Source organism: Eleutherodactylus coqui, chromosome 1, assembly GCF_035609145.1.
Source record: "Eleutherodactylus coqui strain aEleCoq1 chromosome 1, aEleCoq1.hap1, whole genome shotgun sequence".
Lineage (NCBI taxonomy): Eukaryota > Metazoa > Chordata > Amphibia > Anura > Eleutherodactylidae > Eleutherodactylus > Eleutherodactylus coqui.
In genome coordinates this window covers 285,881,871-285,953,959 of record NC_089837.1, presented here as the reverse complement: position 1 = coordinate 285,953,959, position 72,089 = coordinate 285,881,871, and the positions used below count along the sequence as shown (strand labels likewise).

At 42.8% G+C, this 72,089-nt stretch overlaps 2 protein-coding genes across 2 annotated transcripts; both read left to right on the top strand.

Annotated features, from left to right (window-relative positions):
* The first annotated feature begins 3,937 nt into the window (after nucleotides 1-3,937).
* Nucleotides 3,938-15,165, top strand: TRIM63 (tripartite motif containing 63). Its single transcript, XM_066572443.1, has 9 exons — nucleotides 3,938-4,396; nucleotides 4,648-4,811; nucleotides 4,969-5,140; nucleotides 7,267-7,362; nucleotides 7,876-8,109; nucleotides 8,493-8,515; nucleotides 10,905-11,029; nucleotides 11,109-11,177; nucleotides 14,805-15,165. The coding sequence occupies exons 1-9, from the start codon at nucleotides 4,238-4,240 to the stop codon at nucleotides 14,813-14,815; spliced, it is 1,053 nt and encodes a 350-aa protein (XP_066428540.1). The 5' UTR covers nucleotides 3,938-4,237; the 3' UTR covers nucleotides 14,816-15,165.
* Nucleotides 15,166-34,320: 19,155 nt separating this feature from the next.
* On the top strand, nucleotides 34,321-64,994 carry SLC30A2 (solute carrier family 30 member 2). Its single transcript, XM_066572436.1, has 8 exons — nucleotides 34,321-34,616; nucleotides 51,468-51,682; nucleotides 55,482-55,628; nucleotides 58,988-59,141; nucleotides 61,196-61,379; nucleotides 61,498-61,603; nucleotides 61,700-61,834; nucleotides 64,549-64,994. Exons 1-8 carry the CDS (start codon nucleotides 34,573-34,575, stop codon nucleotides 64,692-64,694), a joined length of 1,131 nt encoding a protein of 376 aa, XP_066428533.1. The 5' UTR covers nucleotides 34,321-34,572; the 3' UTR covers nucleotides 64,695-64,994.
* The last annotated feature ends 7,095 nt before the right edge of the window (nucleotides 64,995-72,089 follow it).

Here is a 72,089-nt window from a genome sequence, read left to right as displayed (position 1 = left end):
GATCGTCAAGGAGAAGATGCGGTAAGAAGACTGCCTGGGGAGGAATGGGTAAGTATTGTTTTTTTTTTCTAATGACAAAACCTCTTTAATGCTTGCTATGATAAAAAGTTGTCAGAACACACAGTGCATCGCAGCTTGCTGTGTATAGAGCTGCATTGCCTCAGACCAACCAGAGTGTCCATGCTAACCCCCATTTACCACTGAAAGCACCTACAATGGCTTCTTTTTTACATCATGTGAACAGCCATGTGTATCACTTACCAGAGAAGAGATAGCATCCGGATGCAGTATGTGTAGGAGATAAGTCGGCATAGACCGTGTGATGCTCTGGGTAATGTTATGCTGGGAAATCTTGAGTCATGGAATTAAATACCACCTACCTAAAAATATTGTTGCAGTCCAAATAAACCCCCTTCATGACAACAGTATTCTAAAAGACATTGGCAACTTTTAGAAGGATAATGTGCCCTGACATGTTGCAAAAAACACTAGGGTAATTATATTCTAGTCAATCAGTGTAAATTTCCATATTATTTTTTAATGGCAATGAAGTAAATGGAAGGTACACAAGGTAAACAGCATGGTTTATGCTCCAAAGTTGTATTACTAGTATCATCATCATCATCATGGGCACCTTTCATTGAGATGTTCTCTTCTCTGTAGCTCTCATCCAATTTTCATATATCCGTTACTCAATTCTGTTTTCTCCTCCTCCTTCTTTCATGTTTATCTGCTGGCCCTGTTGTGCCTGCAGCCTGACACCAAACATCATGTGCCCCTGAAGCAATATGTCTCTGCACAACCTCCTTGATATCTATAAATTTCTGGGAACCTATGTACCTATTGCAAGTACTGACAGCAAGACATGTGACCCCATTAGTTACACAATGGTCCCAGTTAGTGGAACTGAGCACATATGGGAAGAGGTTTTGTTTCTAATTAGTAAACAGTTTGCATAATATCCATATGGACAAGAAAAACAAAAGTGTATTTCCCTACAATATAAAGTTTTTTTTTTCTTCAAACTAATACAAAACCTCTAAATATTTTCCGTAGTATTTTATTATGTAATCCATTATTATAGTTTTTTTTTTTCTTATAATTATCTAACAACCCATTAGACTCTTCACTTTTTGTCACCAGCACAGAATGTCACAAATAGTTTTAGGGGCAAATTTTATTCACTGTGAAGCTAATAAAGGGAATCTAAAGCAGAATGTGATATTTTTGGGAAAATGTATGTATTAGGCTGTTTTCACATTGCCGAGATAATTGTGCGAGACTTGTGTGTTGTGAGGAAAAATTCTTTTGAATGGGGTTATTATAAATTACAGCATGTTCTGTCTTTGGGCGTTCCCTCAGAATGCATCGCCCATTGTTTTAAATGGTTCGGCACAGCATTGCACAGCGTGCAAGGTGTACACGAGTGCAATGCTAGGTTTACCTATTGAAAACAATGGATAACACTCCTTCCCTGAAGTGATGCGAGGTGCTTTTAACACAAAATGCCTTGCATTAGCGGGGACATCGCACGTTGGCAAACATGATATCGGGCCGCGCTTCTCAGCCTGACCTTGCACTCGTCTGTGTGAAATTAGCCTTGCAACACATGATATTGAGCGATGATTGCTCTGCAACATTCTTCTGTTTCATAATTTTGCTTCGATCCCCTCTGCTTCTGGTACTAATCACTCACTGTGAATCTATGGATAAAATCTGTATACAGCAGTCTGTACACAGAGAGATCAGTAGCTCATGGAAGTCTATGGAGAAGAGAGGAGTAGAAGAAGGAGAGGGAACGAGCTGCTGGAGGGAAACCAATAAAGTCTCTATTTGAGCTGGATAAGTCGATTATGCAATGTATTTTAGCTTCCTTTGCGTGTTTTTTTTTAATGACCATACTTTTCTTAAGCTTGTAAAAACTACCATGAATTCCATGTGTTTTTTAAGTTGTTTTCTTATTATTGATTTTTCTAGATAGCTATCAAAAACAAAGTACCGCATTACATCCATATTGTAGATTAAAGTAATATATTAATAGCCCATCAGTGTTATAGGAATCAGTATGACAAGAGTGATTAAGGGCCTTTACACACTAGCATATTCATTTTTAATTTGCTGTTCTCTTGTGGGAACAGCAAAACGGACAGAAAATCTTTCAGTTTTCAAGTCAATAGAAATGTATTGAAGTGGCAGGTCTTCAGTTTCAATCAGTTTCTGTATTTTCGTCTCTATTATGTTTTTTACATTGGATCAAAAGCGCAGTCTACTGTGCCTTTGTTTCCAGTTTCAGAAATGGAATACACATGGTGCCTGTTTTCTATTGCATTGTAATCAATGGGAGGCAGATAGAACTGATGGTTCTTCAGTGAATGTGGATCAGTGGTTAGTACTTTTGTCTTGCAATGCTGGGGTTCTAGGTTCAAATCTCATCAAACACAGCATCAGCTTTGAACCTACAACTCCAACACTGCAAGGCAGCAATGCTAACAAGTGAGCCACCATTGTTCCTTCATTGCTAGAGAAATAGAAGAGCAAGAAGAATTAACACAAAGAGAAAAGAGAACATAAAAATCCAATACAGACATAAGCAGCACTGCAATGCACCACCATCACCTTCTTTTAAATGCTGAAAAACAGATGTAAGCAGAAAGCTTATAAATACTTTCCATTTCACTTCCATTTTCTTAGTTAAGAAAAAACACCAGTGTTAGGCCGCCTGCACACGGGCGGAAATCCCGCGGCGGGATTATCCGCGGGATTTCCGCCACTGAAAGCCTGCATAGGAGTGCATTACAATACGCACTCCTATGCAGACGGTCGCGGCAAACAAACCGCGGCATGTCCTATTTCTGTGCGGGGCTCGCAGAAACGTCACTCACCCGGCCGCCGGCTCCGGTCTGCGCATGCGCCGGCTGAAAGGGCCAGGGTCGCCAGGCGCGGGTGAGTACGGGTGAGTACGCGTTCCTCCCTGCAGGCGCTGGGGTCGGGTCCCGCGGCGAGAATTCTCGCCGCCGGATCCGACCCGCCCGTCTGCAGGCGGCCTTAATGTAGCCTAATACTTAATAACACTTCAGATTTGTTACTTTGCAGCTTTTTATTCTTTCTTTTGTTGTTCTAGTATTTGTACGTGCAGGCGGTGTAAAGGGGCAGGAAGAATTACAGTTCTCCTAATGGCCCTTTTACACGGCAGGATTATTGTTCAGAATCATTCAAGCTCCCACGGGAATTTGAATGATATTCGTTCCATGTAAATGCATGCAGCGAATGAACGAGAATTTCTGCATGCAGAAAACTGAACGACGTGCCGTTCAGTGTAAACAGCTGTTGTTCACTTCTCCTTACTGTGAATGGAGGCAGACAATGGGAAAACACTCCCTGGCCCGCTCTGCCTCTAAACCAGCAGCACTTTCAGTGAGGCCAGTGATACTCGCTCCTGTGTAACAGCCCAGTAGCGAGCATCACTGGGATGAGCTGCCAGACATTGTTTGCCCAACAGCTCGTCCCGTGTAAATGGATCTTAACCTCTCCATTTAGCTGTATTATCTAAAGTCCTCTACAGTTGCACTTTAGTAGAATTTCACAAGTTCCAGCAGATCATCTAAGAACTTTATAAGTACTATTTACAGATGGTATATTGTCCCAAAGACTATTTGCAATCTTGAGTTTCTGCTTGCAAAACTGAACTACACAGTCATATGTGTTTTATTTCAGGAGAGAAGTGCATTCATTTTATGACAATTATTGATATATTACCAGCGATGGTAGAAGCTATAAAGATAGTAACGGATATGCCTGTGGTGAAAGCTCTAGGCCTTTCTGTTCTGTTTGTTTGTTTGCATGCCTGGCAAGGAAAAACAACTTCACATAATACAGAGCTACCCTGTTTACAGAGTGTGCTCCCACAGATTACTCACTGCTTCATGTGACAGCTCTGAGAATTGTCAGGGACCACAAGAAACCTGAACCAACAGGACAGACCAAGGAATGTGTGACATGTCCGTCCCCACCATATGCATGTGACCAGCACACAAGTTATATATAGGATGGTCAGAGGGGGAACAGAGAAAACACAAGCTAACCCTGGAGTAAGAGACTTGAACAGATAGGTGGAACTCTTGGAAAAAAGTCACATACAGGAAAGGAGAACATCTTCACAGGTGTGGAAAAACTTAAAATCGAAGTGAGAGAAAAGCTTCAAACTTCTAGGCCCTAGAAAAAGAGACTGCAAAAGACTATGGATTACAATACAGACATTATCCGGGACAATAGTCCTATGGACAATTTGGAGAAACAGCTAATTTGTCCTATTTGTCTTGAAATGTTCAACAAACCTGTGGTGATTCTGCCATGCCAACATAACCTGTGTCGGAAATGTGCAAATGATGTGTTTCAGGTAAGGAGATACTACCTGCTAATACAAATCAAATCTGCTGATCTGCTATAGAAGCTTTACAAGTATGCTTTATATTTTTGGTTTAAGTATTTGTGCTATATGGTATCTGAATTATGGACTTGTCATGTCTACGATACTTATTTTAGTATAGAATCTTAAAATGGCAATTACATTTAATACTAAAGTTTCAGTTGCAGCATTAATTTAAGGATCTTCAAGAAATATACAGATTTTAATTTTTAACATTGTAGGCTGGAAACCCATATTGGCCCACACGAACTTCTGTGTCTGGTGGGAAATTTCGCTGCCCAACGTGTCGTCATGAGGTCATTTTAGACCGTCATGGAGTCTATGGGCTTCAAAGAAACCTGCTTGTAGAGAACATAATAGACATCTACAAACAGGACTGCACCAGGTGAGCAGCACAAGAATATGATTGTACGAAGTGAGTGCAGTAGACACAAAATGATAAAACCTAAATTTTGTAAGTCTTTAAAATATTTAAAGACTATTTTTATAAATCTATTTCTATATCTGTTTGCAATTCTTTTTTTTCTTTTACAAATGACTAGTCGACCTGAGAAGAAAAAGGAAAATCATCCAATGTGTGAGAAACATGAAGATGAGAGGATAAACATTTATTGCATAAGCTGTCAAGTACCAACTTGCTCCATGTGCAAAGTGTTCGGCAGTCATAAAGACTGTGAAGTTTCACCCCTCCAGAACGTGTACCAGAATCAGAAGGTGAGTGACACAATGGCCTAGTCATATCTTACAGAGAATAATGTGACATATACACACATTATGATCTAACTGTAGCACTGACAGTGCTATAGAGAGCCCTCAGTGTATCAGTAGTGACCGTTAGAAGTAGAGACAAGCCAAGTCACCTGTTATATTTAGAAAGAGATGTGACTGCAGCCAGGTCTCAAAAGGGAAGACAGCTGTGTGTGGGAGTGTGAAGCCAAACAGGTTGGAAGCTTGAGGTTAAAGTGATTGTGCTAAATTAATATTGTACAGGTTGTACATCAAGATTTAATAATTTAGGATCTTTTTTAATCATTTAAAATAAAAAGTTGTTGAAATGAATAAAAATGGATACTGTCTGATTGCTCACTTTTAAACATATAATTTAGGGGAAAGCAGTCACGCTAAACACGCAGTCCAATCTGATTTAGAGCAGGATGAGCTGTGCAGATCAATATTCGGTTTTGTGGAAAAAATATTCATTATAATTAGTAGTTTTCTGCTTTAAATCTCTACTAAGAATAGGTTTAGAAATACAAAGTGTCTATAGATAGCGCCTCGAGATGCAGAAAAGGTTAAATGTATATACAATAATAGTTGGACTCACCTGGCATGTGCGGCTCAACCTATGTAAGGCTTGGCCAACACGCCTTAGGTCCAGGAAGGCAACACAACAAGGAAGAAATTGGGGACACTCTGTCCAAAGGACATCTGAAGAGGAGGGTTGATGCAGGGAAAATCCTGAGGTACCTTGAAGGTCTTGGACAAATATCAAAAAAACTAAAATGGTTACAAAATTTCCTGCACTCAGAGGACTAGCCCAACACTGAAACACCAATTAGGAATGCAGAGCATTACAGAAAAATCACTTACTTTTGAAGGGGGGAGTTTTAGGATTATCTAAAATGACACCCCCCTGGTAAACGCTGGGTGATTTGGGGAGACACCAAGCTGCCATACAGTGCCATCAAGGAGAAGCCCACTTAAAAGATGCATCCACATCCACAAAAGCCACAGTATGGACAAAATCTTTTTATTTGGTTTCTTTGAAGCATGGGTTTAGATGTCCTATGGGTGACAACTATCACAGTATGCACACATGTATGGGGAAGACAGTCAATGATTGAATTAAACCACCCCACTGGTCTCCTGAGCCTAGAATGAACAGGCATAAAAATGAATGAAGTACAAATAACACTGAATTTGTTTCCCATAAAAATATAATACAAACATGGAGTGAACCTAAAACTGGTCAGAAACATCAGATGAGTTCTGACAAAAATGGGCAAGCCCAAAGTAAAACTTATGAATCCTTACATTTATGGGGAGTTAATTTATGGCAGAATAAGCATTCAGCCAATAGTTAACGTGAAACGTCAGCTGTATATATCTAGCTGTATACATTTGTGCTGAGCTGCTTCTGTCTTAAAAGGCAATGTCATAAAAAAATCTTTAATGTTAAACAATATATAAAAAAGAAAAAAATGGTGATTTTTAATTACATTTCTAATTAAATATGCATGTCACTATGTATATTTTTTTAAAAATCCTAAAATCTTGCAGTTTTCATTCTGGCTGCTAAGCCTAATAATTGACTGAGACTTCCTGTTCTCTACAACACTCACATGAACCGTACGAAACAACTGTAATCCTGCCTGAGATGACTACTGAAAAGTTTTCTCTGCAGCAGGAAGTTTAAGACGATTATTTTTCTCAGTGGCCAAGTGAAAATATACCTAGTGACATGAAAAGCTTTTCCTACTCTCCATCAGTGTTGTTGCGGTTACATCTTTGTAAACCTTTTACACCACTGCTCCTCTGTTAATATCATCCTGGGGTTGATATTTGTTGTTGAAAACAAACATGGGTCAATGGACAAAGATTGCAACACACGCCAGAGCTGCCCTTACATATTAAAATAACTTGAATTGAATGTTTTTCATTACTTTGGTCATATGAAAATATTACATAATCTCTTGCTACTGTATTATGATTTCAACACAGTAGCATCAGAATTGTGGCTATGATGTTGCCAATCTCTTCCCTGTCTTTTCATCACAAAGTATATATTGTAGGACTCTGACATTTAGTTAACTCCATTCTTACTTTTATTTGGTTCACAGATAGAACTCACTGGCTGTATATCAATGCTTATCGCTGGCAATGACAGAATTCAGACTATAATTGGCCAACTTGAAGAGTCCTGTAAAACAATAAAGGTAGAAACAATAAATATTTGCATGGATTATTAACAAAAAATGGACACACAATGAACAATCAGTGCACCATGCTAGGGAATATTGTGCATACTATACTACACATGTAATTCCACACTAGTGTGCAGTGTAGCTGTACATGTGACTTTGGAAAAATGTGCCCCTTTGTATTTTTTTTAAGAAAAAAGGCTAGGTTCATGTTTGTAATCAATGCCCATTAAAAAAAAAACACATGTTCCTTTTGGCACACAGTTGTAAATAGTCAACCATGCATTTTATATAGGTGAAACAAAGGCATACCAATTTCTGCTAACCACATATGCCAAAAGGCATGCATTTTGCTAACAATAGTCAATAGAGATCTTAAATGTATTGAATGGAAGATTTTCCTACTACCTATCCCAAGCTGACAATGAGGGGTAAAATGAGATATCTTGGTTGGGCAGAAGAACTGCTCAGCCTAGAAGTAATTTGAACTTTCAGGTTCTAAATTTTTTTTCTTTAACTAATGTGCAGGAATGCAGTCAAAAGAAGAGTGAATCAGTCAATGAACTATTTGTAGAATTGAACACAGTGATTGAGGAGAAGAAGGCAGGTCTCCTAAAGAGGATATCTCAAGCTGAAGAAGAAAAGTTAAAGTTTGCAGGTTCCCTCATTGTTAAATACCAGGAAAAGCTTCAGTCCTCTTCTGACCTTTTGCAAAGTGCACTTCAAATGGTGGAACAGACTGGTCATGCTACTTTTCTTCTGGTGAGTCATTACAGACCATATGGTCCCTGATAGTAGGATGGTGATTGAAGCACAGGAACATAAGGGTGCTGTCACATATGTAGGTTTTCTGCAGTATTTTCATGCCAAAGCCAAAAGGGGTTTAAAAATAGAGGTGAAGTTAAGTAGTATCTGTCCTTTCATGATCCATACCCTATTTTGGCTTCAAAAACTGCACGTTGGACAGTACCCTGAAAAGACTAAAACGTTTCATATTACATGATTTTATGTATCAGCACTATCATTAAGTCAGGTGATTACTATGTTATATTGCTCTGCAAGCAAGCTCCTTTACCAGTGCGTACTGCATGTGCCATTACTTTCTTTTATTGTAATTTATATCTACAATTTTTTGTTTTTTGCAGAAGTCCAAGCAGCTTATGAACAGGTGAGTGTGTTTTCTGAATTTCATACACAATAACAAAATAATAGTAAAAACACGTTTAAAGAAAATCATATAAACAAAGTAATGAAAACCTGAAACGTAAATTGAGATACCAATTGTGCATTGCAGCTTATGCATAATGCGACACACAGGCTTTTCTGTTCAAAACTGGCCTCAGTCAGCTTTCTTCTATTTATGGTGAACAAATCAAATAGATCACTAACATCAAAAGAAATTCTTGGCTAATTCAGCCGTATAGCGTCCTTAACTATTCAGCATCAAGCCCACTGCCTGGAACCTCAAACACAGTGTCCATTCTACTCAATAGGGTCATAGCTCCCACACACAGACTTCAATGATGTCTTCTCCAGGTAGAGGAACAGTTCAGTAAACTTTTAAGGGACACATTTTACGGTACTGCACGCAGTCAAAACCCTATCAATTAGCAGTGGGCAATGGTTGCACAGTTGTACCGCATTAGTCATTGGCCACAGCAGTTGGGCATGGTTTGGTCACTTGTGGTCAGCGGCACCATGTTGTTTCATGCTTACTGTGCTCGCCCAGCTGACCCCTAATAACTTTAGTTGGTCAGCTCAAAAGGCAGAAAAACCCCTTTTCTAAAAACATTACCTGGGGTGTCACAGAATGTGATACAAAAACACCACCTCAAAGATTGCACCATTACGATACACATGCTTAACTCACATACTGCAATAACAGTAAACAGTCTGTTAATTCAGTAGAGCAAGGCAAGGTGATAAGAAAACAAAGCAGTCATGCTGCTTAGGGCTCATTTACACTAGCACTTCTAAACATTCTTGTTCTGCTCTGTTCTAAGAGGCAAACAATGGTAAAACTGTAAATCCTAGATCCAGTACATGCTGGATCTAAATGGTGCTAGACAGTTCTGTCAGGGAGCCATTATGTATCCTGTCATTTTTCTGGATCCTGCGCTGCTTAGTTCTAGATTTGAAAAGAACTCTATGACAGTGGTTCAAACGTAACCTTCAGCGCAGATGTGAACGAGCCCTTAACTGTACAGAGGAGGGCTAACGCTGCAATCTTATTTCTGGATCTTGCAGTAGTTTATTTTTAGAATACTCTGTATCAGTAAATACTGTATGCAAGGTATTAGTTAGCCAATTACCTCCCAATTGCTAAAGTCGAACCCCAGTAGTTTTTTGTTATGTAGCAGGTGTTACCTGTGGGACACAGTCTGTTTTGAGGTGTCTTCACAAGTGGCCAGACTCTACCAGTTTCCCTTAAATTAGCTTGGCTGTGTGCCACAGACAGCTGGCAGTCTTCAGGTTTGCCCTACTAGTGAGCAGTATCTGACAAGCCAAGGCTGGAGAGGAGAACCGAGAGATCAAAATCCAGAAGCATTCCTGGACAATCAGTGGTGCAGACCTGGGATAGACAATGTAAAGGATTAAATGAGATCTACGCTGAAAATAAATCTAGGCTTAATAAAATCAGATATTATTAAAACATAATGAAGGATATAGATGCTAACATTAAAAGTCATGGGCGAATAAATGGAGTAAAATAAGGAGTCAAAATCAGGGATGCAAAAATAATATTGCGAGCCAATTACAGTAATGATAAAAAAACGTATAATGGCAGCGCTACTAGCGAAATAAGACATTATGATCGGGGAAGATAATTCAAAGTCACTCAGGACCTATTCTGAAGACGCAGCGACGCGTTGACAGCATTGGAGTTACAGTACTTAAGGCCTCCTGTCCACGGGCGATATTTCACTGCGTTACCCGCGGCAGTAATCCACACGCAGGTAATGCTTTGAACGCTTTTCAGAGGATAACTATGGAAAGTGCAGCCAAATGGGCAAGAGTGGAGAATCGCAACGATTTTCCGCTCGGGTATAAAAATCGCAAAATGCCGCAATTTTACCAATGATAGGTTTTTCATAATGATAGGTTTGTGGCGAAAAATCGTGGTGACAAAGTGTTCTCCTGCAGCGGAAATCTGCAGCGATATATCGCCTTAGATATACAGTATATAACAAGGCGATTCTCTTGTAGTAGGAAACTCAAACATTGCTCAGAAACTGTTTCATTTTTGTATGCTTTCCTATGAAAATTGACACAGATGAAGATTTTAGAGCAGATTTATGGAAACTGTCTAAAAGAGAAACTTGTTTTGCAACATACAAGGTAAATACATATCATTATTTCATAGGAAGCCATACAAAAATTTAAAAGTTATTGAGGAACATTTGGGTTTTCTTGTGAGAGTCACGCTGTATGTTACAAGTTGAGTTTCCATATTGACATGTACCATAGGAATAATCTAGACCAAATTACATCTATAACATACATAGTAAAAGCAGCATGACAAGGATAATTCTGATCTTTCATCTTTCCTTTTGTAGAATTACCGAAGAGCCTAAAGGTTCCCAGCTTGAGAAGACAGAGCCTAATTTTGAGAATATGGACCAATTTACTTTGGACATTGAGCATGTTATTGAATGTTTGAGAAATCTTGATTTTAGTACCTGTAAGTGTGGCAATATCGGTATGTGTGGTACAAACACTATGGTGCAGTCCCTTATGGTTAATTAATACATCTCATGCAGGCTGTGAATATGAGGAAGAAGAGGAAGATATAGAGGAATATGAAGAGCCTGAAGAAGAGAGACCTGAAGGTAAGAAATGTAACTACTTCTATACATTAGTATAAAGCAGGCTAAAATGCAACAATTGAGCTGTGCGTCCTAGTTGGTTCTAAAAATGATATCGGGATCAGTAGAAGCGCTCCTACAGTGCTAATGGTTTTATCAGTGTAAATCGAAAAAAGACTTACCCGGCACTAAGTGAGCAACCCTGTGAGGGGTTAACTCACTAGTACCTCCAAATCCGGGACAGCCTGTAGATAAATAGGACGAACTTCCTTCCCAATCCTGTCTGGAGAGCTGCTTGGATGTCTGGGGTCCCCAGGGACAGGGAGCCCAGTATATACAGGAGTCAAAGAAAAAGTATCCACAATAGCGCTTCACGGGACGAAGTGTATATTTCTCTGCACCTTGAAGGTGTAGTTTTATTGTTGCAACGCGTTTCAACCCACTCAAGGGTCTTTTTCAAGCATACATACATACAAATTACAATGCTATAAATAGTCTAAAAGAAATGACTCACATTTAGCCGTCCTGACCATGCTCACAGCCCCCGCCAACTTGTGGGCGGAGTCTCGACGTCAGCATGGTGGCGTCATCAATCGGAGACATATATATTCTAAAAAAGGGATAAATCCACTTTAAAATAAGATGTGGGAACGGGTTGGTGAAGAGGCCAACCCTAGTTAGAGGTTAAGTTGTTTCTAACTCCCAATGGAAAAAAGTCGGTGAGTGCCCCGGTCACGTGGGGAGTGCGTGATGACGTCATTACGTCATACGCCCGTTGTCGTAGCAACGAAGAACGCCGTGATTCCCTAGGATCACAGCTACTCGTGTGGATATCACGTGGTGACGTCATTACGTCCTGCGCGCGTTGCCTCAGTAACGAGGAACGCCGTGCTTCCCCGATATCGCTACTGACCTCAAAACGGTCTGTATTGTTATATGTTTGCCATGTAATAACCCCCCAGAATGCGTTGGTTATCAAATCTGAAAATCCCCCTGTGTTTCATGGGGGCTGTATGGCATTACCATATGGTGCAAAAATAAATTATATGGTAATTAAATTATGAAGATAAAAAACAAAAGTAAGATTAAAAAGTGGGAGTGAAACATGAGGAAGGGAGGAACAGTGTGGTGGCACTAATCCTATTATGCAAAAGTGTATACATATATGTATATTTCTTTATCATGTTCCACCCCCTTTTTTGGTAGGTATTATAGATTAAAAAACCTTTTTATACTTATTTCATTACCACTACTGGCATAAACCATAACATAAATTTCATAAATTATCATAAATCATCATAAATTATCATAAAATCTCTATAAAAAATATATATATATAAATTCATTAGGATTCATCTCATGAATAATTTATCCCTGGGATATGCGTTTAGATTTCAGAATTTCTTATACAATAAAGTTTTTCAGGGTACAATCAAGTTTTTCTTGGGTTTGATATTGTTTATATTATATTTTTTCCAATACCTCGTTCAAGCCTTTTGGAACCAGCGTATCGAGTCTGAAAATCCAGAACATTTCCTTATTTCGGAGGTCTGAAATGGATTTATTGGAAATGCATTCTAATGGGGTCACCCTTAGCCCTGACGGGTCACACTTATGTGCCTTGAAAAAATGGCGGGATACGCTATGTTTTAGATGGCCTTTTCTAATATTGCACTTGTGCTGTGATATTCGTGTTCTGAGGGGGTTACTTGTGCGTCCTACATATTTCGCCTTACACGGGCATTCCAGGAGATAAATAACATATGGTGTGTCGCATGTTAAATGTTGTTTGATATCAATGTGCTCTCTATCATTGATCATGATCTGTTTGGTTTGATGTGTTAAATGCGAGCAACACTTGCATTTTTTCTTTTTGCATCGAAAAACGCCATTCTCTTGTTTACTCGTTTTATTTTCTTGTTTTTCTTTCCCGTCCAGCAAAAGAAAAAGAAAAACAAGAAAATAAAACGAGTAAACAAGAGAATGGCGTTTTTCGATGCAAAAAGAAAAAATGCAAGTGTTGCTCGCATTTAACACATCAAACCAAACAGATCATGATCAATGATAGAGAGCACATTGATATCAAACAACATTTAACATGCGACACACCATATGTTATTTATCTCCTGGAATGCCCGTGTAAGGCGAAATATGTAGGACGCACAAGTAACCCCCTCAGAACACGAATATCACAGCACAAGTGCAATATTAGAAAAGGCCATCTAAAACATAGCGTATCCCGCCATTTTTTCAAGGCACATAAGTGTGACCCGTCAGGGCTAAGGGTGACCCCATTAGAATGCATTTCCAATAAATCCATTTCAGACCTCCGAAATAAGGAAATGTTCTGGATTTTCAGACTCGATACGCTGGTTCCAAAAGGCTTGAACGAGGTATTGGAAAAAATATAATATAAACAATATCAAACCCAAGAAAAACTTGATTGTACCCTGAAAAACTTTATTGTATAAGAAATTCTGAAATCTAAACGCATATCCCAGGGATAAATTATTCATGAGATGAATCCTAATGAATTTATATATATATATTTTTTATAGAGATTTTATGATAATTTATGATGATTTATGATAATTTATGAAATTTATGTTATGGTTTATGCCAGTAGTGGTAATGAAATAAGTATAAAAAGGTTTTTTAATCTATAATACCTACCAAAAAAGGGGGTGGAACATGATAAAGAAATATACATATATGTATACACTTTTGCATAATAGGATTAGTGCCACCACACTGTTCCTCCCTTCCTCATGTTTCACTCCCACTTTTTAATCTTACTTTTGTTTTTTATCTTCATAATTTAATTACCATATAATTTATTTTTGCACCATATGGTAATGCCATACAGCCCCCATGAAACACAGGGGGATTTTCAGATTTGATAACCAACGCATTCTGGGGGGTTATTACATGGCAAACATATAACAATACAGACCGTTTTGAGGTCAGTAGCGATATCGGGGAAGCACGGCGTTCCTCGTTACTGAGGCAACGCGCGCAGGACGTAATGACGTCACCACGTGATATCCACACGAGTAGCTGTGATCCTAGGGAATCACGGCGTTCTTCGTTGCTACGACAACGGGCGTATGACGTAATGACGTCATCACGCACTCCCCACGTGACCGGGGCACTCACCGACTTTTTTCCATTGGGAGTTAGAAACAACTTAACCTCTAACTAGGGTTGGCCTCTTCACCAACCCGTTCCCACATCTTATTTTAAAGTGGATTTATCCCTTTTTTAGAATATATATGTCTCCGATTGATGACGCCACCATGCTGACGTCGAGACTCCGCCCACAAGTTGGCGGGGGCTGTGAGCATGGTCAGGACGGCTAAATGTGAGTCATTTCTTTTAGACTATTTATAGCATTGTAATTTGTATGTATGTATGCTTGAAAAAGACCCTTGAGTGGGTTGAAACGCGTTGCAACAATAAAACTACACCTTCAAGGTGCAGAGAAATATACACTTCGTCCCGTGAAGCGCTATTGTGGATACTTTTTCTTTGACTCCTAGTTGGTTCTAAAGATATCTAGAATTCTATACTGTATAAAAATATATTATCAAATCAATAATGAAAATAATCTTTAATATTATTTGACATTTCAAAAATTCATTTTATTTACAGGGCAGCAATAATTCCAAAGCATCTTAAAAAACATTCAGAAGGAGGAATTAAGAGATTGGAGCAATCTTCAGGATAGAATGGGACATCACGAGTCAGAAGGATGAATTTCCTGTGTGCTCTATAACTCAGGACTGCTGCTAGTAATCAGAGGACCTTTCTTGTTGGTTAGCTGATCAGGGTGTATATAATTTTCATGCTATAATTTTTAAGTATGTTAGGTGCTGTGACTCTGCATGTGGGTTGATCTGCACATGGTTATTAATCCTGCTATGGGATTTGGGTCACACAATCAATTTTTACAAGTGTGTTTTAAATGTAATGACTTAAACTTGAATAAATTTTGTTCTCTTGTTGTGATACATTCCTGAGATGTAGATACCATGCTTTATAATTGTCAGCCTTTAACCTTTTCCAATCCAATTTGTATTCTGGTTTTCCTAGGGGACTTACTCTTTTGCTGCCGTTATACAACGGCCTATCTGCTGGCTAAAGCCAGAACTCCAGGAGGTGACAGGTTGGATAGGCTCTGACAGCAGAGAGGCTGGAAATATACAGTAAGAGAACCCTGTCGGATGTCTTTCAACATCAGAGCTGTACAGCCTTAAATCATAATGTCTTAACTAAGACGTCAGACAGTGGATTGCAAAGGGTTAAAATGACACAAATGGAATTTTAAAAAAATCACTGAAACAGCCATACATACTGATGTAAAAATACAAGTGCAGGTACAAACACTATTTCCCAGCAGCATACAGAAATGCAAAATGCTATATGGTAGAGAAAGCACAGGTGCAAAATACTTATGTACAACCTCTCACATGTACCACATACTGGATGGGAGAGTCTGCTTAGTATTATACTTACACATAGATAGGGCATGTATAGGATACTAATCATACAGATATGTATGGTACAGCATGCATACAGCCTATTAGTAGTGTTCATTCTATTAAATCAAGTGGACTGTCCTGCACATTCTAAGTCTACCACACAAAGCACTCAAACCCTGGGCTCCCCTAATAGATTAGAGCCAGACTTCTTCTGCAAATATATACAAGGTATTAGTTGATATTTTGAGCAAAGTATGCAGGCTACAACTCATGTCAAGCATCCTTTCATCTTATGAACCCTTACACTAACATTACATACAGTTCTGGAACCCCGTGTGAGGTTTTGGAGTGGTCAGTGATAGTTCTGTAATATTGTACGCTAAGGAAACAATGTTTTGGTTGGTGTCCAGACAGGCCTAGGACTTGTTATGTACTGTGTGAAGTGCTTTCCCTGTACTGTGTGAAGCTCATTAAAGCTGGCTGTGACCTGAGTAACCAGAACCCTCTGTGTGAAATTAAAATTACCTGCCAATCATCTAACTCAGAAGATGGCGAACCCAGAAAACTGATATCCTTTGTCACTGTATATTCGCCAACTTTCCTGGGATATCCAGAAAACTCCTGAAAAAATTAAAATCTCCTGTAAAAGCTGGACATGCCTTCCAAGTGCCTCACACATTACTGGACTGAAGCACCAGAGAGTACCCCAGGGGCATAGCTAGGGGCAGAGGCTTAATTGAAGCTTCTGGGCCCCAATGCAAAATCTGTAATAGGACCCCCCAACTATAGTGCTTTATTCATAGTACTGGGCTCCCTATATGGAGAGGAGAGGCTTTTATGCCGGAGCATAGCTAAAGGCTTGTTGACCCCGGTGCAAAAGTTTTTTCTCTTGGGACCTCCAACTTCTCTTAACCCTTTAACACAGAGACATAACTTGAAGCTCCTGGGCCCCAATGCAAAACATGTAACAGGGCCCCCAACTATAATGCTTTATTCATAGTACTTGGCTACCTGTATGGAGAGGATAGGCCTTATGGACCCCCTCAGGGTCCTGGGCCTGGGTGCAACCACATCCTCTGCATCCCCTATAGTTATGCCAGTGGCCTTATGGGCCCCCTAAGACTCCTGGAGTCGGGTGTAACCACATCCCCTATAGTTACGCCACTGGCTAGGGGGCAGGCGGCACACTATTAGGACTAAATAAAAGGTGGGGGGGGGGGGGCACCACCATGACCTGTCAGTTGAAGAAATCAGCCAATGTGGCAGCCGCTTTGCTCATTTACAAGTCAGTGATCTGTAAGCATTTGGGGCAGCTACTGTATTGGCCTGAATACTTACATGTATGGCCAAGGTCCCGCCTTCACAGCCTTGCACCTCAGGCGAGTCCATTCCATTCATGTTGTAACTCGGCTTCCTTTTAGATGTAATGATGTCAGGTCTGTTCTGCCTGCTAAGTGCTTTGCTGTGGCTGCTTACTCACTCCTCCTGAGCTACCCAGTGTTCTGGACCCCCTGCCTGGAATTTTTCCCATAAACCTACAAAGTAATGTTATTTAATCCCCAATAACTATTGCTAACTACATGTATGGGTTACCTTGACATTACAATTTGGGTTTTATCCTCAGTTTCTATCTTAGTGTTCTGTCTCAAATGCCGAAAATAGCTTGAGATGGAACCCTTGACGGAATCCTAGGCTATAACGTGTGAAATGGAAACCACTTTGGTCTCAGTTTCATAAGGTTTTCATCCTGCTTCTGATTTTTAGTCATAAGTACTATTTATAATTCACTGTAAGGAACCTACTAGCTAAAAATTAACTTTTATCGATATATTTAAAATATGGGACCCACTACTATAAACAAGAGACAAAACACAAATCGTTAAATGAGACCCGGTAAAATAAACAACCAGTATAATATAGTAGACCACAGGGATAGTCCAATATCTTGGAGAGAGACTTTGGCACAGTTTAACACTTACCATATAAACACCTATAACTCATTTAGTAGTGTGGATATTTGACTATCCCTGTGGTCTACTATATTATACTGGTTGTTTATTTTGCCAGGTCTCATTTAACTATTTGTGTTTTGTCTCTTGTTTATAGTAGTGGGTCCCATATCTTAAATATATCAATAAAAGTAAATTTTTAGCTCGTAGTTTCCTTACAGTGAATTATAAGTTTATATAGGAACTGATCTGTCCCAGTGACTTACTATGTACTATTTATGGTTCATATACCATGCAATATGTTGGGGGGTGTCCTATGTAATTAGGTAGGTCATAATGTTTAGCTTGATGTGCTACGCACAACGCTTTTTCACCCCAGCACTGGAATCTTCCTGGTGACTTTTCTAAAAAGTTAGCAAGTATGATATATATATATATATATATATATTACACATATTTCTTCAAAGCATAGTCCTCTAGGGGAGTGGAAGAAATTGGCCAGCATGCATGATACCTGATGAGACACAAAATCCATTTTCTGTTCCTGACCACAACAGACACTGAAGTGAAGCCAGTTCCTTAGCACAAAACTGCATTTATCTTCTCCTCACTGGTCCTTTCCATGAAGAGAAACTAAAGAGAAGATAAGAAAGCACAAGGAAATAAATTACAACTTTTCTAAAAGCAGGCAGAAATAACACAAAGCTGGAATGTATAGACGTGTGTTAGTAAGAGAGTTTGAAGTCTTCAGGGACAGGAGAGCAGTTGTCTATCCTCTGCTCTACTCATCTCTGCAGCTGAAGATAGTGTTTTCCTAACAACATTCTTCATTTCCATAGATGAATGGGAATAGAGGCAGCCTTTCAAAAGCATTTTTCTATTAAGAGGACCTTGAATCTGTCAGCTAAACATATTGAATAAAAAAAGGCTTAAAAATCGCCTGTTCTTTACTTAAAATAAATAAAGGCGTATTTCCACCCCAACAGCTTGTTCTTCATTTCCCAATCCACAGGATAGGAGATACAGTAATCTTCTTATCAGTGGGGGTCTGACTGCAGGCACAACCATAGATCCTAAGAACGCAGCCCTAGTATGTTCTGAAATGGGGGCAGCGGAGGATGCACATGTGGGTCTCCACTCCATTCACTTCAATGAGCCCCCCTCTTATCAGCAAGTTTTTAACAATTACACTTTAGTAAGTGGTTCCTTCTCTGTTATGCTGGCACATTTTTCTAGCCGCTGAAATATCTCCAGTGCCATTTAAAAACAGTCCTTTAGCTTAGCAAATGGGACAGAAGTGGCTAACAAGGTTTGCTACAACAGAGAAAAATGAAAGCAGCAGCTAATATAACCTAATGATGCCCATACACATTAGAAAAAACTCAGGGAGGTCAGCTAACAATGTAATGTGTATGGGATGGGGGAGCCACCAGATATTGAGAGGAAGAAGGATCAGGTTTGTTGAATTTCAACATAGCCATTCCTTTGTTTCACAAGAGATAAGTTACTGCCTAATATATTACCAAGATAAGAAAACATGTCTAAGCCAGGAGATAAATTAATGGCCAAAAGAGTGTATGTCTCAGGCTACGTTCACACTAGTGTTTTTTCAATTAATCCACTTTCTAAAAACAGAAATTAAAAGGAAACATCTGTAAAGCTTTCCACTTACAACTGCAGCACTACAAAGCAGCAGTTGAACAGCTGAGCCACCACAGCTTCACTTCTGACTATGGACAACATCTGCATTGGAGGTTGTATGTTCTCATTGTGTTTATTAGTTTCTTTCTTCTTGAGCATGGTGGCTCAGTCATTCGCACTGCTGGCTTGCAGCACTGGAGTTGTATGTTCAAGTCTGACCAAGGATGATGGCTGTATGGAGTTTTTTCAAAGTTGATCTTGCCCTTGATGAGACTTGAACCTAGGAACCCTGCATTGCAAGCCAAGAGTATTAATCACTGAGCCACGTTCATTGAACCCCCTTCCTCAATGAGGTCAAAGGTAGCTCCTTCATGCAACCAAGCCATAGTTACGCTCAGTCACAAAAAAGGAGATCCCTTAAGAACAGAAGAAGATTTTGCAATGGCAATCAAAGAAGGTTCAAAGAGGCACATTGTCAGGCATCAAACCTAGGACCTCCTGTGCTCCGGATAGCTTCTCTCCCCAGTGAGCTGTCTAGCTTGCTGGACAAGCTCCTCTGCTGATCATAGTATTGTCCTGGCACCTGATCTAGTTCCTGCCTCTCTGTCCTGGCCCTGCCCTGCTGCTAATTAGCAATTCCTGTAAAAGACTGGCCTTGCCACTCCATCAGTGTGAGAGAATTGTGCTCTACAGCTTTTGATCTAGCTCCTCTCCTCCTTCTCCACTACAAGTGACTTGAAGACTTCCTGATAACGATTCTTGGCTTCTCTCCCGACAACGCTACCCGCCTCATTCTTTTGTACTGCATACTGAGACCAACAGTTGCTGACTCATGGCTCTTCCCTGATTACCTCTCCAGATCTGCATGGCTACTTCATCTGTGGCTTCTACCCAGTGCCGGTAAGACGCTACACACATTTACTCTCCCCCTGAGAAGAATTGTACAACAAAGTTCCAGAATTATGACACTATACCTCCCGTGAGGCACTATTTTAACAGTTCTATTCAGTCTGGGCCAAAACAACATCAGATCGGTAGATTCAGTACTGCCTTTGGTGGTGATACACACTAGAGTTCAACAGCTTTCCTCCAGCCAGATTTATGCTTAATCAAAGTTCATTGATAATAAAAAACATATATAACAAGAAATAATAATTTACGGTAAATAGCAATGGCATGTTAAAGTACATATAATAAAGTTGGTCCTCCAATGCTGCTTCATGTAGGCGGATATTGACTTCAATGAGTTGCAGCAAGAATTGAATAAAGGCCCTTTTACACACAACGATTATCGCCCAAAATTCGTTCAAACTGCCGAAAGTGAGCGATAATCATGTGTAAACACGGGTAGTTGTGCACTAATTGTTCACTTGTCGCTTACCGCTGTTTTTTAGCTGGCATAAAAATAGTCCTCAGGCCAAAGATATTCCATTTGAATGGAATTCATGCAGTCTTTTTAGGGGCTTGCAGACTTGAAGGGAGGTGTGTTTGTTTACCTTGCATACACAATGAGTACATTGTTCACTCATGTCCAGAGAAGACAATGGAATCCTGCTGGCCAAATAATCCCTCGCATAAACACATGCCCACCTGAGCAAACAACTAATACTTTAGCAAATAAGGGATTTAGAGACTATTCAAGCTATTATCTGTAAGTGTAATTTTATGCGAAAATGTTCTCAATTCATTCAGCCGTTAACGATAATTGTTGCGTTAAAAGGATCTTAACATGGTTCCGTGGCCCAAGCCACGTCTCCATCAATCTGGGGAGACTGAAGGGTATATGCATTTAAAGAGCACTAGGCACCTTGTCAGTAGTTCATAATTTTTTTCCTTGGCCTGACAGGCCATGGGTAGCTTCTTGGGCGATAAAAATGCTCTGTTCCAGGCACCTGACGTAATAGTAATGTCCAATTCCTCCTCCCAAGAGTTTAGAAAGACAGAGCCCTGAACGAATTAACCCATAAGTAACCAAACAGCTGGTGTACTCTAGTATCGTCTGATACAGACCACAGCAAAAAGTTCTCTAAATCTAGGCCTAGGGGAAAAGCAGGGTTGTTAAAAAGGGGGTTATCTCCTTGATAAAATATTTTTTGCAAATGTTTTGTCCCATGTACTGAGATGGGGGGCAAAGAGGGAACGTTTTCCGTGGTTAGATCTGTTCAAAGATGTCATCCACAGCATAGATTTCAATAAGTCTGTCTCAAATTTCACCCACTGCTTGGATTCCCTATGGAGGTGCAAATAAAACAGTTTTAGTAAGACGACAGTTGTATGGTTAAGTTTAACGTCGGGAAGACCAGACCCTCCCAAGAGAATAGGCCTTGAAAGGGTCCGAAAACTAACCATACTATGGCTACCTCCCCAGACAAATTGGCTAAAGTCTGATTGTAAGCGTTTAAAGAAGATCCTGGGGGGTTTAATAGGTAGAGTCTGGTATAGGTAGAGAAAACAGGAAACAATGTCCCTTTTCAGGACGTTGATACAGCCAAACACTGAAAGGTATTTTTTAGCATGGTTATTTTGGTCTTGATTGTGCGCTCCAGTAAGTGAAGCTGGTTTAGAGAGTACAATGAGAAGAGGTCTCTGGGAATGAGTATACCTAGATATTTAATAATGACAAAGAGGTTGAAACGCGCGTCGGGGGGGGGGGGGGGGGGGGTTGTATCATAGGCAGCTTCCCTGTATGCTTCTAACATAGTCAAGGTTGACACTTAATCATATTATACACTTTTTAGGAGTTTTTGTGAGAGAGGTTTACTGCCAAGATTTGCAATACTTCTCCATCATTGTATATCTATACACTTGCACTTTGTGAACAGACTGTACATAGCCTTTACCTCCTTCATTTATTTATCATATATCTTATATGAGTGTGACCCCACCTATGAATGACAGGTGTTTCTGTATTATGGTTGGGTCTCTTTTACACCTTTGATATACCCATTGCTGGAATGCAACCATGTTATTACAAGTTTTTCAGGCAGCTATATAGAGAGGTTCATTTGTATGTTTTATAGCATTTTTTGCTATTTATACATCCATACTTTGTTTAAAAAAAAAATATATTGCTTGATGCCTATTTTCTCTACTTTACATTTTATATGATTATTGTGATCCCACCTATGATTGATTTTTTAAAATATTTTTAAATGTGTTGTTCCTAATATATGCTTAAAATGTATTGGTTTTTTTTGTTTAAGAAAAAATATATAGTTTTCACTTTATTCTTTTATGCTGTAACTACCGTATTTTTCGTTCTATAGGACGCACCCCCGTTTTAGAGCGGGAAAATAGGGGGAAAAAAAATGTAAACTCACCCAGGGACAGCGCAGGGTTAGTGCCGGGCGACGGAGCAGAAGGAGCAGCAGAGGTCTGAAAAAACAGCGCTCCATATCACAGCGGCGCTTGTGTGCAGTAGAAGGAAGGAAGGAAGCCTTTTGGTGGAGGCGGGGAGCAGCAGTAGTACCCGCCGGCGCCCTTTAGTTCAGATCTGAGCAGAAGGTCTATTATAGAGTGATACAATTTTGTGAATAAAGCCTGGTCCTAGTCTTATATGCTGAAGGAAACCCCAGTGCACACGATCAAAAGCTTTTTCAGTGTTGATAGAGAGTAAGCAGAAAGGGAACTTATGCTCCAGGCTCCCTTTGATCAAAAATAAGGATTTATGTTGTCCCTTGCTTCCCGATAACCCCACATCGGCCTTGTGAATGAGAGAAGGAAGGATAGGGCGTAACCGTTTTGTTAACCCCTTAGTGACCAAGCCTGTTTGCCCCTTAATGACCAGGCCAAATTTTGCAAATCTGACATGTGTCACTTTAACATGGAAAAACACCAGAAAGGTTTTGCATATCCAAGCGATTCTGAGATTGTTTTTTCGCCACATGTTGTACTTCATTTAGGTGGAAAAATTAGACCGATAGAATTTGTGTTTATTTATTAAAAGCGCCAAAATTGGGTAAATTTTAGAAAAAAATCGTCATTTTTTTCACATTTCCAACTACAATATCTTAAATATGTGCAAACATAATATAGAAATTTTTGCTAAGATTTATATTTCCACCCGTTTACTTTATTTTGGGCGCACATTGGAAAAACTTTCGTTTTTTTTTTAACCATTTAGGAGACATACAAATTAAACATTACTTTTTAGCATTTTGAGGAACACTTTGTTTTCCTACACCAAGCCAAGATTGGAAAGGCTCATGAGTGTCAGAATAATAGATACCCCCACAAATGACCTCATTTTAAAAACTACACCCCTTAGTGTATTCACTGAGGGGTGTCATGAGTATTTTGACCCAACAGTTTTTTTCAGGAATTCAATTCAGAGGAGAAAATGTAAAATTTCATATTTTTGCAAAAATGTCGTTTTAAAGACATATTTTTTTCCTATAGTTTACATGAAAATGAGGATTTACACCCCAAAATGGATCCCCCCTTGTCCTGTGTTCAGAAATATACCCATTGTGGCCCTAATCTTATATCTGAGTGCACAACGGGGCCCAAAATGAAAGGAGTAGTCAGTGTCTTTCAAAACAGAAATTTTGCTTGAAGTCCTTTTAGACCCCATAGCACACATGTAGAGTTCTTGAGCGCCCAAAACCATAGAAAACCCCCACAAATGACTCCATTTTGAAAACGAGACTCCTTAATGAATTTATCTAGGGGTGTACTGTGCATTTTGACCCCACAGTATTTGAATGAATCTAAGCGAAGCAGAAGGAAAAAGTTACGATTTTCAATTTTTTTGGCAATTTTTTAAATTTAAAAACAGTTTTTTTGTACAGTGTACATAGGAATGAAGACGTTCACCCCAAAATAGATCCCCCCGTTTGTCCCGTGTTCAGAAACATACCCATTGTGGCCCTAATTTACTTACAGGACCCATGGCAAGGCCTATAAAGGAGGGAACACCCGTTGGATTTCAGGGCACAACTGAATAAATCCCAGGCCCCATTGCTTGTTTGTACAGAATAAAAATTGACTCCCTAAAAATCCCCCCCCTATTGCGCCCTTTTTGGCGTTCGCAAATCTTAGATAAAAGTAATAATGTGAACTGTGTAGTATTTCCGAAGACAGGGGTAATTACGGAGGCTGGTTGGAATGGGCCCATGGGGCAATAAAACCATGTATCCCCCCTCCTCTCATGCTTTTTGGGGGTATTTCGTGACCTTAGTGGCAGGGATGGGGTGTGAAAAGTGGCGTTCCGTGAGTCTCCGTAAGTTTGATGAGGTGCGGCGGTCTCAAACAGAAGGCGCTCAACAAGCTGCTCCTGAAACTGCATGAAGGCGAGCGTTCCCGGGGCTTCTTGTAAAATACGTATTACAGGTAGCGGTCTGAATAACGCCGGGCTCACGCAGCCGTAGGCGGAATCCGCTTGGGAGGCCCGCAGCGGATCCCAGCTGTGAGCCCGGCTGTGACCCTGCGTACGGCCGCTTAATGTACTGCGCATAACTGCGTACTTACACGGGCGGTCATACGCAGTACACCTTTTTTTTGTTTGTATTTCCCGCACCGTCGCTTAGCAATGACGCGGGTACCCGCAGCCTGTATACAACGTAGTTGCGTATGGGCAGCGGGTATATCCACGACCATGGAGCACAATGCGCTCTACGTTGCGGATATCCATGTTAAATAGAACCTGCTGCGTTCTGTTTTCTGCGAGTGGATTACACAATTCCGACCCACTAATGTGAGCGGAATTGTGTAATCCAATGCGATTGATCTGCGTATTAGCGCGGATCAGACGCATGCGGAATTCGTAATTTCTATCCGGTCATGTGAGACCGACCTATGTTAAAGCGCTACTTTTTTATTACGTGACCAGGAACCGCTCAACGAGGCCACCTGTCACTGCTCCAGGAGATTTTACGTTTCCTGGGCTCCCCGACTCCTGCACATGTGTCCGGTATTTTGCTGGCGGTCACATATGCAGAATCCGGGTAAGTTCACGGATGAGATTCGCGTCGGGGTGCAAATACGGAGGCCTCCGGTAAAAAGTTTCATCTCCTCTCACCGATCGCATCAGTGAGGGGAGATGAAACTTCAATTTTTTTTAAAACTTTTACGTGATCGCCATTATCCATTGTATAACGGCGAACACGGGATCAGGAACCACGCACCGGGGCCCCCCGTGAAATCTCCAGGCTCTTGGCTCAGTTTTGTAGCCAGGAGCAGGGAGATTTTCAATTATCCTGGCAATCCACAGCTTTTGCGCATGCGTCTGCCATTTTGGCGACGGGCGTGTGCGCAGAAGCTGGGGTAAGGTCCGCGGATAAATCTGGGGGCCTTATGTACGTACTTTCATCCTCCCTACGCTTTTTAAACTTTTTTTAAACTCTTTAAAACTTTTTTTAACTTTTTTTTAAAAACTTTACACTTTTTTTTTTACTTTACATGATCACTGTCATCCATTGGATGACAGTGATCATGTCCCCAGTGACATCCCTCTGCTCTTGGATACACATGGCAGCCAGGAGCAGATGGATTTTGAATTTCCCGGGGCTCGAGCCCCTCTGTGCACGCGCCCGGTGTCAATTTGCCGGGGGCTCCCGGGCTTCTGCACGTGCGCCTGACGTCATCGTCTGGCGCGCATGCTCAGAAGAGTGGCGGTGGGTCCGGGAGGACCAGATCTCCGGGGGACACCGCCGACAAGCCAGGTGAGAATTTTCAACTGCCTTGATGGATCCGATCCATCAGGGCAGCTGAAACTTTAACTTTTTGGGCACTTTTATTTACTTTTTTGCGATCGGCGGTATCCTCAGAGAATAAAGCCCACTTCGGGAGGACGTCAAAACACTATGGGCTGGTCGTTAAGGGATTAAACAGTCAGAGTGTAATATAATGTCAGAATTTTACCAGTTTTACCTGTAAGCATAGATTTAATAACCAAATCGACATTTTCCTGTTAAATCCTGCTGTAGGGAAGCGCTAGTCTCCGCAGTGATCGTGGGAAGGAGATTCTCTCTGACATATTCCTGGTTTTTAGCTTGTAGGATGTCTCCAGGCAAAGCAGATAATGTTTTTTTGATATTGTACGAGTACAAGTCTTGATAACAACTCAGAAAAAGGTCTGAAATGCCTGTCGTGTCTTGAATTTTCTTACCTTGGGAGGTTGTAAAATAAGGGATGAAAGTGTGTGAGGTGTGCGAGGGTGCAGCCACATTTGTCAGCATGTTTGTAAGAGTATAGTTTAATTTGTTGTCGGAAACAAGTACTTTTTTTTTCTAGGAGAGTTTTGAGTTCTAGTCTGGTGCTGAGGAGGTTATTTAAGGTGATTGGGGAATGGGTGAACTTACAGGAAAGTGATGTAGTTTAATTAACAGGGAGGAGACCTTAAAAGAATTTGCTTTCTTCAGGCGGGAACCACGATTAATTAATAGGCCTCGTGTAACGCATTTGAGAGCTTTCCATTGGATAGATAAAGAAGTGAAATCAGATGCATGGTTTTCTAGGAAATTGTTCACTATTGAATGAATTTCTGTGGTTCAGACAGAGTTGTTCAATAAGTTGTTGTTCAGGCGCCATGTCCAATGTTCCTGGGATCCCTTGAAAAAGAAAACAGGTGCCTGGTCAGACTACAAGATATTCCCAATAGACGAAGATGATTGCCAAGAGAGAGCGTGGTGGCTCAACAAGAACAGATCAATAGGGCTGTAAAATCAAGTAGTCTTTGTCTTGAGGGTGAAGAGTTTGCCAGATGTCAACTAATTGTAAATTATGAAGAGGTTATTTGATGGTACATAAGTGAGGGGTAGATCGATGGCCTGTGGAGTCTAAGGATGGGTCTAATATGAAGTTAAAGTCGTTTCCAACCAGGATTACCCCCTCAGCAAAGTCTGCTAATCTATGGAACAGTGTTTTCAAGAATGGAGATTGATCGTATTGGGGATATACCAGTTACCAATGGTGATTATTTTACATCCTAACCTCAATCTGAGAAAAAGGTACTGAACTTCTTTGTCTACCCGGCTGCCCATGGCCTTGTGCGCAAGAGATTTGTGCATGGCAACAGCTATACCACAAGACTTGGAGGCTGTATTGGTGCTGAGCAACCAGACTGGATAATTGCGGTCACGAATGGCAGTAATGTGCGTTTCCTGAAATATAAGCAACAATAGGAGCTCTTAGTTTATGCATTTGGTAAAGAACATGGCTAGCTTTCTGAGGAGTATTCAGGCATCGGCCATTTAAGTAGCAGAAGTGTGTAGGTCATAATTAAAGGGGTTGTCCCGCGATAGCAAGTGGGGTTATACACTTCTGTATGACCATATTAATGCACTTTGTAATATACATCGTGCATTAAATATGAGCCATACAGAAGTTATTCACTTACCTGCTCCGTTGCTGGCGTCCCCGTTGCCATGGTGCCGTCTAACTTCAGCGTCTAATCGCGTGATTTTATAGCCCGTGTGAAAGCGGCCTTAATCCCATATCTACAAACTCCGCATCTAGCGCTACCACGTGTAAAAAAAATAGCCCTTCTGGGAGAATTATTAACTCATGTAAAATAACTTGGAGTTAACTTGTTTGCTAAGTTTTTGTTCTTTTTTGAAGAACATTGTATGCCTTTTTCCATTTTTTTTTTTAATCTTCTGTTTTAGGATCGGTAGATTTGAGAGAAACAATTTTTTCACAGTTTGAAAGTTTTAACTGCCATATCATCCAACAAGACATTCCTATAAATGTTATTAACCCTTTTTGTAGCTATATTCAGCATCCAATACTTGTATCCAACATCCTTTAGTCGCTTACATATATCGGCTTCAGCAAGTGTACCATCCTTTTTTAGGGAACACGTATGGTTGGCTCTTAATGATTCTCCTATGGGTATCGCTTTCACAGTTTGGGCCGGGTGACAACTTTTGGCTTGTAAAATAGTATTATTGAATTATTTTTCCTAAGGAAATAAAAAATTGTAGAATCTTGAGAACGTGTTTATTGGAGATTACACCAATAAAAACACAGTCACAAGATCTAAATTATCCAATGGTGATCACATAAAAGTTAAGAAAAAAATTTTAAGTAAAAGTTTCATCTCCCCTTGTGGGTCCGATCCGTCAGGGAAGAGGAAATTACTCACCTTTGGCCTCCGTGAAGTTTCGCAACAATCTTGTCCTGCAAGGACCCTACTCCAGCTTCTGCACCTGCGCACCGCCGGCAAAATGATAACGGGCATGCGCAGAAGCCGGGAACTTTAAAATCTCCTTGCTAGCTGAGAGCCTGGAGATGTCACCGGGAGTCGCGGTGAGCGGTTCATAGTCTCATGATCGCCGTTATCCAATGGATAATGGCCATCGTGTAAAAGTTAAAAAAAAAAGGTCATCAATAATATTTTCCAGCGATTTTCGAGCGGTCTGCTCTATATTTCTGCGTTTAGCGCACCTCATCACCCATCACAATGAAGGGGTGCGCCAAAACCTGCTGTCGGCCACAGGAATCTGCACCCAAAAACGAGAGTAAAATTGCGGCAAGATGCCGCAATTGAAATCACTGTTTTGCCTAACAGCTATGTGAGAGCGGCCTAGTAAAAGTTTATTTTGCTGCATAAGACTGCCTGCATTCTCCATCTGTCATTGCAATGCAAAGACACATCATCCTACCTGCATCTTACACTGGCATGGGCCCAAAGGAATGTGAAGGAAATATTAGCCATGCACATCAGAGGCAGTCTGAGTGTTCAGGCAGATCTTCTAAGCAGATGACCCATCCTGCTGGACGAATGGTCCCTGAATCAGCGGGTGTTCATCAAATCACTAAGTGGGGGACACAGAAATAGATGTGATGGCCAAACCCACAATTTGAGACTCAACAGATTCTGTGCTTTGAACCCATGGTTTCACTTAGAAGTGAAAGATAGCCTATGCTTGAGTTAGAGTCAGATGTTTATCTGTATGTTTTCAAGAAAATCATGGGGTAGAATGCCATCATTCCATTTTGGACAGGTAGACCTTAGTTCCTGTTTGCTAACTCTGGGTATCTTATACCTCCCCCTTATCTTATTCCCTCCCTATTTTTAATTAGGGGAAGATAGGGAGAGGCAGGTCAGGTTACAGTGTGAAGTCAGCCTTCTCGGGGCCATTACTCCGCTTGTTCATCTAAATATTATAGTTTGGGACATAATAGGGTGCAGTCAGGTTTTTTATATTATTTGTGTTACGGTATACTACCCTTGATATGCCAGCCCATGTGCCCTAGATCTCACCCACAACCCCTGTCCCTGCCTACTTGCCTCTACTCCTGGCTAACCCCAGGCGTGCAACTGGGCGGCGATCCCTACTCTCACTAGGGACCAAAAAAGGGAAGCTGGCGTACCTGCATGGAAAGGGTAGAATACTGACAGAAAAGGCAGATGTAAATAACCAAGACGAACAATACTAAACAGAACTGAGGCAGATGGAAAAACCTGGCGGATAATAGCAAGGTATAGCAGACAATCTGACAGAAGCAGGAGACCAACCGAGGCAGACTAGCTAGCACAGGGAAACCAATAACTGGCAGTGATTGTCAGTCTCTGCCCGACCTTAAACAAAAGCCTCCGCCCAGGGGCGGAGAAAGGGAGACAGACAACTCCCAACAGAACACAACAAAAGGGAGCTCGTGCACGGCAGCTGCACTCACAGGTGCGCATGCGAATGGCGCCGTGAGCCACCAGCACCACGACGCCCACGCACCCAGCAGCCAGGCAACAAGCCGGGGGGACGTGCCCTGACTGCAGGACACTACACACCGACGCCCTGGGAGGACCAGCAACCGCCGCATGGCAACAATTTGATTACTAATGAAATTGAAATTTTAATCAAAGCATACAGTACTCTTTTGTGAATTTCTAAAACCTTTCTGTGGCTGTAACTATATATTTTGGCCTAGGGGGTGGGGGGAGCATTAATTTCTGATGTTATGTGAGCTTTCTGTAGAAATAGAAAAAATGGCCAAAGACCACAATTTGAGACATAGCAGATTCTTTGCTCTGAACCTGGGTGTTCACTTGGAAACAAAACATGGCCTATCTTTTAGCTGGAGTCAGATGTTCATCTACATATTTCCTACTTTGTTTTCAAGAAAATCAGGGAAGAGAAGACCATCACTCCATTTTGGCCAGGAAAACCCTGGTTCCTGTTTTCTAGCCCTGTCAGAATGGATATACTAGAAGCTCTCAACCAAACCAGACCCATGTCTCCAAGCCCGGCTCATTCATCACCATCCAGGGATATTGCACCTGATGGCTTGGAGGTAAAGATTAAGATATAAGGGTCTATCAGAGGCATTTGTAAAGACTCTCCTATCCGCTTGCAAACTATTAACCAATAAAGCCTATTCTACGGTCTGAAGAGTTTTTAAATATTGGCAAACGATATTAATAGCAAGGTCCTCTATAACCTGTGACCACCAGTCAAATTGCCAGTTCCTTATTGGGACCTGTCCATTGTATTAAGATGTCTAATGGAACCTCCCTTTGAGCCATTGTATGACATATGTTTAAAATATCTGCCTCTGAAGATTTTGTTCCTTGTAACACTATATCTTAGAGAATCCTTTAACCCTTTCCAATCCAATGTCGGGCCTGCCCCGACATCATAATTTCCCTCCACAGCTCTGATGTCGGAGCAGGCCCGACACTGCAGTGCAGGAGTGCATCTGCACCCGATCATCAGACACATCGGATGCAGATACACTCCTGCACTGGTCCTCATCGAGGACCCCCGAGGAGAAGGCAGAAAAGGTTTTTAACCCTTTCTGCCTTCTCCTTTACACATTACATAGTGCTCAATTAGCACTATGTAATGCACGGAGATTCCGGCCGGCGATCATGTGACCTCCAGTATCACCTGACCCCCAGTGGTCATATGAACGCCGAGCCGGGAGCCTGCACCGTGGGGGGGGGGGGGGGGGGCCTGCTTACCTGTCTGGTGTCTTCCGCATTCTCCCTTCTGTCAGCCAGCTCGGCGATCATGTGACCGCTGGGAGCCACCTGACCCCAGCGGTCACATGATTGCCGAGCCGGGAGGCAGAGGGAGAATGCGGGAGACGCCGGACAGGTAAGCAGGCCCCCCCACGGTGCAGTGAGCACCTGCACCCTCCTGAACTCTGTCAGTTCAGGAGGGTGCAGGGAAATGTATTTTTTTCTCATCCATTCTCACCAGCTCCAATTTATTTGGAGCTGGGGAGAATGGATGAGAAAAAATAATTGGATTGGAAAGGGTTAAAAGAGTTCATCCACATGGCCTCTTATTAAGAATAATCCTAATTTTCTGCTCCAAAGTCATTTCTGAACAGAAAATTTAGCAAGAGATTTATTTACCCTGTTTTTCACAGTCCTTCGGGGTATGCCTCAGTAAACGCTTCATCATCTAGATGGTAAAGGGATTGTACCAAAATCGACTTTTATCACTTGTCCAAAGGATAGGTGATAAAATGTCTAATCAGTAGTGGAGTCTCACCTGTGGGACCCCCACCAATCCTGAGAATGAGGGTACTGTGTTTCTTTCCGCTCCCCAATGGAACTTCATTGAATTCCCCCTCCCCAGTATGAAGACTGAATGAAGCAGCATTCATTTCAACGGGGCTGTCAAACATCTTTCTGTTAAACCTATTTTTAAAGAATTTTTGTTGATTTTTTTTCAATATTCACAATCTATATATTTTTTTAAAAACCTAAAATCCTGCATTTTTCACACTGACTACAGAGCCTAATGGCCCTTTTAGACGGGCTGACAGAGGGGTAAACGACTGCACAAGCGCTGACAGACTTCACCGCTGGATCACGGGCTTCTCACTCAGCGCTTAACCTTCTATGTCTGCGATCCAGAGATGGTTTTTAAGCTGACAGAAAGTCAGTGATAAAAACCTGTGAACGAAAAGTGATCAATTTTTGTGTATTTACACTGCATGATTATCGCTTATTAGCTTGATTTGCATGTACATGAGCCCCCCTTTACTGTAAGCAGAAAACAGCAGGTGGTCTGTTATCTGCATATAGACCCTTCGTTCTGCCACAGGACTGCAGCTAAATACAATGTTATCAGCACTTTGTGGAGAATCACAGTGGGCGGTCCCTGCTATCAGCTCTCTGGCTGAAGGATGGATTTTAAACTCAACATAAAATCATCGTTCGGCTGAAAAGCAAACGATGGTAGCATTCATATGCAACGATTATTGCTCAAAAGCCATCATTTGAGCGATAATCGTTCAGTGTAAAGCGGGCTTAACACCTACTGTATATGTAGATACTAGCTGATATACCCGGCTTCGCCCGAGTTAATTTGGCACTGATGTTTATTTGGTGTTCACACGGAAAATCTTATAAAGTCGTGGTTACTTTAGAGATACCGAGGAAAAAAATATGTTCACCATTTTGTATGGTTTCTTCGCGTTACCCAGGAAACACCACGTGAAGGTAACCATACGACGTTTCCTTTATATAAAATGACATCAGGAAGTGAGAATTAGATTATGTGCGTAAAATTTGGACGCTAATTGTTTTGCGCTTAGAATTGAATAATCGAGTTGGGACCCATTAACTTTTCCTATTTATGACATAATCAATGCTTGTGAAAAAAATTTCAAATTTCTATGACATTGGGAAGTGAGAGAATTAGATTCCGTACATAAAATTTGGACGCTAATTCTTTTGCGCTAGAATTAAGTAATCGAGTTGGGACCCCTTTACTTTTCTTATTTTGGACATAATCTATGCTTGTGCCAAATCTCAAGTTTTTATGACATCGGGAAGTTGGAGAATTAGATTATGTACATAAAATTTGGACGCTAATTCTTTTGCGCTAGAATTAAGTAATCGAGTTGGGACTCTTTTACTTTTCTTATTTTAGACATAATCTATGCTTGTGCCAAATTTCATGTTTCTACGACATCGGGAGGTTGGAGAATTAGTGGCGAGTCAGTCAGTGAGGGCTTTCATCTTTATATATATAGATGTCTAAGCTTTGATTACCTACTCCCCCTCCCTACACAATGACACTTGTATAGGATACAGATGATATCTCCCATACAAATACAATGGGTTCCCTTCTGTCCATTGTGTGAATAGCCCATGAAGCAGATCTAAATGCTATAAAGGGCTCCTTCGGACAGGCATGTTTGTGCACGCCAAACATAGAGAATAGAACCCATTGATTTCATTGGGTTCGTTCTCATAAGAGCTTTAGGTGCAACGACACCAACTGTAAAATTGTTATTCATCGCACACCTTGAACACCGTAGAGAAAAAAAGAGAAGCCGGATCTGCTGTTCTTGTACATCCCCCGGCATAAGGCTGACTCAGCTGTGTCTGTGACACCTGGCAAGGTGGTGGGGGAACCAGCTGCAGGTATTCTGCAAGTATGTTTACTTAAGACGAAAATTAAGAATCTACAGCTAAAATAAAAAACATTTTGACATTTTCATCGCGGCTTCAGATGAGCCAAAATCCGCTCGCTCCGGTGTAACTTTCTGTGCAGACAGCGATTGCATTTTGTGCATGCGCCTGCATAAATACACTGTTAATTCAGAGGAATCGCCCCGCCTGATTTCACTAGCCATTCGAGGTTCTGATATGCGCCAGTTTGCACAGCATTCTGCAGATCACCCATAGACCACTATGTCTTTGCACACAGAATAGAGCAGATCGTACTTTTTGCGCCTGTGCGAACCGCACACACAATAAATAAATGGAATTAACTCATTAAAATCAATGGGCTCTATTCTCCGCGTTTTGCACGCAGGGTTTTCCCATGTGAAAAAGGTGGTAAAACACGGCCATCTGAAGGAGTCAGCAGGGGGGGGGGGGGGGGGTTTCCCAACTTTATGACTGGTAGAAGATCAACACCCAAGGAAATCGTGCCATCATTCACAACAGCGCTCCATCGTCTCCATGGCAACATGGTCATTGCTGGGCATTATATTATTGCATTGCTCTACAGATGCAACAACCGCAGGTCCTGTCTGTCTCCATCACATCGCAGAGCACTGCGAGCACCGAGCAGCTCTGACTAAAGCAATGGAGAAAAATGAGGCAAAAAAGTGACCTGTGAGCAGAGGAACCCTCCGAGGGCAGGTCATGTGACCGACGCCAAGAGATGAGCCGAGAGGGGCCCGAGGCGCAGCCTCTTGCGGTCACCTGTGCAGCCCGCCGCCCTCCTGGAATGTGCGGCCCGTGTGCACCGCCGCCGGGATGAATGGAGGGCGGCTCTCCCAGAGGGGCTCCGGCTGATACACACGGGATGTTGGGAAGTTTTGCAGCCGGCTCTTTGCACCCGGCGTCACACGGAGTCCGAGGAGATAAAGGACAGACACGCCGGCCGCGTCATGTTATAGACGGACTGCGGGGTACGCGGCTCCTCGCGGGACATGGACGGGGAAGAGACGCGGCAACTACTTAACGGGGAGAGCAGGTAAGGCGCGCGGTTACCTCGGAGCCCGTCCCCTGCAGGCACCGTGCGTGGGAGGCTGAGGGGGCCACAAGGGCGAGCGGCGGAGGGGGTCATAGGGCTGGCTGAGGGGTACACAGGGGCCAGCGGCAGGGGGCTGAGGGGGCAACATGACTCCGGAGAACACGGAAAGCCTCTAATGCGCCTCAGCGGTGTGCAGGCAGCGCTGACTGCCGCCGTGTATGTGGGGCGAGCAGCGGGTGTGATGGAGGACCCGGCCATTCATGTGCCGAAGAAAATCGGCCGCCGATGTCCTGTTATTCCCGTGCGATTTTTTTTTTTTTTTTTTTTTTTTTTTATGCAGCTACCCCTCGGCCCTCTGAACGATCACAGGGGGATCCAACTCTTCACATCGCCGCAATTTTTGTTTTACGCAGCTAATTCAGCCATGTATGTGTGGCCGTGTGACTGAGGCCCCAGGCCGCGCTCATGTGACCGTGTGGTAAGATGCTGCATGTATAGCGCAGCGGCGTATCGCAGAGACTTCGCACTGCACAGGAGTGCAGCTTCAGACGGCGTACTTCTCAGTACGCTCACTGTTGCGCAGAGCACAATGTATCTGCAGGCGCTGCTTGTTCACACAGGTGGGGGAATCGCTCCGCCCTAATTTAAAAGGCTAATCTGCCTAACGAGGTGTTTAGCGCATACCAGGGCCAGCAGATGTGTGTAGAGCTCTGTGGGGCTTTTTGATGTGCCAACACGCAGACGACGGGGCAAGTCCCATATTTTTTATTCTTGTGCCTGCAAAGCGGGTTAAAAAAAAAGTCTAATCAGTGGGTCCATCTAGTGTGCAGTACTGCATGTATAACAGCCTTTACCGCTGTTCGCAGCGGCATATGGCAGCAATGTCGCTGCGTGTGACCGCCGATCTCTTGCGCAGACCAACCGCTTTCACTTCTTATTTATTTTTACGTTTCTCACTGTGCAGCTGAGCGACGCTGCGCAGAAATGCCACAAATATGTATGTACATTGCTTATTATGTGCCATAGAGAAAAATAGGGCTCTATCGTGCGTAATACATGGTAATATAGAACGCGCTGCATTCTTTTTTTACGCGTATTATATGCAATAAATATACACGAGTGCGACTGGATCAGTGAAAATCTGTGTACTTCAATCGACTCCTCTCACCACATTTTCACCCCTACACTTCGGGTTTTAGCAAACGCCTGTAATAAGTTCTATTAAACCCTGCCCCTACTTACTTGTGAGCGTGGGGCATGATCTCGCATGGGGTCACAACACCTGTGATATGTCACTGTGGATCCCCTGTCATGCCTGTTACTGGGTACTACCACTTGAGGGGAATGTACTTATAAGGCCGCGCACATTCTGCTGAATACAGTCAGACCAATTGTTTTCCATCACTCCTCTGAGACAAAAGTATTGCAGTGATAAGCGACTCCTGTGCGGCTCTGAAGCCTCGGCAGCCATCTCCGGCACACAGTGATTCTCGCTCTAAGCCATCTTTTGAGCGATAACCGTTGCGTCTAAATGCACGGACATCGTGCAGTTTTCTAGAATTCGGCAATGAACTCTTATCAGCGGTGCAGCCTGTTATCACAGTCGGCAGCACTGATAAGATTCTTTCATCATGTGTCCCGCTGGTAGTTCACAGTAGGGCTGTAAGCACATAGAACAATGCAGCAGTTTGCTTATGAAAAACAGCTGTATTGTTCACCATGTGATAGCAGCGGTGTCCTGCTGTGTCGGTATAGCTCTTTAATAGCTAATTAGACTATGCAAAGATGGTTACTCCAAACTGTCACTCAAGCTATCCTTTGAACGGTTTTTAAGTGAGCATCTTTCAATGTAAATTGGGTCTAACATTGTATTCTGCTGACAGTCCTTGCAAGAACAATGAAGCTGTGTGCAGAACTAGACCACATGCTGTGCTCCGCAAACAGTTCCCGGAGGCCCTTCTACATGCAAATGAAGCTGATAAAGTGCTAATGGACATTGGTCAGATGAGATGCAGAGTCATAATGTAAACTCTCCACTAAATGTCTCCAGTCTAAAGGCCTATTTAGACACCGATTATTGCCCAAAATTCGTTCAAAAGCCATCTTTTGAGTGATAATCGTTGTCTAAACATGCTGCCATCGTGCACTATTCACTCATCGCTAACTTCTAGCAAGCTAAAAAATCAGCTATGAGCCTTAACAGCACCACCCGCTGAATTCTCAGCGGGACACCGCTAGTAGTATTGTTTCACCTGGTATCCTGCTCCGAGAACACAGCAGAAGTCTACAGAAGACAGCGCTCCAGCTGTCTTCTGTATACCAGCCGAGTGCTCCGAGAACACAACAGCTGTATACACAAGACAGCGCTCCAGCTGTCTTCTGTATACCAGCCGAGTGCTCCGAGAACACAACAGCTGTATACACAAGACAGCGCTCCAGCTGGCAGTAGCTCCTGCCACTGAGGTCAAGAAATACTCCCAAAAAAAGTGTCGGATTTGCAGGGAGCACGGGAGGAGAAAGGGATACCCAATTTTATTGCCCAATGTGCCCATCCCAACCAGGCCTCTGTAATTACCCCTTTTTTCAGACCACACAGTTTACATTATTATTTTTATCTAAGATTTAGGGAACGCCAAAAAGGACTGGGGGAATTATCTTTCGGGAGTTAATTTTTTTTTCTGCACAAGTGGGCAATGAGGCCTGAAATTTATTCAGTTGTGCCCTGCAATCCAACGGGTGTTCCCTCCATTATAAGCCTAGCCATGTGTCCTGTACGTAGATTAGGGCCACAATGGGTATGTTTTTGAACACAGGACAAACGGGGGTATCCATTTTGTGGTGAAAGTCTTCATTCATATGTACGCTGTACAAAAAAAAACCTGTTTTCAAAATGACAGAATTGTCGAAAAAAAGGAAATTGTAAATTTCTCCTTCTGCTTTGCTTAGATTAATTCAAAAACTGTGGGACAAAATACACAGTACACTCCAAGATGAATTCGATAAGGGGTCTAGTATTCAAAATGGGGTCATTTGTGGGGGTTCTTTATCGTTTTGGCCGCTCAAGGACTCTACAAGTCTTCAGTGGGGTTTAAAACGCCTTCAAGCAAAATGTCTGTTCTGAATGCCACCGGCTGCTCCTGTTGGTTTGGGCCCTATTGTGCATACGGACAGAATATTAGGGCCACAACGGGTATGTTTCTGAACACGGAACAAACGGGGTATTCATTTTGGGGTGTAAATCCTCATTGTAATGTGCACTATATCTTTAAAATGACATATTTGCAAATATATAACGTTTTATTTTTCTGCTCTAAATTGCATTAATTCCTGAAAAGAAACTGTGGTGTATTTCCCTCCGACATCATGACAGCATACGTTGGAGGTTGCTCCCCTGCTGACCTGAAGGGACAGGAAGAGGCAGAGCATAAATGGCACCTCCCCTCCACCCAACACCAGTGTTTTCCTGTCCCTCCAGGTCAGCAGCGGTAGAGCTCCAGCGTATGCTGTCACACGCCGCAGGCTCCGACTTACTGATGGCGGCGGGCGGCATCTCTTCTGACAGCCCTGGTTACCCCAGTGGGAAGGACCTCACCTGGGTGCGAACCGGGGACTGCGTGGGCCTGGGTCCAAGTATGGGCTTTCCCGCACCACCGCAGCTGCCATCCAGGCGGCGGCCGCTACCTCTGGGTCTCCCGGCTTCACGATAATGTCAGACGCTCTGAAAGGGGGCGGGGTGTTGGATGGAGGGGGCAGGGCCTAGCGCAGCTTGGCGCCAGATTCAAAGCTAAAAGACCCCTCGCACTAGAAGGCGGCTGGTCCTACTATACATTGGGAATCGCTCCTAAGTACAGGATTTGATCCCACAAGCGCAAAATGTCGACCAGGGAGGACCCAGAAAATCTCCAAACTGTAAGTGGTCCAGTGGGCCAACCTACAACACCTGCACTATACTTCCCTTACTAACAGAGTTCTCCCTTGTCATTTCAGGACAGGGATACTCAAAAACCTAGGGGGGCTAGAAGAAGTAAAGTGTGTCCAGTATGCTTAGCAAAACTTGACGACTTCTATACGAAAACATTATGTGCTTCCTGTTCAGCAAAAGTTCTGCAGGGAAAAAAATCTTCCCTTATATCCGAAATCCGGTCGGTCGTCCGGAAAGAAGTACAGTCCTCCTTCTCGGACTTCCGACCAGGGCCCTCAGGGGTTACAAGAAGGTCTGCTTCAGCAGTGTCAGTGTCCGACTCTGACATAGCGGAAGAATTTGATTTTGAAGATCTTGGGGAAGTGTCGCAGGGGGAGAAAAAATATCTTTTTTTTTTTCCGCCACTAACATGGATCAACTACTAAAAGCAGTTTGCAGAACCATGCAAGTGGAGGAAGAAGTTCAGCAACCTTGCACAGCGCAGGATGACATGTTTACGGGTCTGCTTCCAATACGTAAATCTACATTCCCTTTAAAAGCCACACTTAATCAATTGATTCTGAATGAATGGAACTGTGTAGATCAAGCTCCATTAATTTCTAAAGAATTTAAGGAGAGTCTTTTTTTTCGGACGACGAGGTGGCTATCTTTGACAAGACGCGAAAGGTTGACATAGCTATCTCTATGGTCTGTAAGAGAACTGGGCTACCCTTTGAGAATATGTCCCATTTAAAAGACTCTATGGACAACAAAGTGGACATGACCATGCGTAAGGCTTGGTCCACGTCCAGTCTGATTATGAAGTCTAAGAGTGACTACCCACTATAGTTTTGTTTTTTTCACTGCGAAATTCGCAGTGTTTTTTTTTTCTGCAGGGGTCTATGGGACTTGTAATGGCAAAATCGCGATTTCGTGGTAAATTGCGATTTTAACATTACAAGTCCCATAGACCCCATGCAGGAAAAAAAACGCTGCGAATTTCGCAGTAAAAAAAAAACTGTAGTGGGTAGTCACCCTAACATCGCGGCCACTTCGGTGGCTCGCTCCATGGCGGTTTGGCTGGATTAGTTTGTGTCTTTGACCAGAAAGCCTCCAGAGAAGAGATTGCGGGCGGCATTCCTCTGCTCCAGATGGCCACTGGATTCCTGGCGGATGCTTCTATGGAGACGGTCCGCTTTGGAGCCCGTATGGCAGCCCTATCCAACACGGCCAGAAGTGCAGTTTGGGTAAAGGAGTGGTCAGGAGACAAAACCTCCAAAAATAAGTTATGTACCCTACCCTTTCGGGGTTCATGCATCTTCGGACCGGACCTGGATTGCCTGCTGGAAAAGGCAGCAGACAAAAACCAGGGACTGCCAGCCATCAGACCTCCCAAAAGACCCTTCACTCCCCATCCCTCGTCTACATCTTACGTAGGGAAAGAAAAGACCGGAAGGTGTTCTTATCCGAAGGGAGGAAGGGGTAAGGCTCTTACTGTTGTCCCTCAGCCTGCATCTTCGTGCCCAGTGGGCGGAAGATTAGTTCATTTCTGTACTAGTTGGCGAAACGTGACTACTAATGAATGGGTCTTACACCTGGTGGCAGAGGGGTACGAGATTGAGCTAGAATCTCGCCCTCCGAATAGATTTATTTTAACCTTGGCACAGGCTCCAGCCCTAGAGCAGGCTCTACTGAAGGGGGTTGAGAACCTGCTGGATCTCGGTGCGGTTATCCCCGTCCCCAAAAGGGAATGGCGGAAAGGGTTTTACTCCCCTCTCTTTCTGGTTCCCAAACCAGATGGCTCCCACCGCACCATAATTAATCTCAAGGAATTAAACAAATTTATTGAGTATAGAAAATAAAAAATGGAGACTATCAGGACCGCAACGCTCCTGTTTGGTAGGGATAATGTAATGGCTACGATTGACTGAAAGGATGCGTATTATCACATCCCCATTTATGTCAACTCGCAAAGGTTCCTGAGATTTGCGCTGAGAGGGGAAGGGGAAATCCGTCACTTCCAATTTATCTGCCTCCCCTTTGGAATCTCCTCTGCTCCAAGGATCTTTTCCAAAGTGGTGATTTGAAATGGTAGCCTTTTTGCGCAATCGCGGGATTATTATTGTCCCATATCTGGATGATTTCCTGCTGGTGGCGGATTCCCCGACTATTCTAAGATCACACTTGGGTTCCACACTTCAGCTATTTAAGGACCTGGGCTGGATCATTAATGATCTGAAATCCAACATGGAACCGGAAACCCGAAAAAAATTCTTGGGAGTCATTTTGGATTCTTGTCTCCAATATTCGTCCCTTCCTCCCCGAAGAAACGGCTCATTTTAGAGGAATGTGTTCTGCTCTATATAAAAAAAATCTAGAGCATCAATAAGAGAGGCGATGCGGATCCTGGGGCTAATGACTTCATGCATTGGTGTAGTTTCCTGGGCCCAATTCCACAGCCGTGATCTCCAGGCACTTATCCTCCAGAATTGGGACAAGTCACAGTCCTCACTTGACAAAAGAATTCCTATTTCCACTAGGGCTAGATCTTTACTCCGCTGGTTTTTGTCCTCAGACAACCTTTCGCGGGTATCTGAATGGAATTTGGACCCCGTGATAATAGATGCCAGCGCCAAAGGATGGGGGGCCCACTTTGAAGGTGGCCATATACAGGGTACATGGGACCCTCATGAGAGAAGCAGTTAATCTAACTTTAGAGAACCTAATGCGGTTTAGAAATCCCTACGTAGCTTGCAAACAGTTTTAGGGATGAAGCATGTGAGGATCTTTTCTGATAACATGATGGCAGTGTCACTCATTCGCCACCAGGAATCCTCTACTTCAGCATCTGACGGGAAGGATCCTTCAGTGGGCGGAACTCACAACCAGGTCACTGTCTGCCTTCCACATAAAAGGAGCTGAGAATTCAGCGCGGACTTTCTAAGCAGGATGAAAGTGGACCCTGGAGAATGGTAACTCCATCCCGAGGTGTTCAGCCTACTCGTGACAAAATGGGGGTACCCGAAATAGACCTGTTTGCGTCAAGCACAAATACCAAGTGCCGTCTTTTTCTTTTCCTGAGGTTTGGAGAAACAAGCCTCAGGCATGGATGCCCTCTCTCACCCCTGGGTTTGGGACTTGGCTTACGCTTTTCCCCCTTTACCTTTGATTCCACTCCTCCTAAAGAAATTACTGCGGTTAAGGCTGTCAGTAATTTTAGTAGCGCCTTATTGGCCCAAAAGACCTTGGTTTCGTCTCCTGAGATCTCTGTCAGTGGGAGAGCCTTTCCATCTTCTGAATCTATTTCTGCAGGGTCCCCTCCTTTACCCGGAGGTTCACAAGTTCAGGCTTATGGCCTGGATCTTGAACGGGTAAAATTCTTAGGAGAGGGTCTATCTACTAATGTGGTTTCCACTATTTGTGAGAGCCTTAAGCCCTTGACGAAAAAGATTTATTTGAAAGTCTGGAAAAAATTCTCAGAATGGATGGGCCAGGACATCCAACAGTTAGATCAACAGGATATCCGTAAGATTCTCGATTACCTCCAGGCGGGCCTGGATAAAGGGTTGAGTCCAAATACCCTCAAAGTCCAAGTGGCGGCTTTGGGGGCATTCTTTGATCTCGCGCTTGCTGAGCACAGGTGGATTAGAAGATTTCTTAGAGGGCCATGTAGATTACATCCATTTACAAGGCTTACGGTGCCCCCCTGGGATCTGACTTTAGTCCTTTAGGCCTTCTGCGATCCCCTGTTTGAACCTATTAGAGACCTATCCATCTCATTGCTGACGTATAAGGTAGCCCTCCTTGTGGCAGTCACGTCGGCTAGCATCCTGGGCAGAAAGAGCGCACGCTTCAATCGAACAGATTTGTAAGGCGGCCACGTGGACTTCTAGTCATACTTTTATCAAACATTATAGGCTGGACATTAAATCTAGTGAGGATGCAACCTTCGGGAGGAACGTGCTTCAAGCAGTAATCCCTCCCTAAAAAGCCCATACCAGTTATTTGGTATTTCTCCAGTGTATGCTGTCGGAGGGAAAATGGGAATTTTTCTTACTGATAATTCCCTTTCTTGAAGGCATCATGACAGCATACGGGCTTTCCCCCTCCCCCCCCCCCCTACCGACATGGTTACCCTTGTTTTGTCCAACACATGAGGTTATGTGTATGCTTATGATTTCTTTGTCTGAGGTGTGTGGTGCCAATAAAACACACCTTCTGGTTAAGTATTCTGTCACTGTGGTTATTTGGAACGCACTGGTGTTTGGTGGAGGGGAAGTTCTTTTTATGCTCTGCCTTTTCTTGTCCCTTCAGATCAGCAACCTTCAAGTGTATGCTGTCATGATGCCTTCAAGAAAGGGAATTATCGGAAAGAAAAATTCCCATTTTTTTTTTTTTTTTTTTTAATTGGGTCATTGTGAGGGTATCTATCATTCTGACACTTATGAGCCTTTGCAATATTGGTTTGGTGCAGGAAAAATTTTCCTCAAAATATTAATAATGCTAAATTTGTATGTCTCCTAAATGGTTTTAAAAAAAAAACAACTAGTTTTTTTTCCCCCAATGTGCTCCAGAATAAAGTAAACAGATGGAAATATATCTTATCAATAATGTGTACAGTATGTTTGCATATATTTGCTATATTGCAGTTGAAAATGCGAAAAAATTACAATTTTTTTCAACATTTTCCCAAGTTTGGCATTTTTAATAAATATACACATTCTATTTGTTTATTTTTACAGCCTAAATGAAGTACAATATGTGGCGGAAAAACAATTTCAGAATCACTTGGATATGCAAAACCTTTACAGAGTTATTATATGTTAAAGTGATGCATGTCGGATTTCAAAATTTGGCTTGGTCACTAAGGGGTTAAGGACGCTATAGTGACGGGTCTGTTCCACTGGATTGTTGCCGTAAATGCCCTTTTACACGCTATGATTATCGCTTAAATGGCCTAATGGTTGAACGAATTGCCGACACTTCTACCTAAAATTACTTGCACCCAATCATCTTTTATTTTCCCTGTTTACGCGAGTGTTATTTGGCCAGAAGAATTAGGCCGGCTCACATGCGGGAGCTCACAGCAGAATCCGACCCTATGCTTGGCCAGCATCCGTGCATACCTATCATTTCTTCTTCTTTTCTGTACTGCAGATTTTATTTTATTTTTTATTTTTTTAAAACCTCTGCTTTTCTCGCGCCATCATCTAGCGATGCTGCAGAATCCGCGACCCTTCCGCATATCAAGGAAAGCCGTTAGTGCAGAATCCGCTTAAAAATAAATATGCTGTGATTTTCGCTCTGCAAGCGGAAAATCACAATTGATTTCCGCTCTTATGCAAGAAAAAGCGTTTTTCATTATGTGTTATGTACAGTATTTGCTGCAGAATCTGGAGGTGGACGCATGAGTAAACAATATACCCATTGTGTATGCAAGGAAAACACAATGAGTACATTGATAAGAATTTCTTTTGAACTGCTAATGATGGTTTTTATGCAGAATAGTGCAAGACTGCCCGTGTTTACACGTAATGTTTATCGCACACTTTCAGCTTTTTGAACGAATTTTGAATGATAATCATTGCTGGAAAAGGGCTCTTAGTCTTACTTCTATGGTGGGTAAAATGTTTGAGGAGTTTCTAAGAGATGCTATCCTGGAGGACCTCAAGGAAAATAGTTGTATAACTCCATATCAGCATGGGTTTATTAGAGATCGCTCCTGTCAAACCAACCTGATCAGATTCTATGAGGAGGACAGTTCTAGACTGGACCAGGGAGAGTCAAGGGAGCTTGTATATCTGGACTTTTCCAAAGGCTGCCTGCAGACGGTCATGTCGGATTCCGCTGCAGCAATTCCCGCAGCGGGATGCAGAACCGTGCCGCTGCAGAGGCCTGCAGCTCACCCGCTCCCAGCGTCTTCTGTTTTCTGCTATGCGCTGGGATAACTGAGTTGGAAATATGTAAAAAGAGAGCTGTTAGGAAGGCCCGAGCATATCTGAAGTTGTCAGTGGTGTGAAGAACACCATTTTCCACTACATCTGAAAGGTTAGTTATTGCATGATGTCTCCAGAAGATAGTGTCTGTCATGCCCTGCAAGTGTGGAAGGTTAGGGTTTCCTACTTTATCGGATATCAAGTGGAGTGCAATATTCCAGATCTAAAGGGTCACCCACATGGTTACAGGTAAGTTAATTATACGTGACGTCGGGCCCCTCCGTAACAATCCTTTCAAGCTCTAGTCAGGACCCACTATCCTATGCTCGAGCCCCACCACCGGGTTGTAATCAATAGAGGACAGCCACCACCCCGTACATAACCAGTTGACTAGCCAGGTGGTAGTAGTGGATATAGGGAAGGGCCAGCCCCCCACCCTCTACAGGGAATCATAGAGTTTCTAGTTTAATTCTCGTGGTGCATCCCCGCCACAGTATATGTAGTAGTATCTTTCGGAGCTCTCTGTAAAGAAACTTTTAGGGATCAAAATAGGTGTGTTCTGGAATCTATATAAGAATTTAGATAGTTAATTCATGTTAATCAGGTTTATATGCCCTACTAGCATCAGGGGAAGTGAAACTCATCATGTTGCCATAGTCCCGGCCCATTCCAGAAGCAGTGTAAGGTTGTCGACATAGAAATAGGCTGACTTTAGCACTACTATCCCAAGATAGATGACCTCGTCTGTCCATCTCAAGGGGACGGGGAGGGCCTGAGAGAACACATGGGCATCTACCGCCCGCAACCCAGTCTTATCCCAATTAACTTTCACCCCTGGAGTATACTCCAAATGTGTCCAAAATGGAGAGTACTGTAGTTAAAGAAGGCTCTGGGTCCTGCAAGAATAAAAGAGCATCATCTGCACATAGCGTCACTTGCTCCTCATAAGCTCTCAACCAGAAACCCATATCCGTGGCTGATGCTCCAATCTGAACTACTAGTGGCTGAATTACAATCGCAAAGAGTGCTGGGGACAGGGGGCAGCCCTGATGTGTTGCTCTAGCAAGTGAGGCGAGTCCACCCCCATCAAATTGAGGACTACCTGTAGCGGTGAGTGTTCAGAGATGCCTTGAGGCAGGTAGAAGACCACGCCCCAAGGGAAGAGACATTCCAGGGACCCAAAACAAAGGTCCATACCCAAATTAGCATGGTAGACATTAGCCCACATGAAGCCTAAGGTCACTTATTCTGTAGTTTGTTTAGCGCCTTGATGCAGAGAGAAGGTCCATTCAGCCATGGAGGATTCCTCCTCCAAAGGCCAGGAGCACCAAACAAGACCACAGTATATTAACTTGCAGGCTGAAATTTATATTTGGGGTTGACCAGTCGGAAGCCGCGAGAGAAAGGGAGAGGCAGCAGACGATATAGGGCAGTTTCATTAGTGCAATTATAAGACATTCAAGAATTCATCTTAACGTAGTGCAACATACAGTCAAGTACGCATTCACCCCCTTCCCTGAGAATCTGTCTCCCCTCCGCAGAGAAAAGCATCCATGCCATTGATGGCAGCAGGAAGCATCAGTGGTCATTTTGACCAAACAGTCTCCTTAAAGAATCTGTTGGTGCTCTGTCCAGACAATCACATTCTCCGGCTTATCAGAAAGTTGTACCCAGTTGTCCCTGATCACTTTGAGTGCAGCCAGGTACATTATTGCGTAGCACCTCTAGGGAATAGTCGGGGGAGACTCACGTGTTGTCCTTGAACTTTTAAGGAATCTATATTTTGGTTCACTCCCAGCATTTTATCTGTATCTCTCTAGTTTAGGAGCTTGGCTATAAATGTGTGCAGAGGCGCTCCTGGAGGTTGGCTTTAGTCGGGATACAATGCGCTCATTCCACACGAGAGTTGAGAAGGAGTCAGCCATAGAATTCCCTAAGTAGGGATTCGAGGTATTCACAGGAATGTCGCCCCTCCACTCCTTTCTTTTGGGCTGACCAGTCTGATGTTGCATCTATGAGAATGGTTCTCCAGGTCATCAATTTTCAGTAGTTTAATAGAGGTGACAGACTCTGTATATGTGCCCTGAGTGGTGTGACCATGTCCTCCAGGTCAGAGACCCGAGTCTCCACTGTAGTGATGTGCTCTCGGAGGGTATGGACGTCTGCCCGCAGTAAGCCAAATTCGCATTGTGGGGCATCAGTTTTCGCAGTAAGGGCGGTTTGAGACTCTGTACATCCGCAATAGTCGGACTCAAGGCACTGGGTCCAGGAGGGAACCCTTGTGGTGTACGAGGCGCACCAGGTTGGGTGTCTTCCATAATGCCAGGTTTCCCAAGCTGCTGCACCCTATTATTGAGTTTTGTTTGCTTTGTAGGGGCCATGTAGGTAGGAGGGGTATACAAGTTACAGGAAACGAACCAGAAGCAGAGGCATCACCCGGCCAAAACTATTATAAAATCAAGCTCAAGATTCTATAGCTATATAATGCAGGGTGTCTTTTCAACAAATGACCACTGTGTGTCAGCAGAGTACAGCAGATGTTTTACTCCTATGGATTGCAGCTGTATCTCCACTTCTCTCCTCACTTATGGGGTTGAATTCTTACCCCTTGCGTTCACACGGCAATTTTTATGTTCAGTTTTTTTGTTAGCCAAAACCAGGAGTGGGTCCAAAATATGGAAGACATGCACGCCTTTCCATTATACTTTCTCTCCACTCCAGGTTTTGGCTCACAAAAAACTGAACATAAAAACTGCCGTATGAAAGCGCCCCCAGGCCCATTAAGACACAACGAGATTATCGCTCAAAAGCTATCTTTTGAATGAAAATTGCTGCGTGTAAATGTGCCCATCTTTCACTTTTTTGTCGAAATATGGATTACAGTTCAGCAGGAAATCCATCCTTCAGCAGAACAGCTGATAAGAAGGACCGCACGCTCTTTTGCGCCTGGGGAGAGCTGATAACAGCTGATTACATTGTCTCATCTGTCAGCCCCGTGGCAGAACAAAGGGAATTTATTCAGAGAACAGCGGATGGTCTTCTGACTACAGCTCCCGGTGGCTTACACGCTACTATTTGGTACCAATAGATCTTAAGGCCCATTTACACCAGCCGATGATCGCTAATCTGCGATCGTTTTAGCGATAATTGGTGTGTGTAATTGTGTGCCCATTGTCTGCGTTTTGGGCACTGCTGTTTGATTGTTAAATTCAGTCCAACATAAAAATCGTCGCTCACTTTTATCAGTAGTTCTCCAGGAGGAGTGCTGATAGCATTGTTTCCCCATGGAGAACAAAGGATCTGAGTAGCTATTTAAATACCGATTAATTTTTATGCAAAATGATCGCTCAAGGCTGTCACTCAAACTGTTGTTTAAGCGATATTTGAGCGATCATCGCCCCTTGTAAACCAGCCTTTAGTACCAAGTAGTAGTTTATGCAAAAATGATTGCTCAAAAGCTGTCTTTTGAATTTCTCTATCCCTCAGCTGCAAGATGGCGTCCGCCCTGGCAGTAGTAAGTGGCAGTGTGCCCTGGGGTTTGCCTCTGTCCCTCATGTTCAGGCCTTTAGGGAGCGTCAGCACCACTGTACAGTAAGCTCATAGGCTGTAGGCTGCCAGCCGGGTGCTCGCTGGAGCTGCAGTGTCAGTCACCCGGCTTTAGAGTGGATGGGGCTAGCAGCGGCTGTACCTCTTCAGGGGCCTCCGGTCTGGCCCCCATTCCAGACCTTCAGGCAGAGAGGGTATCCTCAGACTGGGTAGGCCGCACCGAACTGTGGCCAGATTCCGCCTCCAATGAGACCTTAAAAGGTCTCTGTTTCCCCAAGGCTGGGGTAGAGGATGCATAGTCTCAGCAGGCTATCTCTGGTCTGGCAGAGACTGGATGGCAGAGGATTTTGTGGGCCGAGGATTGAGCTCTCCTGAGCACGTCCGGTCTTTTCGCTGGCTAGGCCACACCCACCTAGAAGGTTTCTACACAGACATAGAAGAGGATTTTTTACTGTAGGAGCAGTGAGACTATGGAACTCTCTGCCAGAGGACGTGGTGATGGTGAATAGAGTTGAGCGAGCGTACTCGGTAAGGACAGATACTCGAGCGAGTATCATCCCTACCGAGTATCTGCCTGCCTGCCCGAAAAAGAGAAATCTCTCCCCCCCCCCCCCCCCCCCGCCCGCTCGCTCTCCTCTGTAGCTCCCCGCACCCGCCGGCACCAGAATCCTTGTGGGCAAGCAGGCAGGTACTCGGTAAGTACGGTACTCGCTCGAGTATTTGTCTTTACGGAGTACACTCGCTCATCTCTAATGGTGAACTCAGGGGTCTGGTTGTCTTTCTTGAGCGGTATAATATTACATGTTATGGTCACTGTTTACAGAAGGGTTGGTGATCCGGGGAGTATTCCGATTGCCAGACTGGAGTCAGGAAGGAATTTTTTTCCCCTTTTTAAATGTGGAAAATTCGCTTCTACCTAATAATAGGCTGAATTAGATAGACATGTCTTTATTCAGCCTTACATAGTATGTTGAATAATAACATTGTCGCTAAAACGGCAATAATGGTACTAAAGTTAAGCATCCTGTTCCCAAAATCAGAAAGACACTCTATAAAAGAAACAAAAAAGAAAAACAAACGGATAAAACAAACAAAGAAATGGCATGCTGTATGCTGCCGTCAAGACACACTTGTCTTATGTATGGGTAACCTATCTAGAATGCCTATGCCATAATTTTGTCCATGCTATGTGGAAGGGAGGTTACCCAAAACCACAGGAAAAAAATTCTTGTCCCCCAAATTTGCACTTGCTGATCTCTCCCTATTTGTCCAAAGAATACCCTGCTACTTTTATACCCATACAGATCACGGAGAATGATGGAGATGGAGTTAGAAGCTTATAAGAGATGTTGGTTCTGGGCCACATGAAAATAGGACCTGTTCTATCCTTCTGCGTAACGTGCAGCAAAGGCACCCATAGAAGTCTACGGGAGGTGCGCAAATATGCAAGGGGATGCTTGGAACACTGCACAACTGTGGGAAAAATAACATTTGAACTTCATAGGGCTAAATAGCCTTTTAAACCACAGAAAGGGTGCGTCACGCGTGTGTATGAACTGGCCATGCATTCACAAAATGTACAGTTATATGTGCAGACAAGCGTGCAAATCTACTTCAACCTCGTTCACTGAACAAATACATTGTGCTGAGACAAGCATATTTGCACATACGCTTGTGTAAAGCTGCCCTAAGGCCGGCTTCACAGAGCCGAGAAAATTGCGCATGATTTGTTAGTTGCAAGGCGCACAAATATGAACCCCTTTTCTTTTGAATGGGTTCATACAGCTGAGCGATTATTTCCTCCTTGGCACCGCGAAATGCTGCTATCTGGCCACTAGATCTCGCATCGTAGCTCCACAGTTTTTAATAGGGCCGGTGGCAGCAGCACCAGCCCCATTGAAAGCAATGAGAACACCCCGCAATCCTCTGCCGCAGCTATGACAGTGGCGACAGGGGATTCCCTTCATCCCCGGATTGATGCGAGGCTGTTTTCAGATGAAAATGCCTTGCATCCATGAGGCTTTCACAGGGATGGCGAGGGCGGTGTCACTCTCGTCCATGCGGAAAATAGCCTATTTTGGTATTTTTTGGTCATATTATATGCACAAGTGCTTTATGTATGGGAATTCTATTTACTAGATTGATACGATTTTCACTATGCGAACATAAAATAGGTTTATTTACATTTGCAATAATTTCCCGTATGGCACCACGGATGCAGGGGGAAAAGTCGCAGCATCTCCTATCTTTTTGCGACATCGGCCATTGTTCTCAATAGGGCTAGTGGCAGCAGCGTTGGCCCCATTAAAAACAATGGGAGAACATTGAGATCCCCTGCTGCGGCTGTGACAGCCGTGCCGGGGGATTCCTTCAGCCCTGCAGGATGTTAGGCTGCTTCCACGTGAAAACACCTCACATCCAGGGGTTTCCACGTGGATTGCGAGGGTGATATCTCTGAAGGAGCCCTGACTCTCCCTAGCGGGGCTGTTGGCTGAAGCACAACAGCCCCACTAGACTTAACATCGTAACTTTGACCTGGCCTGACAGTCACTCAATGTATCAAATGTTATGATTTGATGGCATTGGTGAGGATGTCACAAATCTAATGACGCCAAAATCACCCACCAAAGGTCACAGAAGGAGGTCAAAGTGTGGTGGGCTTTTTTATTAGATTGCTCCCATTACCATCCATCAGCAGATCTCGTTACATTATTGCAGGTGCTTTGCTTGAGATTGTGTTGCTGTTTGCAGTAGGGATTTAGCATTCCCTGTACAGTGTGGAAGTGGTTTGCCCCCTTGTCTGTCCACTATCCTCTTTTGCTGTCTTTTTCCTTTCATTCATTGTGTTTTTGAAATTATCTACCAGAAAAAAGCTAAATATGGCTGTGGACAATATATTCTCCCCCCCCCCCCCCCTTGATTCTTTATACTCTTCTGTCAGCCAATTGCAGTCCTTCACGTTTTCCTTTCTATAAGCGATTGTGCCCAAATGGGCAAAATCAGCCATTTTAAGGCTGGGCTCACACGGCTGCAAGTGTAAAACATTGCAGGGGTCCCACAGGGTTTTTACAGCTGTGAACCCGGCCTTCAGCCTGTGTACTGCCACGTATGGCGTTGGAATTGTACTGCGCATGACTGCGTACTGACACACTGTCATGTGCAGTACTCCTGTTGTTTGTTTGGCTTGTTTGTTTATATTTCCCGCCCTGTTGTATACACGCCACCCATACAGGACGTATACACGCCCATAAAGAACAATTAACTTGTGTATATACATGGAATAATAGAACTTGCTGCGTTCTTTTTTGCGCTCACATATTGCTGGGGGGTAATAATAAAAATTACCTGAACGCGCTGCTATACAAATAACAAGTCCCTTTCCCTTCTACCCGTTGTGGGCATTTTCTGCACATTAATACAAATGCAGCAGCTTTAGCTTTTCTATAACCTTTTTTTTTAATTTTCCAGGTCGTACTCTGGAATCTCGGGGAAAGACTTCCACAATCAGATGTTTACATATGTCTCAGATCTACATAGCATTGAATTGGGTCACCAGGGTAATAAACACTGCCACTCCAACAAAGGTCAGGATGATTGGCACAACAAAGAAAAGGAGCATGCCCGAAAGAAACTTTATGTTGCATCTGCAGTCTGTCTGCTCTTCATGATCGGAGAGGTTATCGGTAAGACCTGCATGACTTGTACAATATACAGTCCTTGAATTGCGATTTACTTTTCTGCATTTCTTCTAGAACTCAAGTTACGTAAAACAATATATCCTTAATGGCCCATTTACACATACTGATTATCGCGCAAAATTCATTCAAACGAACAAATATGTGCGATATCGTTACGTCTAACCGCAAAGCCATTATGCACTGTGCAGTTGCTTTTCATCTGTCACTCAGTTTCAACCTCTATCAAAATTATCTCTAGTTCGCTGACTTCTCGTAACGTCCAAACACTCCCCGCTCAGTGTGTCACGTAGAATGTGAAGCACTAAACGAGAAGACAGCAGTTCTCAGCGATGATCTGCTTGTCTAAACATTCTGCATGAGCGCAAATAACAATGATGTCACTCGATTGTGCGCTCGTTTAGACAACAGTCGTCCCCTGTAAATGGGACATAGGCATGGAGACCTACCAAATGTCTTTTGACATTTGTCGAGAGATGGTTTCAGCACATTCATTCCTATTCTTTATCCTGAGATGGGTACCACTGAAAGTATCTGTCAACCAATTATCTCCACCAGTATTACCCCCTTAGTGACAGACCTATTTTGTGCCTTAAAGAGGTTGTCCAAGGTTTTCACTAAAACCACTGCCCCCCATACAGCAAAAATAGCAAACCGGCATATACTCTCCTCTCCCCGCTGTGTCCTGCGCCTCTGTTTTTCGGGTCTCCTCTTTGACATCATATTTGCAGGCTGCCGCAGCCTGTTTGTCGTATGTCGCTGGTGCTGAAGCCAATGGCAGAGCTTGATCGCTGAGCTCTGTTATTGGCTGTAGCGCCTGTTACCTCCTGTTAACCAGGGCAGGAGTATAGCCTCTAAATAAACAAAGCAAAGGAGGACCGAGTAGGGACACAGTTGGAGTGAGGAGAGGCGAGTATATGCTGGTTTTGTTATTTTATTGTATGGGAAATGGATTTTCGTGAAAACCTACAACTTGGACAACCCCTTTAACACCTTCCCGTCACAGAGCGTAACTGTACATCCTGGCAGGGGGGGTACTTAGTGCAGCAGGATGTACAGTTGCGTCCTGGAGATAGCAAGAGATCTTGCGCTATCCGGCAGCGGGAGTCTGCTGTCACGATAATCAGCCTCCCGCTGCAACAGCGGGAGTTCATAAAGACAGCAACCCCACGCGATGTTATCGTGGCGAGCCCAACAGGTTGCCATGAGGACGCTACATACAGGGGCCCTGTATTGCTAGTGCCTATGATTGCTAATACAAGCGATAAGGCTTTGCAGGAAAGAAGTCCTGCAATGCCTTCTCATAGAGATTATAGGAGCTATGGTGCAGGTCCCCCACAGGGACATAAAAAAATAATGTAAAAAAAAAAAACCTAAAACTTTTTTCTTGTGTTTTTTTCCCCCATATTAGCGTAAAAAAAATGTAAATTAAAATCCCACATATGTGGTATCGTATCCGTAACTACGCATACAATAAATTGAAACCGCTTTTTGTCGTGCAGGATAAAAAGCGTTTTAAAAAAACCCTTAAAAAATGCTTCTTTTTTTTCATTTTGCCTCCCAAAAAAATGCAGTAAAAGTGATCAAAAAAGCCGTATGTACCCCAAAATGGTACCAATAAAAATTACAGCTCGTCCCTGGAAAAACAAAAAAGTTATAGGACTTTGAATACAGTGATTTTAGAAAAAAATAAGTTTCTCCAAAAAAAGGGAAATTCAAAATCCCTTTGCTCCTGGCTGCCATGTGTAGCCAAGAGCAGAGGGATGTCACTGGGGACATGATCACTGTCATCCAATGGATGACAGTGATCATGTAAAGTTAAAAAAAAAAGTGTGAAAAAGTAAAAAAAAAAAAAAAAGTTAGTTTTAAAAAGTTTAAAAAAAGTTTAAAAAGCGTACGTTTCATCTTCCCTCACGGATCATATCCGTGAGGGAGGATGAAAGTACGCACATAAGGCCCCCAGATTTATCCGCGGACCTTACCCCAGCTTCTGCACACACGCCCATCGCCAAAATGGCGGACGCATGCGCAAAAGCTGTGGATTGCCAGGATAATTTAAAATCTCCCTGCTCCTGGCTACAAAACTTAGCCAAGAGCCTGGAGATTTCACGGGGGGCCCCGGTGAGTGGTTCCTGATCCCGTGTTCGCCGTTATACAATGGATAATGGCGATCACGTAAAAGTTTTTTAAAAAAAAAATTGAAGTTTCATCTCCCCTCACCGATGCGATCGATGAGAGGAGAGGAAACTTTTTACCGGAGGCCTCCGTATTTGCACCCCGACGCGATCCCCATCCGTGAACTTACCCGGATTCTGCACATGCGACCGCCGGCAAAACACCGGACACATGCGCAGGAGTCAGAGCCCAGGAAACGTAAAATCTCCTTGCTCCCAGCGACCAACGGTCGCCGAGAGCCTGGAGCAGTGCCGGGTGGCCTCGTTGAGCGGTCCCCGGTCACGTGATAAAAAAGGTAGCGATCTACCTTAGGTCGGTCTCACATGACCGGATAGGAATTACGGATTCCGCATGCGTCGGATCCGCGGTAATATGCAGATCAATCGCATTGGATTACTCAAAAAAAGCTGTTTTTAAAATGACAGAATTGCCAAAAAAACGAAAATCCTAATTTTTTCCTTTTGCTTGGCTTAAATTCATTCAAAAACTGTGGGGTCAAAATATGCAGTACACCCCTAGATAAATTCCTTAAGGGGTCTAGTTTTCAAAATGGGGTCATTTGTGGGGGTTTTCTATGGTTTTGGGTGCTCAAGAACTCTACATGTGTGCTATGGGGCCTAAAAGGACTTCAAGCAAAATTTGTGTTCTGAAAGACCCTGACTACTCCTTTCATTTTGGGCCCCGTTGTTTACTCAGATATATTAGGGCCACAATGGGTATATTTCTGAACACAGGACAAGGGGGGATCCATTGTGGGGTGTAAATCCTCATTTTCATGTAAACTATAGGAAAAAAATATGTCTTTAAAACGACATTTTTGCAAAAATATGAAATTTTACATTTTCTCCTCTAAATTGAATTCCTGAAAAAAACTGTGGGGTCAAAATACTCATGACACCCCTCAGTGAATACACTAAGGGGTGTAGTTTTTAAAATGGGGTCATTTGTGGGGGTATCTATTATTCTGACGCTCATGCGCCTTTCCAATCTCGGCTTGGTGTAGGAAAACAAAGTGTTTCTCAAAATGCTAAAAAGTAATGTTAAATTTGTACGTCTCCTAAATGGTTAAAAAAAAAAAAACGAAAGTTTTTCCAATGTGCGCCCAAAATAAAGTAAACGGATGGAAATATAAATCTTAGCAAGAATTTCTATATTATGTTTGCACATATTTGAGATATTGCAGTTGGAAATGTGAAAAAATGACGATTTTTTTCAAAATTTTCCCAATTTTGGCGCTTTTAATAAATAAACACAATTTCTATCGGTCTATTTTTTCCGCCTAAATGAAGCACAACATGTGGCGAAAAAACAATGTCAGAATCGCTTGGATATGCAAAACCTTTCTGGTGTTTTTCCATGTTAAAGTGACACATGTCAGATTTGCAAAATTTGGCCTGGTCATTAAGGCGCAAACAGGCTTGGTCACTAAGGGGTTAATTTCCAGTTATAATTTAGCTGTTAATCGTGATGTGTAATGGCCGGTACCGAAATGGCAACTGAAAAGTTGTATGTATTGTGTACAGATTATCACCTTGTACAATTTTGAATGAGTGAAAAAGTATTTTTATCTTATTTTTTTTACTATTTGGCTTACCCTGTGCTTTATTGACAGGTGGGTACATTGCACACAGTTTGGCCATCATGACGGACGCTGCCCACCTTTTAACAGATTTTGCAAGCATGATGATCAGTTTATTTGCCCTTTGGATGTCTTCTCGTCCAGCCACAAAAACAATGAATTTTGGTTGGCATCGGGCAGGTGAGCATCCGATTTACCACTGATCTTTATGGAAGGGGGGTTATAATAATAGATGGTAGATTTAAATATTTGTGGTGGTAGTTTGTAATAAAATTTATATTATGTATGTTGTCAGGCAGAATCTGCTGTATTAAAGGGGTTTTCAGAGTTATATTTTCTCTTTTTTTCATATGCTGCCCATGCTTAACAGCACTAAAACAACCTATATTTACTCATCCCATCTCCCCGCTGCTCCAGTGCTGGACCTCTGCTCAACCAGTCGGGTCTGCTTACATGATGGGGCAGAGTGAAGGTGAGGCGGGCGAGTACAGGCTGTTTTATTGGTTTTAAGCATGGGCAGTATATTTAAATATAACTTTGGAAAACCCTTTTACGGCCGCCTGCAGATGGCCAGATTTACATTGCGGAATCTGGAGCAGGTGTTCACCCTCCAAATTCCGCAGCAAATACCTGCCGTAGCATGCTATGTAAAATCGCTTTTTCCTGCCCACAAGCAGAAATCAATTGCGATATTTAAATTTTATTTTTTCTCACTTGCGAGGGAAACAATCGCTGCATGATCTATTTTAAGGCGGATTCCACACAGGCAGCTTTCATTGAAGTCAATGGAAGCCGTTCGACCCGCGGCTCTTCCGCAATCATCATTGCGGAAAAGTCACAGGATTCACGTCATCACCTAGTAACATGCTGCATTATCTGTACTGCGCATGTGTGTCAGTTGGCGCATCCGCAGTGCAGAAAAGAATGCGGACAGGTAGGCAGCGGTCATCGGCCAGGCACAGGGTCGAATTCTGCTGCGGGTTGCCACATGTGGAATCCGACCCGGTCATGTGCAGTCGGCCCCAGAGCATTGGCACAGAAATACAGACTCTGCTAATGCATGCAATGTATTTTATGTATCACTGTATATGTTCAAGTGGACTCTAAATGTTGATGCTTCAGCAGGTCCCTTACACCTTGGGGGCCATAAGCCATGATCTAACATACGACAGCAGTGATACGGTGTTTCCAAGTGGCATAATATAAAGTGATTCAAAAGTCAGAATCACCCAGAATATCTTCTGAGTGAAAAGAGATATAAGAAGGAAACTCTGTAGAACATTAGAAAATAAAGTTATGGAACTTTGAATGCAGTGATATAAAGAGAGCATATTTTCCCCCAAAAAAGTAGTTTTTTTTCTTTCTTTTTTAATAGGAGAAAAGTGGAAAAACCTAAAAAAAGTAACAATCTATAATTTTAGTATAGTCATAATCGTACCAACCCGTGGACAAAATTTATTATGCCATTTATGATTAAGGCCCCCCTGCACACAGGCGAAAATTCCGTTGCGGGATTTCCCGAAGAATTCCCAGCTGTGGTTGCTGCCATGGGAATGCATTAGAAAACGCAATCCTAGGCAGATGGCTGCGATTTGTCCACGTGAAATCACACACGGAAAACAAATCGCGACATGATTTATTTTTGTGCAGGTTTCACAGAGGCCTGCACAGAAATGTCAGCGGTGACGGGCCGGCTCCTCTCTGCGCATGCGCCGGCTAGCCGGCACACAGCGCAGAAAGAAGACGCCGGGACCTGGTAAGCCGCAGGGCTGTGCAGGGGCACGGGTCCGCATCCCGCTGTGAGGATTCTCGCAGTGGGATCCGACCTAGCAGTCTGCAGGCGGCCTAAGGCCTCATGTCCACGGGGAAAATCAGATCCGCTGCAGATTCTCCATGTAGAATCTGCAGCGGGTCCCTCCTGCCCCGCGGACATGAGCGCCGAAAATAAGAATTTAAAAGTATTTACCATCCGGCGCGGGCGGAGAAGATCAGCTGTTCCTCACGGCCGGATCTTCATTTTCGGCCGGCGGATGAATTCCTGACGCCGGCGGCACGTCGCCGGCACGTCGCCGACGTGCCGCGCGCATGCGCCGGGCACATCCGCCGAGCCGAAGCAAGGAAGATGCGGCCGTGAGGAACAGCTGACCTTCCCCGCCCGCGCCGGATGGTAAATACTTTAAATTACTATTTTAGGTCTCCCGCGGATCCGGACGGCTTCCATAGGCTTCAATAGAAGCCCGCGGGAGCCGTCCCCGCGGGAGACCCGCACGAAAATGGAGCATGGTCCGGATTTTTCCATGCTCCATTTTTTTTTAAATCCCTTTTATTGACGATCCGCGGGTATTTATCTACCCGCGGGTGGTCAATGCATCCCTATGGGATGCGGATCCGCATGCGGGAGATCCGCTGCGGATCCTAAATCCTATTTTGCCCGTGGACATGAGCCCTAACGCTGTGAAAAAACAAGCACAAACAATGTCAGAATTGCTGGGGAGTTTTTTCTTGTTTTTTTTTTTTCTCTCCCGACCCTCCAAAAAAATTATGGCTGGGTCCACACGGGGCGGATTCCCGATGGAAAGCTCGCGGTTTGGCCGCAGCGAAAAACCGCAAGATTTCCGCCGGGAGAACCGCTGCTTCAAAACCCGCGGCAGTTTTGAAGCAGCCCGGCCGCTCGCTATTCCGCTGTGGCCGGCACTCCCATAGAGGAGAGGGTGGCCGCAGCAGGGGGGGGGGGGGGGAATGAACATGTTGCGGTCGGCAAAGCCGCAGCGAATTTGCCGTCCCATGTGGACGAGATTTCTGAGAAATCACGTCCACATGGCTGGCTAATCCCGGGATTAGCGGCCGCATGCGGATTTGCCGCGGCGAAATTCCGCACGGAATTTCTGCGGCAAATCCGCCCCGTGTGAATCCAGCCTATATGTACCCAAAATGGTACCAATAAAAACTACAGCTAGCTACACAAAAATCAAGCTCTCATATGGCCATGGCAGCGAAAAAAATAAATTATGGCGTTTTGAAAAATGGAGATAAAAATCCCCAATAAATCGTCTCATCCTCAAGCCCAAAATAGGACCTGTCACTAAAGGGGTTAATGTAGTTCTACATGGACAGACTTATTGTGACAGGATAAGGTTCGCTGGAACAAACAGCCACACAAACAACAGGAGCGGATGTTCAGTAAGTGATCATTGGCCTGTGTAAAGGGGTCTTTTCGGTGGTGGGCTCATGTATTGTGCCGACAATAGGGGTGTGAGCTGTACAGTGTTATATTCTGTTCTAACACTATATTTTTCCCCATAAGACTGCTTTCCTTCCTTAGTAATTTTCTGCGGTCCTAAAGCTCTGCCGTAAGCTTCTCTCGTCAGCACTGTATGGACGATGCCCTGTAGCTGTCAGAGCTGTACAGTCGGGCCAGCTTGCAGTTAACCCCTTAAAATTCTAAACTAGTTTACTCTGCAAACATAGCATAAGGCAGTCAGTCATCTGTATCCATCTTCAGAAGTGTGCTTATGTTTATTGCTTTATCCTCTTTACAGAAATCCTGGGAGCCCTCCTGTCTGTCCTGTCCATCTGGGTAGTGACTGGAGTCTTGGTGTATTTGGCTGTGGAACGGATCATTTCAGGAAACTATGAAATTGAAGGAGATGCAATGTTAATCACATCTGGCTGTGCAGTCGCTGTGAATATTATGTATGTAATGGCATCCCTGATGCTCTCAGTTACAGTTGTGTGTAATCCTACATTAAAGTGTAGTTATTTTCATTGGTCCTAATAGTCCAACAAAAAGGAAAAGATCTTTAGTGTCAAGGCCCATTTACACGTAAGGATTGTCGCTCAGAATTCCCCCAGATGAACAAAAGTGCGTGATAATCGTTACGTCTAAACGCGGGCTATCGTGCACTTTTCGTTTGTCACTCAGGTTCAGCCTCCATAAAAACCATCGCCGGCTCGCTCACTTAAACACTCCCCGCTCGGGGTTTTACATAGAATGTGAAGCGCTGAGCGAGAAGTGAACAATTTCTCAGTGATGATCTGTCTGTCTAAACACTCTGCACAAGCGCTGACAGATGGTGGTGACGTCTCTCGCTCGCACGCTTGTTTAAATGAGGGTCATGCTGTGTAAAAGGGGCATTATGGCTTGCCTACAGTAAAATGCTATTCATTGATGTAATCCTACTATCCTATAAGTAAAGTCTTACTTTTGAGTTCTGATAGTAAACTGCATCTATTTATGAAATCCTTTTATAAACCTATATCATAAAGTGTCGGTTTTTCCTAAAATGAATGTACTTTGTAACGCTATGTCAACATTAAATATACTGAATGGCCACTTTTTTAGAAGCCCTGCCCTTTCAGGATTTGAGCTTCTTTATATGGAAATGGTTCAGGTAGCCGGCTCAAGGTTAACTCCGCCTTCCATCCTTCTGAGATTGGTAAAATGAGTAACCACCCCGCAGAAACAGCCTGCCAAGAAAAAGTCCCTATGCGACTTCACTCTAGGAGTCAGTCGTGACTATGTGCTTGCACCAGGGAACTTTACATTACCTTATGAAAATCCAAGTGTCAACAGGAAAAATCCTGTCCTGGACCGGAAAGGAGCCGTTCTATTACCTGCCATCCATCCAATATACTGTTGTCCCTGCTTTCCCAGCTTTGTTTTTGGTCTTTCAAGATGGCCACAATAATCCTCTATGTAATGTACACTGTGCATCAGACATACATACGTGGTCAGTGTTGTAAAGCCTCACGCTATCCGTGAACCATTTGTGTTAGGTGGTCAGATTGTGGTGGTCATTTTGAAAGACAGAATAGGGCTTTCAGAACAGGTGTAGTTATACTGACATCATGTGACACTTTGTACACAGGGGGACATAATTATTTCCCTAATGTGACTTCCCTTACTTGGGGGTTTCTTAACAAAGGGGATGAATATATACACACCCACAAATTTTCTGTATTTTTTTTAAACAAGTAAATTTTTTCTTTCCACTGTAAAAATATGGATAGTTTTGTCAGGTCCAATAAAATCTAAACTTTTTAACTTCAGGTTGTATTACAACAAAATCAAACTAAATACCAAGGTGGTGAATTATTTTGCAAGGCACTGAAAGGTTTCTGACAGAGAAATGTTTTTGTTTTAGTCTACCAAATGTGTGTGAACCTTAAGGCCCCCTGTCCACGAGCGTTGCAGTATCCCGCGGCAGATCTCCGTGGGAGCCGCTGCCTGGGAGCATGAGCCGGCAAACGACTCTCCGCTGTCAGCCTATCTGATAGATAGGCTGACAGAAGAATCATGGCAATTCGCAGCATGCTGCGAATTGCCGGACGCGAGTGAAGAATCACAATGATTCCCCGCTCGTGGACAGGGGGCCAGCGCTTTCCATAGCAAGGCTATGGAAAGTTTCAGCCGGCGTGATTCACTGGCGAAATCACGCCCGTGGACAGAGGACATAAGGCTGGGCTCTCACGGGGCGGAATCTCCATGCAGACTTCCCGCAAGGAACTTCTGCCTGCAATCTTAAGCCCGAAACTAAGCAGCAAAGGGGACGATATTTGCTGAAACTGACATGCCACGCTGTCTTCAAAGCCGTGACATGTCAGTTGTATCGCTCTTTTCGCTGCGGAAATCTTGCGGAATTTCTATGCGGTCCCGATGCGGACATTCCACGAGATTTTCGTCTTGTGGGAACGCGGCCTAATGTTTCTGTGTCCTAGATAACTAATGCTATTCTCCTGTCCTACAGAATGGGGGTGACACTTCATCAGACTGGACATGGACACAGCCACGGAGCTGCAGATACTCACTCTCATTCACACAGTGGGGAAGAGCTACATAATCCGAGTGTTCGTGCTGCTTTTATTCATGTAGTTGGAGACTTGCTACAAAGCCTAGGTGTCCTAGTTGCTTCCTATGTCATCTATTTCAAGGTAATTTAGTGAGGGTAGAAATCTTAATGCTGTTTCCCAAACTCTGCAACCTTTATCTTCGACTGTATGCCAGAAGTTTACTGTAATCCCTTATTTGACAATCTGTTTTATATATTAGCCAGAATACAAAATTATCGACCCTATCTGCACATTCCTGTTCTCGGTGCTTGTTCTGGGTACCACGTTGACCATTCTTAGAGATGTTTTGCTTGTATTAATGGAGGGTAAGTGGAAAATCTAAGTAATTTGAATTCTTAGGACTAAAGTTGTAAATAACTGCGTTGAGATCCTAATTGTATATCTGTTTTTTCTCTCTACAGGTACTCCTAAGGGTGTTGATTTTAACATGGTAAAGGATACTCTTCTTTCCATAACTGGAGTGAAGGCTCTTCACAGCCTCCATATTTGGGCCCTGACAGTGTCCCAACCTGTTCTTTCTGTTCATATAGCAATAAGTAAGTGGTTACTTGTCAAAATGATACATTTATTGTAACCTTTTTTTTCCATCTACCCTTCTTTCTGATTGTCCCGTCCTGCTGTTTGCCGTAATAGTACGTTGCTGCTCATGTGTTTTCGGTGTGAGTGTCCATACTATTAAGGCGCTGTAATCGCTATATTATACAGCCAGCACTCCATGCAGCCAGACAGGATTGGAGAAAGCTTCAGTTCTAAGGGCCCAATATCGCACTTGCCACCATGTGTAAGCCCCGTGGATGCGAGGCGGTTCAATGTGAAAACAGCCTTGCATTCCTGCGGGGATGAAGGAAATCGCCGCCATAGCTGAGGATCGCAGCGTTCTCCCAATAGGCCAGCGCTGCAAACTGCATCCAGGAGAACCTATTGGTTTTAATGGGTTCCCTCACATGGAGCAGTTTTGCGTCTGCATTTCCGTCGAGCACCCGAGACACAACAGGAGTCTATGGGTGTGCCAATTCCTCCCCCCCATTTACACAAGGTGTCGGTGTTAATTGCTAATGGAGGACATAGATATTAAAAACAATAATTACAAAAAATAAGTTAAATAGCCCTATGCGTCAAAGAATAAAAGATAAAAAGCAACAAAAATCGTTTTGGTAGCTAAAGAAAGGACCATAAAACTACCACATGGGTAAAATCCCTAAAGTGTCTGGTCCTTTTGTACTGAAACATCCTGGTCCTTAAGGCATTAAAGGAGATTTCAGGGATAAGCCATCAATATGTGATCTGTGGAGTTCTGACTGCTGGCACCCTGCAAATCTGTTGCATGTGAAGGTGCTGTGTGACATCCCCTTCTTTGTCCCATGGGACAGTGTCATACATTTAGTTGTGGTTGTGCTTGGTACAACAGATTGCAAGCAAAAATTAGTAAGGACTTGTTTAGACGAGCTTATAAATAAATACATTTGCCAGAACTGATTTTCGCATAAATGAGGTTGGGAGATGGCAAGAAACAGGCTATGTTTGTGGTAGCAGATCAATAGTTTTTGTTTTGTGATCAAAATGCCAGTTCACACGCTTGCGTGTTACACCCTTCTTGTGCAATAGAATGGCAATTTAATGCCCAATTAGGGCCAGCTGTCTTTTTCCTGTGTTGTATGCAGGGTACCTCCCTCCCCCTTCCTTTTTTGGAGCAGACATAGAAGTCTATAGCAGCTTTCTGCATTGCACTGACAAAGATGCAGCAGGACCTAATTTTCGCAGATGAAGATTTTGCATGGAAAAAGCATGTTTGTCTGAACTAATCTGTTAAAATCGAAGGAATCGCTTTGCCGCGTTATACAGGCGAGATTTTCACTTGTGGCAACGACTCCACAAATATGTTCGTCTGAATCCCCCCTAAGTCATGTTTTGTTAATAAGGGAATTGGTGTGCAGGATCCTCATACACCACATACACTCACATTCACTCCTGGCTTTATGAAGAAGGTAACTTAGTAATATATTGAAGTGTTTTTACTCTAAAACTCTTCTTCTACAGTTGTTACCAAAAGTCTTGAGACTGACACAAATTTTGGCTATCCCAAAGTTTGCTGCTTTAATTTTCATAGTAGCAGTTTGCAATTTATCTAATGACTCTTCAGAAGAATCTAGAGCTAATGCAAAGTTATTTCTTGCCATGAAAATTAACTTGGGCGGTATTTAGAGGGCCCAGAATAACTGTGGCTGTGCTGCGGATCGGGCGGCTTCCATTGACTGCAATGGAAGCCGTCCCGCGGAATCTGCTGAAAAACGGAGCATGCTGCAATTTCTTCCCGCGTGTGCGATCCGCATGCAGGGAGGAAAAAAAAATTGCATCCACATGCTTAAAATTGTTTTGCGGATGCTAATGCATCCCTATTGGCTGCTTGATTTGTGGATCTCCCGCACGGGTTCTACAAATGAAATCCGCCTGTGGACATTGGGCCTTAAGGTACATGAGGAATTTTCTGGCCGAGAAGCATGCCAGGGCGAATTGCAGAAGTGTTTTGGGGGAAAAAAAGGATCAATAATGTGAATATTGGGTCTTTGCTTAAACTTGATGTATTTGTCAAAATTTTAAAAACTTATAAAATGCTTCTAATTGTATTTATACCACAGAAACCTCTGGCTAAAAGATCTAAAAATGCTGAAACAGCAAACTTTGTGAAAAACAAAATTTTGTGTCACTCTAAAAACTTTTGGCCTCACTCCACACTCCAGACATAGTTTACACAGTCGCTTTCCTGCATCAGTGTCTGCATCTTGTGGCTGTACCTGCTCCTTCATACACAGTCTATGCAGTCCAAAGCGGTATTTGGCTTTTACAAGGAAATAGTCCGATTTGAAGGGATGGACGGTAAATATGGGTTTTGGAGTAAAAAATACTTTAATAAAATATATTACAAAGGTAATTTTTTTTTTACGTATCCAAATGAAAAATAAAAAATCTCTGAGTAATTGCTGTGTATGCAATTCGCGTATTTAAATTAATGGGATGTGAACTTGAAAATTATGTACAGATTAAGTATGGGGTTTCACTCCCTCCAGTCATTACAAAAACCATAGAGTCGGTTTTTCCAGACTTTGACTCCTTCATATAGGACTCATGTTTAGCTGATAAATCTACTGTATTAAAATGGTAACAACTGGCTTTTCATCACCATTCTGATAAAGTATCAAGCTACATCCTACATTCACATCCTGTTTATCAATGTTTTTGTTGTTTGGCATAGATGAAGATGCAGACTCTCAGATGGTGCTGAAGGAGGCCAGCTCTCGACTACAGAATAAATTCCACTTTCACACGACTACCATCCAAATTGAAAATTACTCAGAAGATATGAGAGATTGTCAAGAATGTCAGGACCCCACTGACTAATAAGGCATGTTCTATCTGGAAAGAATAGACTGGGATTTCCTCCAGTTTTGTGCCAGGGGTGTTCTTGCTTGGATGTGAACATTTTAGTTACCTTTGCCCTGAAGTCTCTAGCGGGGACTTACATCCAGACTAATGTAAGAACTGTGCCTGACTCCTGTTTATGACCTATACTCTCCTGTTATGTTCTTCAAGAAGAGTAGTGAGGGTTTATTCACCATGAAGTGCTTTATACTTTCCTACAATTTGCAGACATTTGCACATTATTAAACAGAACTTGTGGTAACTAGATAACAAATAAAACATGTCATTGAACATGAAGCATTGTTGTAATGTGTTTTCTTACATTTCATGCATACTTATTAGACTAGGACACTACTATTAACATTTTTATTTTACTTTTTAGCACATGTTCTTACAGGATCTTATTTATTATTCACATTCAGCCACAATACTGACTTGCATGCTTTGCAAGGCCGCATGCACACGGGCAGATTTGCATTACAAGATCCGGAGCAGGTGTTCGCCTCCAGATTCTGCCGCAAATACCATCCATAGAATTCTATGGCAAAACGAAATTTCTTCTGCACGAGCGGAGATCGATTTTCCGCTCACAGAGGGAAGATCGCAGCATGCTCTATCTCTGTGCGGATTCCACACAGACGGCTTCCATTGAAGTCAATGGAAGTCGTCTGATCCGAGGCTCTTCCGCAATAACATTGCAGAAAGGTCACAGATTCTGTGTCACTGCTAAGCGATGACGTGGAACAAGCAGAGATTTGAAAGAAAAAAAATCTGTACTATGCATGTCTGACGGCTTGCCATGTCGACCATGTGCAGTGCAGATCAAGACCGGTACGCGCGGATGCTGGCTGGGCAATGGGCCGGTTTCTGCTGTGGGATTCTAATTGCGGAATCCGACCCGCCTGTTCAGCCAGCCATACCCTCCGTGTTTAGACACTTTCAGACAGTTTGTCCAACTTTTCTGAAAAGGGGGTATGGTAAGGAATTTTGACACATTCTTTGGTGTAAACTAAGCCAACTAGTAGGTGGACTAAAGTTGGACTATACAGATTTATCATTCAGGAAAGCTACTATCATAATTGCTATAATAACATTGGTAAATAAGCCCCACAGTGTTTTCTTTACTTTGGATTCAATTGCAAATCTGGGTTCCATTGCTCTTAATGTAAATCTGCACTATAGCATATATTACGAGGCTTTTTCTGCACACGTTTCAAGTCCACATGTGTAGTGGTGGCCTGAAGTTAATGGGAGTTTCCAGAATGGGCTTGACTGATCTATGTTTGTTCTGTGCCCATGTAATGTCCTTGTTTTGCTTGTAGCATGGATTAGCATTATGTGTCTTGCATGTCTGCAGTACCACAAGGGTTAACTGTCTGGGTATGTCTGGAAATTGTGTTAGTTTGTGTATCATTTGTTAGTCACGTGATCGTTCTTGATATATGTGATTGCAAGGTATAAGGGTGAATGCCGATGGCCGGGTCGGATTCCGACTGCAAGATTCTGTGATGCGACCTGTGCCCCTGCATTCACCTCTCGCTTACCTGTCTGGCGTTTTCTCTTCCTACTCTGCGATGTGCCAGCTGAAATAGGACATGCCATGATTTTGTTACCGGTGAGTTTTCCTGCGTTCAAATCACAGCTGTCTGCATTGCATAAACTACTGCAATCCTATGGCAGCGTGCAACAGCGGAAAGTCTGCACGAAATCTCACTGCGGAATTTCCGCCCGTGTGCATTCAGCCTAAGAGTGGAGGAAGTTTGGTTTAGGGGAGTTATGGAGAAGGAGTAGTGGTTAAAGTCAGCCAGGGAGTGTTCTGGTCTGCGTGTACACAGACACCACTGGTCTATGTGTAGTGGAGATGGAAGAGGCCGAGAGATCATTGGATGTGTGGCCTATGCTAATCATTCCAAGTGACTGCAGGATAAACGTCAGGTATTGAGAGGAGGAGGAGCCGCTTTTATGCGAGTATTCATGGAGTAGGTGTGAGCTAGCTGGTGTTTAATTTATGCTGGGAGAGAGATTCAAGTTACAGATAAGTGGGACTGTGGACTTTGTGTGAATCCCCCATGTACCTCCATCGCTATTACACTCAATCTACTGTAAGAGTGTTAATTGGATGTGCTACGTTCAATAAAGCAGACATCATTGACTGTTCCTGGTGTGTTCAGAAAAGTACTTATTCTGTGTGGACTCATCAGAATATGAGAGAGATCTCTCTCACTCTCCCCCGCATTTGCTTGGACGACAATGCAGATACTCGAAGAGCGGTGCTCGCTCATCTCTAGTTATAAACAATAAATGGTGGATAGAGCCTAACATAGAGTAAAGTCCCATTCACACTGATTTATGCAAGTTGCATCTCACTCTCATTCAAAGCACTTTGATACCGCACTTGTGTGCTGTCTAGTACCCGTGGGCAAAGGACATTCCATGACCAATTCTGGTCCAGAATAGGACGTGATTTAAAAAAAAAAAATTTCCACACTGAAGATCAGGTGAATGGGCCCTAAGCACTGAATAACGAGCCAGTGCATTCATTTTACTGATAGCAAAATTTAAACAGGTAAAAACAGTTTGTTTTTTTCTACAGCTTATAGCAATGATTTCAATGACCTTAAAAAATCCCTAATATTATAAATGTGAAAGTAACTCTGCAGAAGTAATTGATGAAATTTGTCAGGGAGCTAGCTTGCATCTTGAGGAAGGATATAGGCTATGTTTTATCCTGAAAATTTATAGAGTTCTCTAGGGAGAGCGACAAGACAGATTTATTTGGTGATGCGCGGGCGCACCTTTGCTCTTCTGCTGGCACTGCATCATGCGGCGAGAGTAAGGGGGTGCACATCATAAGCTAGGCCAACGCGAATGGGCAGACACGTGAGGGCAGATGTCATTGCTGCACGGATGCAATTATTAAGCATTGCCCGGAATTAAAACTTGAACAAAAGACACATTAACATGGATTGAGATTTTAAAGAAAATCTGTGTTGCCCATAGAAACCAATCACAGTACAGCTTTCATTTTACCTCAGTAATATAGAAAATAGCAACCAATCACAGCGCTGCTTTTGTTTTACCTTCGCTGTGTAAGAAATACCAACCAATCACAGTGTAGTGGCTCGAAGTCTATATTTCTGGCCCCTCCATAAATGTCATGTCTTTTGTGTAGATGCACTGTGCAAATTGTCTAGTCTCTTGTTATTTGTATTGCACAGCTGCAGCATATGAGAGGTTAATGTCTGAAAGTGACTGGGATATGTCTGGAAAAGTATCAATATCTGTCTAATTACGTGATGTCTGTACCCTATAAATGTAAGTGATTGGGGTGTGGTGAGAGAGTCGAGTCCAGGATCTTCAACGGTAGTGAGAGGGCCGGGCCAGATGGCAGTAATTTTTTATCTCTTATGTGGTGAAAAGCATGTAGGCTGAGGAAAGGTATCCTCTATTGCAGGAACCTTCATCTGAGAGTGAGAACTGAGTGGAAAGAAGAGTCCGCCGTGCAGTGATCCAAGTTTTGAATGAAGTGAGTCTCTGTGGAGTGATGGTACCCCTATTCTCTTCGGGAGTGTTTACCTTCCAGGAGTGGTACCTTACAGATAACGTGGACTATAGGACCGGTGTCATCCTGTGTCTCTTCCCTGACTTCAAGTCTACTGTCCTACCTGCCCTAGTGTGTATTAAGCTGTACACTGTCAAGTTACAAGGAAAGTTTTTTTTGTTTTTTTTTCCTGTCTCTGTCTGTTCCCAGGGACTAAGGGTACTAAACTTAATTGTGTGTGGACTTCCTTCATTTCTCCGCCTAAGATCATACGAGTGTGTAAGGAACGGTGGCGCCACACGTGACAGGCCTATAGTCTACCACACATATACAGGTAATTGCTGTTCCAGCATTGCCTGGAAGAAACCTAGCGGTACTTGGGCTGAGGTTGCAAGCGTCCCTCCCGGGAGGAGTCTGGTAAGAGCCACTGTGCCAACTCTACCCTCCCAGCTTCTCAGCGCAGGCCTCGCATCTAGTTGGCCACTGGGGCACCACAACAGTGCAGCTTTTAGTTTACCTCGGCTGTGTAAGAAATGGTTTCCTTTTGATAACCGTGTTTCCTATCCATTTTTTGGTCTTCCTTTAATATGTCGTGCAAGAGCAAGTCAGATCTAGTGTGTAGAGCTTGAGCTGCGAAAATTACTAGAACCCAAGGATCTGATGACCACACTGAGGCAAGAAGGCATCAACAAGCTGTTCTTAAAGCAGTAGAGATTCTGGAGCACTCTCGGGCTCCTTGAACTTTAGGTTATGAGTGTCTCTTAGAGCTAGAGATACATTGAAGCAATCTCGGGTCCACAAAACCTTCACTATTTCAACTTTTTACGTTTCAATATACAGCAAAACGCAGATTAGATTTAAAAAAAATACAAATTCCACGGGGACGAAGTTGTGGGTAACAATCCAGTATTTTAGAAATATTTGCCCATGTTATATCAGGATAAAGTCCAGGGCAAAATAATTGAGGAATTCATTGAGTAGCCAAGCAAGGCAAAACACTAGGTAATTTATTATCACCAAGAAGGTTTAACCCCTCTTTTACATGGCCTATTTTGGACCTATATGAGATGGGTTTGGGGTGATTTTTCAGCTGCACTTTTCAATAGCCCCTAACTTTATTTTTCCAATAAATTTTTAAAATAGCCATATGAAGGGCTTCTTTTTTGTGTGGCAAGCTGTACACTTTATTACCGTTTTTGGGTACACATAATGTATAACTTTTATTAATCACGCAGTATAAGTGACATCATAATTTTTTCTGTGGGATGATACAAATGCGACAGTACCAAAATACTATATTATTTTATGGCTTTCCACTTTTGCATAATAAAAACTTTTTCTTTGGAAAATGCATATTTTTTGTATCACTGCTATTCCAAGACCCATAACTTTATTTTTTCTTCGGTAAGCTGTATGAGGACTTGTATTTTGAATGACAAGCTGTAGTTTTTATTTATACTATTTCGCTGTACATAGACTGTACTGTATAGCTTTTACTATTTTTTTTTTTTTGGTGGGCAGGGTGAAAAAACATTAATTCTTCCATTTTTTTTATGGTGTTCATCACGCAGTATAACTGACATATAACTTTTTTTCCTGCAGGTTTGTATGATTACAGCAATACAATAATTGTATCGATGATTTTTTTTTTCCCATTTTTTTTTCCACTTTTGCACAAAAAGCTGCTGCATTATTAAATTGCTGAATTCAAAGAAGACCCATTACTCTTATTTTTCCATCTTGTGGGCTCTGGTCAGGTTTGTTTTTAGTGTGACAAGCTGTTTTTTTGGTTTTTTTTAAGTAGCATTTTCAAAGTTTTTTCAATTTATTGTACGGGTCATTTTACTTATTTTATATTTTTATTAACCGAAAAGGAAAATGGTGTGCAAAAACGTTTGACCCTCTGATGAGGGTCGTGGAATGTTTTCCGATGTTTTCAAGCCCTAAGATAGGACATGCCATGATTTCTTTCCCGGAGGGCAAATTGCGCATGTGTAAGACCCCATTGAAATCTCACATGAGAATCTCAGCCGTGCGAAACCGGTCTTACTGCTATGCATTATCACTTATCATAACAATCACAGGCCATGGCAAGAAGCTATTGACTGAGCCCTCCCTATGCGGACCTCGTACATGCCACAATGAACATTGATTGCAGCATGTAAGAGATTAACAGAGTAAATCAGTGTACCACTGTTGCAGATGACATGGGTTCAGCTCCTGAACCCGCACCATCCATAGGACTTGCCTATACATCCTTTCGCAGAAAAAACTCCTCAACAAGCACGTACATATACATCCTGTGGTGGGAAAAGGTTAATGCTCCTACAGAGAACATAACATGGCTCTCACAAGCAGGCTCCTTCAAATGTGGAAGAGCCTGCTGTAATGTTTGATTCTTCTAAACCTTTTATGGACTTAAATATGCATTTTCTTTTATATGGAACTCTTGGTATCTAGTCTGTCTAATAAATACTGAGTTTTATTAGCAGTCAGCTTATTACATAAAAAAAATATTAAAATTAAAAATCTGCAATAAAAATGAAATTTTCTAATTTCTCCTCTACTTTGCTTTATCCCTATTAAACACCTTAATAGTTAACAGACTTTGTAAATGCTGTTTTAAAAACTTTGAGGTGTGCAGGTTTATGTAATATATAGGACCCTCAAAGTCACTTTAGATTTGAATTGTCCCCTTAAAGAAATTGGTTTTGGATATATTCTTAAAATGAGAAAAAATGACAATACTTACAAGCTTTCTGACGACAAACAGATTAAATAAACGCTTACAAGATGATGCCAACATAAAGTGGACGTGTGGGAAATATTATTTGTTAAATATATTGTGTGAAATAAATAAAAATGTTCTGCAAATTTAGGAATTTTTTATAAACAAACACAAAACGTATTGTCCAAAATTGATCACTAACACAAAGTACAATATGTTATAAATAAACACCTCTGATTCATTTTCCAATATGTGAAAATATTAATTGGGAGGGAGGCTGCATTTTTGGTGGAGGAGACCTTTTTGGTAAACATTTTGAACTCTGGCATATTCAGTTCAGTTCAGGTTTTTCAAATTGGAAGTGGGTCATGTGATATATCAATCTTGGCTATAATTTACTCAAACACAATAGAGTATCTTTACATGATTAGCATTTAAGCGAGGGCAAAATTTCACAAAGTGCTTTACACAGGACACGTTTGGTGTGTCCACCGGATGCGCATGGTTAAATATTTTATATTGTCCTTGTGAGCATCCTGAAAAATTGCAGGACATAATTTCTTCACAGCACTGTAGGATTCTCCACTACAGGTGAACCATATTGCATATTTTTTTCTGCATACACAAGGGACTTTACTATTTTGTTGTGGTGAGTGTTGATTTCCATAAGAAGTTTGGTCCTAGGATTACTATTATTAATTTGTTTGTTTTGTGTCTAATTTGGGGTTGGATTTTTAATATATATTTAATAAAGTATACTGTTTTATCTAGAATAGTGGGTTTAGGTGTAGCTTTCATAATTACTGAATGGAGTTGTTGATAGCTAATTATCTGGAGAATCATAGGCTTAGGGTGCGTTCACACGAGCGTAGGCGTATTTACGTTCGCACGAGCGCAGCGTATAATCGTCGGAAAGAATGTTTTTCGCCGATCACGACCAGAGCTAGAAAGCGTATTTTCGTTTGTTCCTACTTTTCAAACGGTCTTTTCGGCCATCGAATATTCGCTGGCACGTATTTCGGTCGTGTATGTCCGTTTTTCCGCGGGTTGCCGTTTTTACGCGCCGTAAAATCGCCCGTGTGAACGAATACATTCGAAACCATTG

Bases quoted from the DNA above. Each gene is read 5' to 3' on its own strand.
- TRIM63 (XM_066572443.1), top strand. From the start codon at position 4,238: ATGGATTACAATACAGACATTATCCGGGACAATAGTCCTATGGACAAT. The intron at 4,812-4,968 runs GTGAGCAGCACA...ACAAATGACTAG, and splicing joins TACAAACAGGACTGCACCAG to TCGACCTGAGAAGAAAAAGG. The intron at 11,030-11,108 runs GTAAGTGTGGCA...CATCTCATGCAG, and splicing joins AAATCTTGATTTTAGTACCT to GCTGTGAATATGAGGAAGAA.
- SLC30A2 (XM_066572436.1), top strand. From the start codon at position 34,573: ATGGACGGGGAAGAGACGCGGCAACTACTTAACGGGGAGAGCAG. The intron at 34,617-51,467 runs GTAAGGCGCGCG...TTAATTTTCCAG, and splicing joins CTACTTAACGGGGAGAGCAG to GTCGTACTCTGGAATCTCGG. The intron at 61,835-64,548 runs GTAAGTGGTTAC...TGTTTGGCATAG, and splicing joins TTCTGTTCATATAGCAATAA to ATGAAGATGCAGACTCTCAG.